This window comes from Schistosoma mansoni, chromosome W (assembly GCF_000237925.1).
Source record: "Schistosoma mansoni strain Puerto Rico chromosome W, complete genome".
Taxonomy (NCBI): Eukaryota; Metazoa; Platyhelminthes; class Trematoda; order Strigeidida; family Schistosomatidae; genus Schistosoma; species Schistosoma mansoni.
Genome location: NC_031502.1, coordinates 25872953 through 25945041, shown reverse-complemented (window position 1 = coordinate 25945041; position 72089 = coordinate 25872953). Strand labels below are relative to the sequence as shown.

The 72089-nt window shown below is 37.0% G+C and overlaps 6 protein-coding genes across 7 annotated transcripts in view; 2 read left to right on the top strand and 4 right to left on the bottom strand.

Moving 5' to 3' along the window:
• The window catches only part of Smp_165850 (long-chain-fatty-acid--CoA ligase), a gene marked incomplete at both ends in the record, with an annotated part of 47973 nt that extends 36522 nt beyond the window's left edge, over positions 1–11451 (top strand). The window contains 4 exons of the mRNA XM_018789143.1: positions 2448–2598; positions 5535–5699; positions 6774–6890; positions 10990–11451. Coding sequence (XP_018654615.1) covers positions 2448–2598; positions 5535–5699; positions 6774–6890; positions 10990–11451 — 895 coding nt within the window. The remainder of the gene's footprint in view (positions 1–2447; positions 2599–5534; positions 5700–6773; positions 6891–10989) is intronic.
• A 10136-nt stretch (positions 11452–21587) lies between these two features.
• Positions 21588–22211, bottom strand: Smp_081030 (hypothetical protein; the record flags this gene model as incomplete). Its single annotated transcript, XM_018789141.1, has 1 exon — positions 21588–22211. Exon 1 carries the CDS (start codon positions 21954–21956, stop codon positions 21588–21590), a length of 369 nt encoding a protein of 122 aa, XP_018654614.1. The 5' UTR covers positions 21957–22211.
• A 1335-nt stretch (positions 22212–23546) lies between these two features.
• Smp_165840.1 (putative translation elongation factor G) lies at positions 23547–42146 on the bottom strand (the record flags this gene model as incomplete). 2 transcript variants are annotated; one of them, XM_018789138.1, is made up of 9 exons in its annotated part: positions 23547–23964; positions 25366–25732; positions 27136–27405; positions 29332–29667; positions 30794–31171; positions 31642–31923; positions 38474–38765; positions 39244–39499; positions 41847–42146. In XM_018789138.1, the coding sequence occupies 9 exons, from the start codon at positions 42085–42087 to the stop codon at positions 23651–23653; spliced, it is 2736 nt and encodes a 911-aa protein (XP_018654612.1). In that variant the 3' UTR covers positions 23547–23650. The 2 variants fall into 2 exon arrangements, with proteins under 2 accessions (XP_018654612.1, XP_018654611.1); XM_018789139.1 differs by having other exon boundaries at positions 23547–24006; positions 41847–42087.
• On the bottom strand, positions 31482–31622 carry Smp_183760 (hypothetical protein; the record flags this gene model as incomplete). The annotated part of the gene is given in 2 exon segments (XM_018789140.1): positions 31482–31529; positions 31533–31622. Coding segments are annotated over 2 exon segments (138 nt in total).
• Positions 42147–42517: 371 nt separating the features above from the next.
• On the bottom strand, positions 42518–49452 carry Smp_165830 (putative mitochondrial ribosomal protein S7; the record flags this gene model as incomplete). The annotated part of the gene is made up of 3 exons (XM_018789137.1): positions 42518–43100; positions 48994–49116; positions 49150–49452. The coding sequence occupies 3 exons, from the start codon at positions 49450–49452 to the stop codon at positions 42879–42881; spliced, it is 648 nt and encodes a 215-aa protein (XP_018654610.1). The 3' UTR covers positions 42518–42878.
• An 8689-nt stretch (positions 49453–58141) lies between these two features.
• Smp_165820 (putative dynein heavy chain) overlaps positions 58142–72089 on the top strand; it is a gene marked incomplete at both ends in the record, with an annotated part of 95771 nt that continues 81823 nt past the window's right edge. The window contains 8 exons of the mRNA XM_018789135.1: positions 58142–58219; positions 58423–58498; positions 58533–58690; positions 62997–63212; positions 65266–65409; positions 67576–67752; positions 69181–69294; positions 70450–71004. Coding sequence (XP_018654608.1) covers positions 58142–58219; positions 58423–58498; positions 58533–58690; positions 62997–63212; positions 65266–65409; positions 67576–67752; positions 69181–69294; positions 70450–71004 — 1518 coding nt within the window. The remainder of the gene's footprint in view (positions 58220–58422; positions 58499–58532; positions 58691–62996; positions 63213–65265; positions 65410–67575; positions 67753–69180; positions 69295–70449; positions 71005–72089) is intronic.

The window sequence follows — 72089 nt, the reverse complement described above, 5'->3', positions numbered from 1 at the left end:
ATCAACTAAACCCGAAAAATAAATAGCGAGACTGAACAGTTAGCATAATTCAAGACTCAGAAATCTCTAATTCATTAGAAAATAATATTAATGTTTACAGAGAAAAATTAGTCAGAGCTGATTAAATGAAAGTAACAGATCACCAATAATCTCTTAAGTTACAAAACTTGTTCAGTTTATCTCTGAATTGTCAGTTGATATAACGTTATAAGTAGATGATATTATTTAGAGCAATATTACCTTGTATTACTTCGTGTGAACTGTATTCACTATGTGCTTTCACAGTAACTCTGTGCATTTCTGACTATATGTGGCATTACAGAATGTATGTACAAATTAAAATATAAACAGTGGTATTTTGGTCCAATGACGATGCGATTTCAGAACTTAAGATGTTTTTGGGGATCTAGTAAATCTCCATTCCATCAGTCTTTCGTGTTCTTTCTTTGGGTCGTGGTAATTGCAGTAGTTTCCGTTTCATAGCATAAACAGTAAGATTGAGCAGTTAGAATGGTTCCTGATTGTCAGGTTTGAACAGTAAGACTGAGGATCCATCCAGACATAACAGTGACGACTGCCTACATATAACAGTTAGCGATCCCGATGTAATATTGTCGACCACTCAGCTACAACATCACTCTTATTTGAAACTTTTACAAACCCAACTAGCAAAAGACAAAAAATAATATTTTTGGAACGAATATTTTCTGATAGTTTAACTATACACAAATTTCACCATTAGATTATTTTCCTTGATGAGTGATATTACCTCGTTCAGAAGTGAATGGACTACTGAGTATAATCAACACAAGATTGAAAGACCAGCATTGTACTGCTTTTTAACGCGCTTTAGGGCACTTCTGTGAGCTACTGTCGAAACCAAACCTGGGTAAAGAAAAAAAGGTTGGCCTTAAAGTTAACAACCACACCTAGCACAGTGTAAACTCCGCCACAGAACTGCTAACCAGAAAACGCCGGTCAAACTATTTTAAGAGTTGAACGGTCTTCTTATAAAAAAGTTATGATACATGATAAGAGCCCGGTATCTTTAAAAGCCACGATTCAGACGCCTCTCTTGGGATTGTTAGCAACAATTACAGGTAAGTAGAGAGTCCGCACAATATGTGAGACAAGGATGGTCATTCAAATAGCCAGAGAAATGAGAAGATACGATTTGGTTCTCCTTGGAGTAAATAAGATCTATTGGACACAAGCTAGAAAGAAAAGACGAGCTTGTATTTTGATCATGAAGAAGAAAATCCCCCACAAATGCAAGATGTTTCAGTAATGCTGTCCAAATAAGCATAAATAACACTTGTTAGATGAGATATTCATGGCCACAGGATCATCACAGAACACCTTTTCAATTCGAAATTCTGTCATAATAGAAAAGATTTCCGTTGTTTTGGGATATTCAGTTTACTTATGTTAATGATTTCACTATGAAATATACACTGCTGAGAATACGTTTATAGCTACGCTTTGAAGCTGAGAACTGTATATAAGATATGAGTACCTAGACTAAAATTAGTGCATTTTACTCATAACTTATGTTTATGTCTGAAATTGAATCCTCATCAATGTACATATTGTTGTTGTCGAAGCGAGTTCCAAATTACAATAAATTCTGGATTCCTGAGTATTTAATTTTACCACGAATAATATTTATTTGCTGGCTCTTTTTTATGTGACCTACACCTTAAGTCACTATAAAACTTTATTGTTGATCAAACTTTGCATCGTATGGAACGAGCTGTATTTTACAGAGATGTACTCCTAATGGTCGTCAAAGGCTTTTACAAGTTTCTCAAAGGGTTAAATAGCAAGATAGAATTATTGATTGAAACTGAGATTTAGATTCACAAGGTGCGTTATTTGAAGGAAACTTATGAGAATACTGGATTACTTATGTTGTTCAGTTTTAACGTCAAACTATTTATATTCCCTTTTTTTTCTCTAACCGCATCTCAACATGCTTATTCTTTCTGCTATGAATCTTGTTACCACCTATACGGAATATGTTTTGACAGTTTTATCTTGTTGTACTAATGGAGTGTGGCAACTTAAACTGATGTACACATGCACTAGGTTCTTCATTGAGTTTGATTGATATTTTTACACCCAATTTTATAGGTCTATCTCATGATTTACTTCTTTTGACATCAGTTTTTGTAGATACAGTTGACGCTGATATCTCCAGTTTAAGATGTGATTATTTAAAATTAATGGTTCCCAAGGTGATAACTTTAATTTACAAAAATAATATTACGGAACTAGATTTATTGTTTTATTCAATCTGTTAGTTAACGTTTTTGGTATGTATAATCAAAATCTCAGAAAACAAATAAATCTTCATAAAAGTATTATTAAACGGATATATTTAATTCGTAGTTTAGTAATTATTGAAACTAGTTTTATTATCATTATCGTCTTTATTATTACTTCAGAAATATATACGACAATTCAAGTATTTGGGATTTTATATTCTTCAATAAAATTAGACAAACTTTGGGTGGTCGTGTCAAAGTAATAGTTTCTGGTAGTGCACCCGTTGCAAATGAAATTTTACGTTTTACACGGGGAGTTTTTGGCTGTCCAGTGAGTAGATGTTTGTTTTGATCTGATATATATATGCAGAATGTTTTTTAACAGCTGAACATCCATGAACCTGGGGCTATTCAATAATGCTTCTTGGGATCGGCGTTGTTTTCTTATAATTCGTTCTGTGGCATTAAGTTATTCAACAGCTAGAATTAAACAGATTTATCATTCAAATAAAAAGAACAGGCAATCAAATAAAACTAATCTTCTGTGCATGCGATGTAGGTCGCTATTATATTTCAGCTCCACAAAAGTACCCCAATTTGACTGACTCAGAATGATTCTTGATAAAATTAGTTGTCATAACTGTCACTTTTATGTAAGATATATAGAAGCCACGTAAATAGTAATGTTTTCAGATAGTGTTGCTACGTATACTAACTTCAGAAAGGAATTTACACTGATGAAAACTCTAAGATAAGAAGAGTTGTGAGAGTATATAGTGAAGAGATGGATAGTGGCTAGCAGTGGAATCCAAGACTCACATTTCGCCCTATTCGCTACTCGTTAGCTCAATATACCTGGATCCTAGAGTTGATGTACACTCCAGGACTCGAACCCAGTATAGTTCGCTTCAAACGCCATTGCGTTATGAGACTAATCAATTTCAGTCCTAAACACCAATGAGAAGACTCAAACAACCAATACAAAAGTGAATTGTATACTGAAGAGTTATTGTCTGTGATAGATGTGGTGTGGGCTACTTATATCGACATAAGTAGTATATATCGTGAGTCAGGAATAGAATATCTGGCAGCAGAAGATCGAGGAGGGAAGAACAGAAACAGAAAGCCATTGGTGTGGAAATGCAGGAACAATGAAGCCTGGAACGGTTAATGAACATTTTGAAAATGAATTATTAGAGTATGGTTTTTCTATTTTATCAAGCAACTTTGTAATATTTGCTAAATAGACAATCGGTTGTCCTCATCTGTGTTCTCATTCGCTCCATTTTGTGTCGTTGCCTTCACTAAGGATGAAGATCCCATGGCCGAAGGAATTTGAAGACGGAAATTTGTTGAGCTTCCTGAAGGAGTTTGAAGCTGTAGCCGAGCTGGTGGGGGTGAAGGAGCCAAGGCGGTGGTGGTGCTGGGGACACTGCTTAGGGGCAGGGAGAAGGCTATATATGACAGCTTGGACGATGCTAGCGGTGGGACGACACGGGAGGCAGTCACAGAACGGTTGATCGTGGAGTTCGACAGCCCAGTGGATAGGGAACAAGAACTGCAGAGGTTCCAAATGGCGAAGTTGCCGATCGATGGTGGCCAACTGGTGCTGGTCGTAGAGCTTACCAGGTTGTCGCGCCGCGCGCCGCCGAATCTGAATTTGGAGTCGGAGCCACAGTTGTTTGCGTCGCAGTTTGTCGAGAGCGTGCCTGTTGCCGTTTCCCAGCAGCTAAGATCGGTGGACGCCACGCAAACTGTGTATATCAGTGAGCTTGCGAAGGTGACGCGATAGTTGATAACACGAACATTAGCTCCGGTCGCGTGCGGAAGTTAGGAGATATATAGTATTTAGAAAAAGATTTAGGAGCTGCAGCATGAGATTGCGGCATTGCGAGTGAATCGTAAAGGGAATAATAAGTGTTACGCTTGTGGCGGCATAGGACACTGGAAGATAAACTGTCCAACAAGGCGAAAACGGAGATATTTTAGATGTTATAGCTCATGTTCAGTGTACCCTAGGAATCTGGGGGTTGGCGCACTAGTAGATAGAGTGGCAGTCTACACAAAAGTGAACATAAATGAACGAGATTTATTGTGTCTGATCGACACAGGGGCAGCAGTATCGTCAATGTAAAATTACTAAATCTCTGATAACGATCATATGCTCACTAGTGACTGGCTGCATGACGTAATACCTGGAGTTCTAGTCAGGAGTCGTGACCATTGGAGCTATTCCATGTCAGGTAGAGACAGGTACCTACCTCAGTACAATGGAAGTTGGTCGCGCAATTCTGTAGATTGTTTGAGGTTAGACATTAACACCGTTGGATGCCGGCTCAGTGGTCTAACGGTTAATTGCTCTGGCGCGAGACTGGTAGGTCCTCGGTTCGAATCTGGCGAGGCGGGGGCGTGGATGCGCACTGCTGAGGAGTCCGACAATAGGACGAAACGGCCGTCCAGTGCTCTCAGGTTTTCCATGGTGGTCTAGCTTCAATTGACTCATGATCTTAACTATATAAGATAGATAGTTGTGGACATATATATATATATATATATATATATATATATATATATATATATATATATATACATAACGCTAACCAAGCCCAGATACTCTGTTGAGATGAATGTGTGCACTGAAAATGTGACAAAGTGGCGAATAAATATATATTATTCAATAATACAATGGGTAACTCCCACAGTGAATCGATACACAGTCGTAATTCATGCCTAGTATTGGGTTTAGGTACTACTATTTGGTTTATGAAAGCTAATTTTTTGAAAATAACCATTTGACTGGTCTTCCCGGTCTCCTACGTTGCCCGGAAATTCCATGTACCTATAAAAAGTGTTGTTCCGCTTGTTAAAAGGGGCATCGGCCTCGTGACTTCTGAAAAATCTCGGCTTTCATCCTGAGGCGTCATCATTCTTTCCTCAATTCCCAGGGCAGAGTTTAAATTGTTTATTCTGGTTTGCGTTTCTTAGCAAAGTTGTTTTCTAAAGAATGGGGTTTCCGACTCCACGCCCAAACCTCCTCCTTTACAGAGGTTTGGGACCGGTATTAGCCCTAGAAGAGCTACAGGCGGAGTTATTTCGATACGTCACAATGATTATATCTACAAAGTCACGGTTTATTTACGCAATAAAACATCCGAAAATGAAACATTGCATAGCTAATAGGTTTCACCTCTACTGTATACATCCTTTTTGTTTGCAACGTATTCCAATTTTTATATAATATCTTTTTTAAAATACCATTTTTATTAGGTAATAGTTGGCTATGGTTTTAGTGAATCATGTGGCGTTATTAGTCTTACACTGTTTGGCGATAAAAGCCTGGGTCATGTCGGTGCTCTTATTCCAGGAATTTCAGCCAAACTGGTAGATGTACCGTATATGGGTATCAGCGTTGAGAAAATGAAAATGGGTGAAGTAAGTATTTTTATCTATAAATTGATCGGTGGATCAGTGGGCTAAACAGAAAATTCCACTCATAATATTTTCAAAATTAGTTCATCTTCATTTGTGTAAAATATGAGAAGCGCATAAATGTATAGAATTAGGTTCCAACCGTTAAAAATCCTTCAACCTGATACTCTTCATAGGTTTACTGCAGATAAATTGCTTCGTAATTGTTAGATTATAGAATGTCTTGTTTTACAGAATGCTGTATGAACATAATATTTGATCTGAAAATAATTACCATCACAAACGGATAGCTGTTAAAAAACCGGAGAGCGTTGTACGCAGGTTTTCATTCGCTAGTGAAGTGTCTCATTAGATCTGTATCTTTCGTCATTATGTGACTAAATTAACCGTATATGTTAATCAACCCAATCTACCCAGTTGGATAAAAAAAGTGTCCGTAGAAGCTTTTCTATATCTAATGCAAATATCCAAATATTTAGGTTTAGCTTGATTCAGCAAATCATTATCCATTTACAACCATCCAAAACTATGGATGGTTTTTTTTCTTTCATTAATCATCAACCCATATGACTAATTCAGATTGATATGCGTGGAGAATGAATGGATTGAGGGATTCAGTTCGCTTGCTGGATATCAGTCTACTGTTTTACTCTATGTTTCAATCATATCTATCCTCAAGGGGTCAGTCAAGTTATAAGGTTTGAAATACATTGCACCCACTTCCATCTGAGAATCAAATTAGTATCACTAGCCCTCACACAAATAGTATGGCTCATCATCGAGTACACATACTTGTACCTAATAAACGAGTGACTAGTTTATGAATAGGTGTGCAACTGTTCTTTTGAGAAAACTAGTGGATTTTCGAATATATTGTATAAGGACGCACTTGTTGTTAGTACTCATGACATCAGCAAGGAATTTACGTTGCATCGGTTGATTGATATCACCAATATCAGTTAGTCAAAAATCGTCGCGTGCTGAAACGCTTACTTATTAAGACTAAATATTAGATGTTGGTTCATTTATAACTTCTATTACTTCTTGATTTCATTTCTTTTCCTATCAATTGCACAGGTATGTGTCAAAGGCCTAAATTGTACTCAGGGGTATTACAGTGATGAAGAAAGCACAAAACAGCTCATTGACAAAGATGGATGGTTGCATACTGGTGATATTGGCACTTGGACGAAAGTATGTTCTCTGACTAATAAGAGGATTTTCAGTCTAGTGGTTTATCCATGTACCCAAGTTAACATTTTTCAACGACCATTAGTTATCCCCAGATTGACCTTATTTTTCCAAAACAGTCAACACTTGTTATTGTCCGGGGGTAAATCAGTTCAGTTGAATAATAACAGCGTACCGATCCTTTATGTTCTTTAAATGAGCTGCAGTTCGCCACAATGTAGTCGTTGCAGTTACTATCCCCATGCATTTTATTAATCAATTAGTAGGAAGCGATACTAATCAGATACCTTAGTAAAAGGTTTTATCGGATCTCTGACCCATAATGGTTTTAATCCCGAACGCACCACATACTCCCTGACATGTTTCGTCCGTCAATATCCACGAGCAAGTAGGCTTTACTTATGACCTTTATACTGTTTGGGACGACCCGATACTGAACCATGTGGCTTGTAAGATTAGAAATTGACTTTTGGTTTCCTATAGACCGGCATCTGTTGATTATTAAACAGAAATATTGTCGTCTTCAAATTTCGCTCCCACCAGTAACATGATAATCATCAGTGGCATAAGTGTAACTTTAATTGACTATTGTTTGAATTTCTTTTCAGTTGCTTTTATTTAACTAGTCAACATAAAACCCGATTCGTTCGACCTACATATACTTAGGTTGGGTCCACCATACTCAAATATTAAACGGAACGATCAATACAGCCCTAGTTGTAACTTAAAGCTTCTTTTAATCACTGGGTTTTAATAACATACACATACCTTCACTTGGAGCATTTTAAACACATTTGATGTAAAGTGACTAACATTCTCATTATATCCAAAATCAACACTTGAACATGACTAAATAAGCGTTTTGTGCGAAACTCGTTTTGGTCTTATTTACATTTTCTTATGACTTTGAAGAAGTTCAAACAAGATTACCGGGCGAAACGTTAAAATTTCAGTGGCACAGATTCTTACAGATAAAATTTACTTAGTTGAGCCTGTTACCTCTTTATACGATAGGCTCCTAAAAATGAACCTCCAACCAGTTTTGACCTGGACTCTTTTATCCGGTTGTTACTACGTGCCATTCGTAGTCTTGATGCCTGCCTCCAATCTCCGATGCCATATATTCTTTAATGTAAATCCTTTATTGATGCCTTACAGATTCCAAGTAAGACCATGCCCTATTGTGCAATCTAAAGGTTACCGTAAAGTCTGTCCCTTACAATTCCGGCTTCTCATGTAAGACATCCATAAATCAAATAATAAAGTAGGCAGGCAATGTAAAAAGGAACGATAGTGTCGATGCGTATCGGATGTATATAAATTCGAGACTAATCAACTTGCCACCTCGGAGAGGAGCATCCTACATATAAAGTACCCGGAGATATCGCTACAGTGCTTGTCTTATTACTTTAATTAGCACTAACCAGAGGAGTTCAAGAGCTAACAAAGCAAAGAGAGTTGAAAAACTATCAAAAATAATCCGAAACATTATGGCATTGAAAATGGATATGGAAGCTCTATTTTCAACAGGTACGCTATAGTGCATTTTTAACGAGATCCTATCGCTAGCATTCTTGAATACACACTTATATGTCCCCAACTGTTTTTGATGGTCTTCTTTACTAAAACCAATGTTTTCTGTGCTCTCCCTGAGTCTTTCCTTAGACCGTTCGCTTTCTGTTCCGTTTCTAATGGTTATAGACGTTGAGTGATGTCGTTCGGAATTGATCTCAATGACATAGATGCATTAACTATTTCCCTTTTCTTAGATCTTGAGTTTTAAGGCTGTGTGATTTTTCCTATTTCTCCGACTTATTGTCTATGCCAAATTTTTGTACTCCTACTGCCATTGTTGCTACTCTTTTCCCTGATAATTTCATCCGAATATCTTCATGTAGCGTGACGAGTTCAACCAATACACATAAGCGTTAGGTTCAAAGTTGATTATGACTGGCTGACTATCTCAGATAACCGTGCTCTCTATGTGGATAATTACTATCATGCATTCGTACTGGCTCTCGTATTGCGTGAAGTTATCTGCAGGCCAAATACATATGATCCAATCAATGGAGAGTCATCTCTTAACCTTAGTGAGTTTCTTATGATTTTGACGTTGTAGGTCTGAAGACATAGCAAAGCACAATTAGTAAATACTGAAACTTTCAGCTTCAGTTTTGAAAGGACAGGAGTCTGGACAGCCTATTCTGGTTCTGGCAATAGGAGTGTCTTAGTCGATTCAACCTTCTTCTTGACCCGTTGACAGATGGGGATTCAACCACGTGTTGAGACCACGAGTTCTACTGGTTGACAGTTCTATGAGATAGTCCGTATTTAGTTGACAGGTAATTAGTTCTGGACTTGCGAACTATTTTAGAATGTCACTATGGAGTTTCTGTTCTCAAAGACAAGGAAAGTAAAGACACGCAAACCTCTCGTCACATGGGACCCTTGAGGCTCCTGAAATAAACTTATTTGCTATTCTTTAAACCTTTTAGAATAGCTCTCTGTGCGTTTAGCCAAGTCCTAATCATCTGTATTCCATACTTCTTATCAGATGTGGAAGTCTTCATAATCCAGTAGTCAACAACTAGAAGAAAAGGGGAATACGAGAGTAGGCAACCTTGTATAATACTAGTCTTCACCGGTAGTGTATCAATCAGCTACCGTCCGTGCATAAATTTCCAATTCAGTTGATCTTAGGAATTCCATAATTTAGTGATGGCCTTCTCGGGTACTCTATAGTGTCCCCGATTCCAAAAGGTTTTTCTATTCGCGTCTTTAAATGCCTTCCCATAATGAAAAATATTGATGTGTAACGATGAGTTTCATTCGATCAACTGTTCAATAATTCTTGACGATGTCGCATTTTAATCTGCATATACTACGTCCCTACGAGAGCCGACTTGGTAAACTCGAAATTGGGCTCCTAATTAGACTTTCATTCGGCTCGGGAACAACCCATTAAAAACTTTGGACGCAACTAACATCAGTGCAGTCCCGCTGTGGTTCTGTCATTTCCTAATATCACCTGTATTTGATACACGGGTCTCTCCGGTCTCATATCAATTTTTCTTCCTCCCAGATCTTTATAAAAAGAAAGTGGGACATCTTTACAGTTGCCTATGTTTCTAACTTCAGTGCTTTAGCTAGTAACTGTCTGGCGTTCTGTAGTTCTTTATTTGTCTAATGAATTTGGTTTCTTCCATTGTTGGTTGGGTTCCAGGTATTAGTTTATATGCAATTCTTCAAACCTTTTACGATAGCTCTCTGTGTGTTTAGGCAAGGGCTAGATGCTTGTATGCAGTACTTCAGTTTTTAACAAGTGAAAACTACAAAGTTAGGAATGTCTTGACATACACGTGACTGGAATCTCTACGTAACGGCTATAAGTTTTGAAGACGTTTACCATATATTGCATGGAAGTGCTCAGTAGTTTTCAAATCTCGGGTAATATTTGCCCCTGCGTCATTTGTTGTCTGAACAACGGGTAGCTCGACATTGTTCGCTGCGCATGTATTTGTACCCTGTTGACCAATATACATCACAATACATTCGGGAACTTTCAGCTGCAAGTACCGAATCCTGACCCATTCAAATAGTTTCTGTGGCTACGAACTATCCCCTCGGTGTTGTATCGCTCTCCATATCTTGATATTCTCGGTGTGTAACAAGATCGATAATAATAGAAGACTAGGAAGGTCATTTGCACATAGAAACAATAAAACTGGTCCGAAAACTACCGTGGGAGATCCCACTAGGAACTTTTTCATCCAGAAAACTTATGGTCAAGTGATACTCTTTGTTGCTTTCGGTCTTTCAGAACATATCAAATTTCTTGTGCTATTAATTTTTGGAATAATCATGTTTTCATCTAAATAATAAAACTACTGCTTGCGAACTACGTTTTTGAGGTCATTTTCCTGCCTGTAGTTTATATCAACAATTTAGCATATTCATTTCCGTATTTATCGTTGTTAATATATCTTTCGGCCATTGACTTCACATTAATCAAATGTTTTCTTGGAAAATTTCAGTTTTTCGTTTTACATTGTTATCTTTTTGTTTACTTACCTGCTTTTTTGTTGGCTTTTCCAAATTCTAGGAAGGTTCTTTAAAAATTGTCGACAGGTGTAAAAACATATTTAAACTCTCACAAGGCGAATATATTGCACCAGAAAGATTGGAAAATATCTATCAACTCAGTCCACTAGTTGAACAAATCTTTGTTGATGGCAATTCATTTTACGATTTTCCAATAGCTGTAGTTGTACCAAATATCAAAGAGTTGACTAAGCGCATACTGTCTAAGGCGAATTTCAATGACTCATTGTTATTGAACGGTAATAAAGGAGAGGCTGAGGCTTCCAAATACAAATTGAATGATTCTAATCCAATAGTCGATACTCCAACGTTATGTTCACAGCCCGCAGCACGTAAAATTGTTGTTTCAGAATTAGAAAATTTAGGAAGGAAAAGAGGACTAAAGGGATTTGAGATAGTAAGATTTTTGCAACAGTTTTTTTTAATGAGATTTTGGTCTTGTGTTTCTAAGCAGTTTCAGTAATAGTCTTATATATCTTGTCCTCGGACTACTTTTTCCATTAATCTGTGATTCTAAGATCTTTTGTTCTCAGTTCCTGAACTAAAATCAAGGCACGGATTATGGTAGCTGTTTTTTGAGGATGAGACTATTCTCGAAAAACCTTCAAATTCAAAATGTTTGGAGAAAAGATGTTAAAGTCGATATTTTATGTGGTAATCTTTCATTCAGATTCAAGTGAGCATAACGCATTCTTTTCCAACTTTTTGTTGGTTTTGAAGCTTTTATGTACGTTCTCTGTCTTCTGGAGCGTTTTTCAAAGAATTACAGAGTACATTCAGCGTCAAATTATTTCACTAGAAACAGTGCTAGCGATTGTAATCTATGTAGATGTTACAGAAGAAAGTTTTGATCGTTTAAAGATTCCCATCATATTAAAAGACTAATATTTGAACGAAGAATATTCTTTTCGATAAATTCTCTTCAGGTTCTACAATTATATATCCAAATTAATAACCCGAAAAAATGGCCAGGTTAAAGGCAAAGTACATAGTTTAATGCATGTAAATTTAGGAATGTCAAATCAAATAGAATAAAATTGTTAATGTTGATATGACTCATATAGAATGTTAACTTGAATCTGTATATATGTTAAGTGAAAATTTAAGATCTGTGATCAGAATAAATATGGGTCAGATAGGGTGAGAGAGATATGATAGTGCAATTACAAGTCGATCAAGTGGAAGACTAAATTGTGTGAAAAATTAATAAGACGTAATAAAGAGGGATCAATGCGAAGTGAATGAATCATGTTTAGGGGGGATTAATAATGATATTTAACCAATAATAATAATAATAATAATAATAATAATAATAATAATAATAAAATACAAAGATTTGTGAATAAAGATAAGAGACAATTACATTTGACTACGAAAGGTCGTAAGTACATAGTCAAATTAGGTTATACAATAGCTAAGATTATTGTTGATTAATTGGCCTAGTGGTTGGCCAAGGGAGGAGTAGGGGTTGGAGATATTTTTTCTGTACGCATAGCTCTGGTTTCTTCATTCTGATGGCTACTGCCTCCGCCGTTTGAAGGATTTTAAGCCTGACAAGCCTTGGCAAAATTTACTGACCCTATAAATAATTGAAAAAGATTGGTTTATACTGGCACTATGACCAGTTTGTACTAAATGGGCCAAAATCGAGCTGTTTACTTTCTTCATCAGACCTTTGCTTAGCCACGCTGGGAGGTGTTCACGAGCACGAAAATGTAAATTTCTAGAACTTCGACCAATATAACTTGCTCCACAGGAGCAGTCGAACTGATAAATACAAAATGAAGTGGTCATTCTAGGTACTTCATCTTTAAGCCTCGGTGTCACCATTGGACGCGTAGAAAACACCAAACGTAGTTCACCGGCGTTGAAAGATTTTTGGATAGATCTGCGTAATCTCTGAGTAAGGATTTCGCTTGCTGCATCACCCCTGAATTGTAGGCGCATGAACAATGACTTCTTCTTGACCGTTTGGATTTCGCCTATTTTCACTTTCAAGATTAGTTTTGTTTACGTTTCAGTTCGAGTAGTGCATCCAATAACTCTTTTCAAGAAAGAGAGTCAATGCATTTTATATATTATGTTACGAACTCCGTAAACATGCAATAGGTGACAGTATAATATCCATGCAGATTTCTGCGGTCTTGTGTTGAGTGATGATCACTTTGAATATGTACATTTGTACGTTTATTGCTTGATATAAAGATACTAACAGATATGAACTTATATAATCTCGTCGACTTATTCCCAGTTACTGGAATATGATCTTGATGAGGGAAGTTCTAATGTGATCTCCTCAATGTCTTTCTTACTCAAGGAATATATTAATGTATGTTAATGTATGTTATAGCCTCTGCCAGGGAAGTCCTACTCACTGCCTTCTCGTGGCGGGGGTGTTGTTTACGAAAGTGAGAGGACGAAAAGCTAATGTCCGGCGCTTTAACCGGGTTGGTGGACACGGAGGGTACACCTAGGGGAGTTGGAAAACCCTGATTCCAAACCAATGGTGCACATGGGCTCCAGTATCCTGATGGAACGAATGGCGTATGAACCTGCTGCTGGTCAACGGCTACCATGGGACTGCATCTCCTCACGATGCTCCACTGCCTTGTGGATCAGACCTTTCGTTCAAAGGCTCGGGGTGTGGCCCCCTAAGAAAACCACCTGCTTCAGTTCGGGCACCTAGGCAGTATCACAGCCCTCAAGCAAATCGGATGAGATTTGTATGGCGCATATTTATCTGGTGCTTTTTGTACCAATATTTATGTGTTTAAATAAATAATAAATAAATAATGTTAAAGAACAGTACAAAGAAAAACATTTAAACTGTACCGTACGTTAGTTTCCACAATTTTATTATTCAAATGCTAGAAAGACAGTCGAAAACAATTATTTAATCACTCGGATGTATGTTAGACGAAAAAGGCTAAAGTGAACAAAGAATATCCTGAATGATTGTTTCAAACTATAGTACTTATAGCCCTATTTTACCGGATATTTTAATTAAAGACAACAAAACGTCCAGTCTAACCCTGCCCGTGGCTCTTCAGGGGCTACTACCGGTCCCAAACCTCTGTAAAGGAGGAGGTTTGGGCGTGGAGTCGGAAACCCCATTCTTTAGAAAACAACTTTGCTAAGAAACGCAAACCAGAATAAACAATTTAAACTCTGCCCTGGGAATTGAGGAAAGAATGATGACGCCTCAGGATGAAAGCCGAGATTTTTCAGAAGTCACGAGGCCGATGCCCCTTTTAACAAGCGGAACAACACTTTTTATAGGTACATGGAATTTCCGGGCAACGTAGGAGACCAGTCAAATAGCAACGGAAATGAGGAGATACAACTTGGTAGTACTCGGAATCAGCGAAACCTATTGGACCTAAGCTGGACACCAATGGCTAGATAGGAGAGGGATGCTTGTGTACTCTGGTCACGAAGAAGAAAATGCTCCACACACTCAGAGAGTTGCTCTAATCCTGTCCAAAGAAGCACGAAATGCAATTGTAGGATGAGAATCTCACGGATCCAGGATCATCAGAGCATCATTCAAAACAAAGAAGGAGGGAATCACAATGAATATTATCCAATGTTATGCACCCACCAATGATAGCAATGACGACATTAAAGATCAGTTCTATGAGAGGCTGCAATCAATCATAGCAAAATACCCAGGAAGGAACCTGACCATCCTGATAGGAGATCTAAACGCCAGTCGGAATGGACAATACCGGATATGAAGATATCATGGGATGACATGGACTAGGAGAAAGGAACGATAATGGCAAGAGATTTGCAAACCTATGTGCATTCAACAAATTGGTTATAGGTGGCACAATATTCCAACACAGACGCACACACAAAGTTACATGGATCTCACCGGACAACACCACGGAGAACCAGATTGGTCATATTTGCATCATTAAATATATTCACAAGACGTGAGAACCAGAAGAGGAGCTGACATAGCTTCAGATCACCATCTGGTGGTTGTCAAGATGAAACTGAAGCTAAAGAAGTATTGAACAACTGAAAAACACCATTACAAAGGTTCGATGCAGTCGTCCTTCGGCATACCAACAAACGAATTCAGGATAACCCTCAACAACGAGTTCCAAGTCTTACACGATCTACTGAAAGAGCAACAAAACACTGCGGAGGGCAATTGGAAAGGGGTCAAAGAAGCGCTAATTTCAACGTTGTCAGAAAGCACTAAAGTCAGACACAGAAGTAAGTGAAAAAATGCTCCATATTCTATTCAGGAAGATTTGGGAGGAAGAACAAATGCCGACGAACTGGGGAGAAGGATACCTCATCAAGATACGAAAGCAGATCTGAGCAAATGTGAGAACTACAGAGGCATAACACTACTGTCAGTACTAGGAAAGGTTTTTAACAGAGTGTTGTTGAACCGGATAAAAAACTCAGTAGACGTCTAGCCTCGAGATAAACAAGCTGGATTCCGTAAGGATCGGTCGCACATAGACCAAATCGCAACACTATGGATCATTATTGAACAATCAATTAAATGGAACTCGTCACCACATATCAACTTCATTGACTATGAGAAAATATTTGACAGTGTGGATAGGAGAACATTATGGAAACTCGTTCGACACTATGGAGTACCTGAGAAGATCGTCAACATCGTTCGGAATTCATACGACGGACTACAGTGCAAAGTGGTGCATGGAGAACAGCTGACAGACGCATTCTATGTGAGGACCGGAGTCAGACATGGCTGCTTACTCTCCCCCTTTCTCCTGTTGGTTAGAGTTAGGAATCATTCGACCATCAAACAGCCCATGGGCAACTCCTTTACACATGGTCCCTAAGAAGGACAGCAACGATTGGCGTCCAACTGGTGACTATCGGCATTTGAATGCGAAAACCATTCCCGATTGTTACCCGTTGCCTCACATTCACGATTTGATAGCAACCTTGAAAGGTACAACTGTCTTTTCGAAAATCGACTTGATTAAAGCCTATAACCGAATCCCTATGGCTATTAAGATATTCTGAAAACCGCCATCATAACTCCCTCCGGACTCTACGAATTTTCGCAAATGCCTTTAGGCCTAAGAAATGCTGCCCAAACCTTCCAAAGGTTCATCGATGACGTTTTCGGAGGTCTCAACTTCGTACATGAGTATGTTGATGACTGCTTGATAGCAAGTCCGGACAGAGAATCCCATCTCCAGGATTTGGACATTGTGTTCGGACGACTGCAAAAGTATGGCATTACTGTGAACATTCAGAAATGTCAAATCGGAACCAACTCCTTAGATTTCCTAGGACACACTATTGATGCTCAAGGCATCCGACCTCTTAGAAGCAAAGTGGCGACCATTCTGGATTACCCAGAACCGACCACTATTGAGCGATTGCGCACATCTAACGGCCTTGTAAGTTTCTATAGACGGTTCATACCAAAATGAGAGTCGCTTATGAAACGTCTAACCGGCCAACTTCGTAAAAGTGAGAAATCCATTAATATGGATGACACCGCGCGAAAAGCACTCTCCACAATTAAGGAACTTATTGCAAAGGCAACCCTGCTGGCACATCAGGACTTTAAGCGTCCATTAGTATCGCAGTAGACACAGTGGGTTAACCAATCTTGTCAACCTACAGTTGAAGAATATCTGGAACTCAAAACAACTGTCAACCAATATTAAAGTTGGAATCTTCAATACGAACGTCAAGATAGTTCTACTCTACGGAGCTGAAACTTGGAGAACTACCACAACCATCATCAAAATATACAAGTATTTATAAACAATTGTCTACGTAAGATACTCAATGTCCGTTGACCGAATATCATCAGTAACAACCTACTATGAGAGAGAACAAATCAGGTTCCAACTGAAGAGGAAATTAGGAAATGACGTTGGTGGTGGATAAGACACACACTGAGGAAATCACCAAACTGCATGATGAAGCAAGCGCTAGCTTGGAATGCTGAAGGGAAACGGAAGAGAGGGAGATCAAAGAACACACTGAGTCGAAATTTGGAAGTAGACATAAATATAGTGAATAGTAACTTGAAACAACTGGAAAGGATCGCTCAGGACAAAGTACGATGGAGAATGCTGATAAGTGGTCTATTCCCCTCCATGAGGCGTATTTGTTGTAAATCAGTTTTGGTATAGTTTTGCGTGTTTCCAAATTGTTTGTAAAGTTTTTTACCGAACCATTTATACATTTTTATAATCGCACTTAGTATTTGATATAATTGACTTGGAGCATCTAACCTATTGGTTCTCGGCGTAGCTAGATAATTTTCTATTTAGGTTACACATAGAGTCATTCAATGTTTGACTCTACGCATTTGATTAAATGAAATCCTTTATATTCACTCTTTCAGATTAAACGTGTTTACCTTTCTTCGATTCCATTCACTGTGGAAAATGGTTTAGTCACATCCAATTTCAAACTAGCGAGAACTCGACTACGGGAAACCTTCTCAGATAGATTACGTTTGTTGTACGAAGAAGCCAGCGCATAATATCATATTACTGTTTTATTTCTATTGAAATCTGAAATACATAATGTGATGCATAGATACATAAATATCTCTTTAAAAAGTCCACATCCTTCCCACTAACATTTTATAGTTACTTCTATATAAATCATTATGAATTAACCACTTAAAGTTTTCTTACCTCTTTTATCCCTAATCCTGTAGCCAATCCAGTGAATATCATGCACTCATGGATTTTTGTTTAAATGAGATCAATGTTTTTCTGATACCAATATTTTGTGTCGAATATGTTTCAGTATGACTTATTTGTGTATTTTTATTCTTATATCAACGCTATTTGAAGTCCGATCTAATATTAATTTCTCTTAATATCACGTAGGTTATATTCATTTTAGATGTGCCTTATCATGGAAAGATAATTATTGCTTTCCGCCTTATAGAATGTTTACCAGATGTCTGGTTTCCAGTACGTTTCAAATGTATGATTAGTTTCTAAATGTCGATCGTTTCTGAACTCGACAGTTTACTGTCTTTTATTTCCGAGCTCGTTTTTATCTTCTTTTCGAACTTATTGACCAATCCGTCCTGTCATTACAGCAGGCTGACACTCGACATTCTTACCAAGTTTATTAATCGTGCCTTCACACAATTTTGAAAATCACAGATTATTGTATGCAAAGAAAAGGAATATCCTCTCTTATTCAGTCCTGATTCTCTAACCAATTTTAGATTTTATCCCTGGCATACTTTTCCAGTGATTGCTCTAAACCAATGGCATCATATATACATCGTGAATTTGGATTATATGGCTCAGAATTGATCTCAATGACATAGATGCATTAACTATTTCCCTTTTCTTAGATCTTGAGTTTTAAGGCTGTGTGATTTTTCCTATTTCTCCGACTTATTGTCTATGCCAAATTTTTGTACTCCTACTGCCATTGTTGCTACTCTTTTCCCTGATAATTTCATCCGAATATCTTCATGTAGCGTGACGAGTTCAACCAATACACATAAGCGTTAGGTTCAAAGTTGATTATGACTGGCTGACTATCTCAGATAACCGTGCTCTCTATGTGGATAATTACTATCATGCATTCGTACTGGCTCTCGTATTGCGTGAAGTTATCTGCAGGCCAAATACATATGATCCAATCAATGGAGAGTCATCTCTTAACCTTAGTGAGTTTCTTATGATTTTGACGTTGTAGGTCTGAAGACATAGCAAAGCACAATTAGTAAATACTGAAACTTTCAGCTTCAGTTTTGAAAGGACAGGAGTCTGGACAGCCTATTCTGGTTCTGGCAATAGGAGTGTCTTAGTCGATTCAACCTTCTTCTTGACCCGTTGACAGATGGGGATTCAACCACGTGTTGAGACCACGAGTTCTACTGGTTGACAGTTCTATGAGATAGTCCGTATTTAGTTGACAGGTAATTAGTTCTGGACTTGCGAACTATTTTAGAATGTCACTATGGAGTTTCTGTTCTCAAAGACAAGGAAAGTAAAGACACGCAAACCTCTCGTCACATGGGACCCTTGAGGCTCCTGAAATAAACTTATTTGCTATTCTTTAAACCTTTTAGAATAGCTCTCTGTGCGTTTAGCCAAGTCCTAATCATCTGTATTCCATACTTCTTATCAGATGTGGAAGTCTTCATAATCCAGTAGTCAACAACTAGAAGAAAAGGGGAATACGAGAGTAGGCAACCTTGTATAATACTAGTCTTCACCGGTAGTGTATCAATCAGCTACCGTCCGTGCATAAATTTCCAATTCAGTTGATCTTAGGAATTCCATAATTTAGTGATGGCCTTCTCGGGTACTCTATAGTGTCCCCGATTCCAAAAGGTTTTTCTATTCGCGTCTTTAAATGCCTTCCCATAATGAAAAATATTGATGTGTAACGATGAGTTTCATTCGATCAACTGTTCAATAATTCTTGACGATGTCGCATTTTAATCTGCATATACTACGTCCCTACGAGAGCCGACTTGGTAAACTCGAAATTGGGCTCCTAATTAGACTTTCATTCGGCTCGGGAACAACCCATTAAAAACTTTGGACGCAACTAACATCAGTGCAGTCCCGCTGTGGTTCTGTCATTTCCTAATATCACCTGTATTTGATACACGGGTCTCTCCGGTCTCATATCAATTTTTCTTCCTCCCAGATCTTTATAAAAAGAAAGTGGGACATCTTTACAGTTGCCTATGTTTCTAACTTCAGTGCTTTAGCTAGTAACTGTCTGGCGTTCTGTAGTTCTTTATTTGTCTAATGAATTTGGTTTCTTCCATTGTTGGTTGGGTTCCAGGTATTAGTTTATATGCAATTCTTCAAACCTTTTACGATAGCTCTCTGTGTGTTTAGGCAAGGGCTAGATGCTTGTATGCAGTACTTCAGTTTTTAACAAGTGAAAACTACAAAGTTAGGAATGTCTTGACATACACGTGACTGGAATCTCTACGTAACGGCTATAAGTTTTGAAGACGTTTACCATATATTGCATGGAAGTGCTCAGTAGTTTTCAAATCTCGGGTAATATTTGCCCCTGCGTCATTTGTTGTCTGAACAACGGGTAGCTCGACATTGTTCGCTGCGCATGTATTTGTACCCTGTTGACCAATATACATCACAATACATTCGGGAACTTTCAGCTGCAAGTACCGAATCCTGACCCATTCAAATAGTTTCTGTGGCTACGAACTATCCCCTCGGTGTTGTATCGCTCTCCATATCTTGATATTCTCGGTGTGTAACAAGATCGATAATAATAGAAGACTAGGAAGGTCATTTGCACATAGAAACAATAAAACTGGTCCGAAAACTACCGTGGGAGATCCCACTAGGAACTTTTTCATCCAGAAAACTTATGGTCAACTGATACTCCTGGGCTCTTCTTCACAGTTATTCTCAAGTACTATTCATTCTTTACACGTCCGTTCACTATTCGAAATGAAATGTGTTTTTTGATCTCCCTCTCTTCCGTTTCCCTTCAGCATTCCAAGCTAGCGCTTGCTTCATCATGCAGTTTGGTGATTTCCTCAGTGTGTGTCTTATCCACCACCAACGTCATTTCCTAATTTCCTCTTCAGTTGGAACCTGATTTGTTCTCTCTCATAGTAGGTTGTTACTGATGATATTCGGTCAACGGACATTGAGTATCTTACGTAGACAATTGTTTATAAATACTTGTATATTTTGATGATGGTTGTGGTAGTTCTCCAAGTTTCAGCTCCGTAGAGTAGAACTATCTTGACGTTCGTATTGAAGATTCCAACTTTAATATTGGTTGACAGTTGTTTTGAGTTCCAGATATTCTTCAACTGTAGGTTGACAAGATTGGTTAACCCACTGTGTCTACTGCGATACTAATGGACGCTTAAAGTCCTGATGTGCCAGCAGGGTTGCCTTTGCAATAAGTTCCTTAATTGTGGAGAGTGCTTTTCGCGCGGTGTCATCCATATTAATGGATTTCTCACTTTTACGAAGTTGGCCGGTTAGACGTTTCATAAGCGACTCTCATTTTGGTATGAACCGTCTATAGAAACTTACAAGGCCGTTAGATGTGCGCAATCGCTCAATAGTGGTCGGTTCTGGGTAATCCAGAATGGTCGCCACTTTGCTTCTAAGAGGTCGGATGCCTTGAGCATCAATAGTGTGTCCTAGGAAATCTAAGGAGTTGGTTCCGATTTGACATTTCTGAATGTTCACAGTAATGCCATACTTTTGCAGTCGTCCGAACACAATGTCCAAATCCTGGAGATGGGATTCTCTGTCCGGACTTGCTATCAAGCAGTCATCAACATACTCATGTACGAAGTTGAGACCTCCGAAAACGTCATCGATGAACCTTTGGAAGGTTTGGGCAGCATTTCTTAGGCCTAAAGGCATTTGCGAAAATTCGTAGAGTCCGGAGGAAGTTATCCGTTTCTTGTCTTCTAGAGACAGAGCATCTACGTGAAACGCTTCTTCGCGGGGTATGTGACGGTCTTCGGTCATTACGAATCCCAAGTTAACTTGTAAGTGTTTCACATAATTTCGTAATGTGTTTCTGGGTCGTTTGAGGTTTTTCTTTGACTGAAAAAGCTTCGACAAAGAAGATTCGGATTCTGATCTAAGATGCGGTCAGCGTATACAGGCAGCTGTTTACGCGTTTATTTGAAACGAGATCAGTACTCTGTACCTGTGAGGGATTTTGGTTAGGAAAGTGTTTGAATAGGCCACCGATGAATGTTTTTTGACTGATAACCTCTCTCATTCTTAGCAACATATCTATCAGAGAACCATGTCGCAGGTCAATATTATTAAGGAGTTGATCTAACTTCTGTCGATCGGTTAGATCACTGCGTTTCAAAATAGACCTTTTTAGAGTTTTGTAAGGTTCCGAAACATCAATTATAAACATACTAGGTGTGTCCGACCTGTTGAATTCGTGCTGTAATGCCTTTACTTCCGCGAGGAATTGTGCGCGTGGACCAGTCATGCCCTGCTCGTAGAAGTTAACTTCTGGGTGGCAGAGCCAGGCCTAGTTGTTGACTGGCCAGAAGGGCACTAGTTGAAACAAAGGTGGGGACATAAGCATCTTGGGTGTCTGTTTCGTCATGGTGAAATATCAAGTACGAGAATGAACGAGGAAAAAAGAAATCCAAAAGATTGAAAAACAATATCAGAATATATAGAAATCAAAATAGAGCAATGATTTATGAGATTCCAAAACGGAACAGACTCACACTATATGGGTTGGAGTACCAGATCACGTCGGGCTCACCACTGAGGATGCCACAGGTACTGTAGTTTGACAACACTTTACCAGCAACACCTTCTATAATTGAATCGTGCCCACCCAGTGAAATCAAAAGTCAGAAGCGAGGAGGTTGGAATATATATTTGATAGGTTATCAATATATCGTGGATCGACTGATTTAAACTGGCTAGTGATCACAGGGAAATTGAGCACGACGTTCCTACTCGTGATCTGGTGCGGATGCATGACTGAGCGCCTTCAACTAGGCGAGACCATTAAAACTAATGTGGTCAGCATCCAATGTCGAGAACTTACATAGCTATTGATTTTGGGGATTAATTTACCGCTAGAATGGTAATAAAGTAGTCAAAGCTGTTTAAAGTTCGACGTCTTTACCAGTTACAGCTTTATGACAATAGTATTCCGGACCAGTCAAATTAGAAGTCGGTAGTGAAGACGTCTGAAAACATCGATACGTGGAGAAGCATTAAATATAATCTAAGAGCTGTAAACGATGCGTAGAACGGTGTGCCCACTTGTGGACTGGTGCGGATGCATGATCGAGCAACTTCAACTGGATGTGTTTGGTAATGCTAATGAAGTCAACCTCAATGTTGAAGACTTACAGAGTAATTGATTTTGAGGAATTATTCACCACTACAACTCAAATGAATTCCTATTTTTCAGTCTTGTCATACACATCGAAATTCAGATTGCCAGTGTCTGAATACTGGGAAGTTACGCTGAATTATCTCATGGCTTTGCGCACGTTACAACTTATCCATCAATGTGATCTTGATTTTGAGCTATAACATAAAATTTTATTTTCTATATTGATTTGACTGTAGGGTTTATTTTTTCGTTGAAATGGACAGTTGTGAAGACAGAATTTGTAAGCGCAGTGTCACCTTTCCGTAAATGTGCACTAATGCCCACAGTATACAAAGAATTTACGACGTGACAGGTCTAACTAAAATCCCGTACGCAAACTTCTAGTGATTCCAGTACATTTTTCACTTGGTCCTTCCGAATACTAAGGCTGGTTGTTAGGACCGTCAGTATTAGGATGGTTGCATGTATTTCAGACTAAATAAAAGAGTGACTCGTTGATACCTCACTTTATCTCGCGAACAGATATGATTGTCAGGAAGTTAGCTTTACTATATATATTGGTCGACTTTTTCTTCAATCTGACCATAACAATACTGACTTAAACAAATTTCAAATCACTATATTTGGGTGACACTAAACACTGTAGATAATCAAAGATTATGATCTATATTGAATGATTGGCCCAATAAAATTATGAGTGGAATAAAACAAGTCGAATTAACGTTCGCGTCATATATATATATATATATATATAATTTATCATAAAAATATGCAGTACATAGTTAATTATTAAATGGCTAAAGACGTTGTGATGATATTTTTTAATGCAAGGTGCTTCCAGAACGATTCCATCTGTATTGATCTATTAGTTTTGCTTGTTGCTCTGAGCTAACAGGGTGATAGTTCGACAACCGGATACTAAATTCAGCTCGTCCTGACGACAGACGCCTGATAGTAGCTGAGTAGTCAGTTAATTCAGATAACGGTGTTATTGCACATATACGGTGATATTTTCCAACTCCTATTCTGTTATCATCCTCACAGTTCGCACTGGTTTCTGCGTTGTCCACTGATATTATTTCTGCGCGCCTATTCGTTAAGTCACACAGAAAGGTTGATAATTCTGAATCATAACCTATATTGATTCGAGAACAAAATGAGTGCGTTTATATATCACCTAAACAAGAAATTAAACAAGAATCATGAGACAGATATTTTTATGATGAGATCTATGGTGATTGAGTCATAATTAAATTTTATCTACCTGCCATCAAACTAGACTAACGATAAGGTTATCTTTTTATCTCGTCAGTGTACAGGAAAAGTGAGAGTAAGAAGAACATCTATTCATTTTGTTACTAGTAAAAATTCGAAGAAATGGTGTTTTACTGAACAATACGGTCACAAATATATTGGAAAACGCTCTTCAGTATTCACGTAAACATCGGGGAATTAGGTTGCGAACTACACCTATCACGTGGCCGTAATACCACGTACTTATCAATGTTCTTCAACATACACATCAAATTATTGAGAAGGATCATAAGTTATTGCTAAGTGTACCGAAAGCAAATGAAACAGAAATTCGATGGTACATAGACAAACTTCGTTAATTAGGATGATTACAAACTCCCAACTGTCCTGCAAAAACACATGTTTCGTATGAAACTTTTGTTGTCATTCTGAGCAACATTATTAGGTCTTGTTTAATCTAGAAGTTAGATTCCAAATTATTCCACAAGAATCACATCAGTTAGATCGGATGATTTTTCTCCAGGCTGGTTGTTTTGGTAATCTACTATCTTTATGTGTTCTTGAGTTCTCATTGATAGTTTTGTGCAGTTGACCTCTGGCCATATAAGTGACTGACCCTTTCTGCAAAAATTGACAGATTGGATTTATGTCGACGTGTGTGCTGGTTGGAGATCAGATTCACTCCCATGCTTTGAAAAATTATCTGGCATTCTTAAAACTTCCTTCACCCAATCCAGCTATCACCTTTGTATGCATCGGTGTAAACGAAAACATAAAGTGTATTTCCTTGTTAATTTTTATTCAGCAATACTCAGGTGAAGAGGGTATCTAGCCTGCCTGTGGTGCTTCCGGTAGTTGATACGATTTACTTTGCAGATAATGTTGCATTTCTTTTTCACTTTCATCCTTCAGTCTTCACAAAGTGGAATGGTGAAAGTAAATTAAATAAATTATATGGCCAGTGGTTAACCAAACGAAATTGTCAACCAGAACACGAAGACACATCAAGATGACAGAACTTGGTAAGACAACCATTCAAAAACAAGGTCATCAGATTTAATTGATAAAATGCTTATGGCACAAGTAGAAAATTGTTTTCTACATAAAGTCGGCCATGATATTATTCAAAGCGACAATGAAAGCTTCGCAATCAAACTATACAAATTACAGAGCACAAGACTGCCAAATGAACCAACTTGAACAAAAGTATCTCTTTAAAATCTTCAGATCGAAATAAAACTAAGGACATTTACAATAATTTGAAACATTTACGAGGACTTACCTTTTAGAGCAGGCAATTGAAGTTCGATTTCCATCATTGGCTCCATAACATGCCAGTTAGGTATTTTGGATACCGCATTTTTCACACTACTTATGCAACAAGTTTTCAACAAGGCTAAAAGAGATGGTGAAGAAAGTTGAGTATTGGATAATTTATCTAAGGTTAAGTCACCAAGATCATTTATACATCCCGAATCATTTGAAATATGTTCTACACGGCCGCACACTATACTATTAATGTGAATATCTACTCCAATAATAGGGGAACGAAGGATAGGTCCACTAACCTCTAGGGCAGACAAACAGGCTTCTGTGATGGCATGTCGTATACGAACGATTTTATGATCTGCAAGGCGGTCAAAAATGACCTTTAAAAATAGAAAGGAGGATGTGTTAATAAAAATGAGGAAAAACTTTAAAATTGAACAAGATTCTGTACTAATAGTAAACCAATGTATATACATATTCATATCACAGTTTAGCATAATAGATAGAGATGACAAGAGATTAAAGCGATATTAAAGTCCCTTTTACTGCACAAGCATCTAATTTGCAATGATGATATTTTAATATTCTGCCAGAAAACCTGAGATGTCGATGTTATATAAATATTGTTATGGAACTAACGATGAATCTCTATCATTCGTTAGCTGGATTTAATACAAATAATTCACTATCAACTTTGTTCTTAGTGAGAACTTTAATCAGAACACCATAAGTCAAAACAGTCGGTTGGAAAACCTTTACGATTTTGATTTATGACTGATGGGATTACTAAAATGTCTCCTAAAGGGTGCAAAGTACAAGGAATCATGGATCGCATTGAAAACACTTTTATCGTTAAACTGTTATACGGATTTACAGTTAACTAACCGATTGAAATAATACGTCCAAAAAAGTCCACATGTTACCAATACAAAACAACCACTTGATTAAAAATAAAACATGCGAGGAAATCATTTGAAAACTAGCTACCGAGATTTAAAGCAGTGGTATCCACTTTTACGAATATAAGATGTTTTATTTGTCTCAACATTTTCAGGGTAAATAGGAATCTATTGATCCCAAACATTTCCCAATCAGATAGTCCTAAGGCTTCTGTATTGATTTATTCAAATATCAGTATCAGATCGAACAAAACGTCTGCTTACGTCTGTAGGGGTAATCATGCTCTTAGTCCTAAAGTTCAAGAAGGATAAAGAGTCAACGGAGCACCATCACTAGTTTGAAAAGTTTGCTTAGGTCTATTTAATACCCAGTTGTCTATAAAGGTAGAAAATATTGAGATAGAAAGGGCTATGTACTATTCTATAACTGATACAAGAATGTATACAAACTATGTGTAGATGAAATACAGTCGGTAGAACGTATCTTCGGAACATTGCTAGTTTAAATAAAATCAGAGAGTGAGTAGTGTTGAGGTTAGATACAAAGTGCCAGATAAGAGTAAAAAGGGCTTATGTGGCTATAAACATGTATCAGATGAAGTGGCTGAGTCACAGATAGTGAGAAAGTACAAATGAAAGCAAAGTACCTTTCTGACAGCGGGTGAAACTATAAGGCCACAGTAGGTCATAAGTCATCAGATTAGGTGAATTATGGATTAAAGAACCACGCTAAAACCACCGTAGCATTGGTGTAAATCGAAAACATCTATTACTTCCATAAATTTGACCATGTAGTTTCACAGCTCTTCGCGTTGAGTAATTTATAGATCTGATGTGTTATAAATTATTAGAAAATTTAATATGATATGTGTATAAGTTTTTACCTGAGGTTTGTGAAGTGGATGCATAGTTTTAGGTTGGAGTATCACTCCTATTGCAACAGCTTTCTCACTACCATTTATATATCCAACCACACGGCTCCATCCACTTGAACTGGGAGCATCTTGTGGTGGACATTCTTTGTAAGCTATCAAAAGGGGTCCCATTCGAACATTAACTTTGTATTCACGCTTCAACCTTGAAAGTATAACATCCAAGTGTAAATCACCCATTCCGGAAATTATCCATTGTCCAGTTTCTCCATCAAACTTCACCTTTTAGAATAGTATCAGTAAAGCGAACGTTTATTGAAACAAATGCAAAACAAGACGAATTGCGAAGATACTTGAGTAAGAAATAATTGAAAACATGGACCCACTTAATGATATGAATAGAAGATACAATGTAGCTGGCTTAACAGACATTTGTACCTTTCAAATTTAAAACGCAAGCAAAACAAGTTTAAATCATTGAATGGTAAGTATCTTAAGAAATCATCTGAGATTCAAGGGCAGGTTTGTATCCTATTCCTTTTATAAGATAATCACTTAGCCTTTCCACGATAAAAACTATGCGTCATTATCACTTAAGATTGCTGAAGAAAACTTATATTTTCACATTTCAAATGGTTACTGAAACTATCAGTTGCAAAATAAATTGTCATAGCAGGTACAGTTAGATTCTGCACTGGTTTGTCTTTGAAAAGCAATCAATCCTTAGTCCAGATTAAATTCCAACCGTCCAGTTGCACTGTCTACTAGTTTAAGTTACTCAATAATATGTAGAATATATTGGAATGTTAGGCAGCTGAAAATAATTATTAAGAAGTCTAGTAGTTTTGTGATAACTGATATTTGTCAACAGGGCGACCTGTTTGAACATCTCGGCTACCTGTTCCTGCCATCTAGATATTTCAACAAGTTATCTAATTTTGTTTGTTTTAATACATCATTATGTCTATTATTCGCATAACCTATTCAGGTACGTTTCTGAAGTGTCCAAACTTTCGTTGTACAAGTTACGAAAGGCCCAATCAGAGATATCGTGGTTGTTGGGAACATACAGGGAAAACTGCCAACATCTACTTGGCGATCACTCAATATTTATCGTCAGGGTCGACCAAGAAGTAAGAAACGGAAACTTCTTAAAATACTTTGTGCTGAGAATTCTATATTGTACCAAAAATATAATATTGAATAAAGCCGTTGATAAATAAATAAATAATCCAATGTTCAAAGATTCTTGACAACTTTTTGGCAGGGTTATCAGAAAACAAGACAATCTATGTGATAATAATAATGTTATGACTTATGGCCCTGTAAAATATCCCGTGACGAAATTGTCAATCAGAACACCAACTTGTATGACCTTGTCACTGTGCTAAACGAATGATGAGTTCACCAGAACGAGCAGCCTTGAGTTAACTCTGAGTCCTTATTGGCCTTTAAAATAGTAACTTCTCGCCTATCCCAACCCCCATTGAGTCCAGAACACAAATATCGACCTCCGCTACATGAATAATATATTTTAGATAAACGTGGTTTATATACAAGCAATCCAGACTGCACCACATCATAAAATAAAAAATAATAATCATTCAGGATCAAGTCAAAAGTGGCTGTGAGTATGGGATACTGTAACTAGTAAATTGGGGATAAATTAATGATGGTGAATCGTATAACAGTAGCTAACGGGCCAAATGAAAGCTTATGATGAAAGGAATACGGATACATATATGATCTAGTTACTTAGTAATTATCCAATAAGAATACATGTAATAATAGTCTATAAATGATTCTTAGCAGTTACCATTCATTCACCATTCGTTTGGTCATAATAATAATAATAAGTGTGACTACATTACCGTGTGAATAGCAATGGAAGATGCTGCTGGCACAACAATGGAGGAGGAAATCATATTTGCCTGAGATATGGAGAGTTTACAAAGTAACTGGATTAAAAGTAACGCCGGTCAGTAGATTAATAAATGTATTTTTGGTATATCTAATTTTCTAAACAGCTATTATTCTTTATATAACAAAAGGATAGAATTACTAGATTCGCAGTAGCTTTTCCCCTTTGTTAAGTGGTACACAATATAAAAAACAGGTGAACTGAAAATGGTGAAAATGATTAGATCAGTTCATTTTATCAATACAGTAAATGTCAACAACAACAACAAAAGTAACAGCTGAACTTACATGAAAGCTCGGATCTTCACGTTGCATGCAATTGAGAGCATGTTCAAGTGCATTTATTTCGGATCGACTACCAGGTTCAACCGCGGCGTATACAACAGGTTCAGATACTTGAAATATGGAAGGTGATTCTGATCCATTGTCAAACATTTCTTCAGTATCATTTAATCCAGTACCTTTGGAATTCTCTGCTTGTCTACTTTTTGTTGAATTCAAGACAGGACCTAAAATATCGCCTGTGTATGTTGACTGAAGTCCACTTAAAGCAATAATACTACCAGGTCCAGCACTGTTAACTACTTCTAACGAATCTCCATTTAGTTGAAACACATTTAAGATCTGTAGTATAGAAAAATACATATGAACAAGTTTCATTACAAAGTAATACAATATCTGTCGATATCAATACCTAGTTAGCAGCCACGTTTTACACTTCGTACACAGATGAGTTCTGAACCATAAAGCTGGAAACTGTTGATTCCAGTTTAACCATAATTCACTTACGGTTTATGATCTCATAATACGGTATCCCAGGTCTCCTGAAACCACGCACTAAACTACATATTGAAAGCTTTTAATGTTCGAAACTTTTGTCAAATAGGATAACAAACTTCTTTAGCTAGGACCATAGAATCTCGCGCCATAGATGTATGCGGCATCTGCGAAACGCGCATACAGGACCCAAGTATGGTCGTTCATCTAACCCCACCTTATCAATATGAAAAAACTGGCACGATTCACTCTTCGAAAATCCAGAGACCCCACTGCTACTGCCTGTGAGCTTGCTAGTGTAAGTATAGCATTAAGTTTTAAAACAGTACAGGCTCTATTAGACTGGATTCCAATAAACAATCACTTGTGAGCTTTCCGACTAAACGGGACAGTAAGAACTCGGAAAGATATGAACACACGCCATTGACTTTTTGTTGTCTGTACCTACACTCCCACTGATTGGGACTCCGATAAAGTAAAATATGAGTTTTATAGCCAACTTTCCAAACTCCTTCGTACAGCTAAACGCTAAAGTAGGTAAACTAAACCAAACCGAAAGCCACTTAAGTGGATCTTACAATGTTGAGGCTCAGAGAACAGATAATGGCGACCGTTTGTTGCAACTAGGCTCAGATAACCGTTTATTTCGAGCAAGCACTGGGAAAAAAACATTATCTTACATGGCGATTCCCACAATCGACTCAACGATGGATTCAAATAGGCTACACTAACATCAGCCATCGTTGGAGAGGCTCTATAGAAGACTGCCGCTCATTCTGAAGTACATTTTTAGACTTAGATCATAATTGTTAATGGGATAAACTGATAGTTGTTTGTTTGGAATAAATTGAAGTATTACCATAGAATGATTTTCAATTATGATATTTACAACTAGACTGGCAAATTACAGATATAGAACCAGGTAAATTGAACTTGCATTCGTTTCGATAGTTTATTCATGACGTTGACTTACTTTTTCTGGTAAATTTATATCTTTATATCGGGACCAATTAGCAATTTGAGAACCAGGTGTGATTAAACCGGAATATAAGCGTACTAAGGTAAGTGGGCCACGATGTGGATCAAAACATATCCTGAATACAAGCATGAGTGGAAAATTCGACGATAGAATATTGCGATGATTATCTAAGTCTCCTGAGGCTTTTAATAAATCACTTGGATTCGGTAATGTAGATTTTAACGATTTATAAACCTTTAAAATAGAGATTGGAATATTGGAATGACTAGGATCTGGTAGGTAATCAACAATAAAATCCAATAAAGGCTGAATCCCGATGTTTTTTCGACTACTACCAACTAACACTGGTATGACCTGAGAGGAAAGAATTGCCTAAAATAAAAGCAAATAATAGTGCTAAACAATAAAAAGGATACAGCGTTAAGATTAGAATTGTTTGATTTAGTGGATATTACTGTTAAGAAATAAGAATAGCAAGTATACACATACTATGATAATGGTTGGGAAATCATTAAATGTTCATATCTGTGTCAGCAAATGTCCAGGTGTTAAAAAATTGTATTACTTTGAGAATGTATATGTGTCAATCCTCATACGCGACATTACATTTAGTTACGTGAGTAAAGACAATAAGAGTGCGATATATTAGCCAACAAGTTAAATTATTTTACCGTAAGATCGGTCATATTTTATTTGACAAAGTGACTGCAGTTGTGACTAATGTAGATGATTAGTTGACAGAAATCCTAGTGGAACTATATAATACTATTTTACTCTGATACATACAAATCATAAAATATCTCCGAAAAATACTAAACGCCATTCTGTACAATAAAACCAACCTTTTTTAAACTTTTATGAACAATATCTGAAGGAACCAATAAATCCGGACGATCGAGTTGCAAGAATTCATCTGCAAATTCGTCATCGATCTCGGCCAATGTACTTAGTAACTGCATTCGAGCACTTAGTGCCTCTTGAATTCCACTTGGGTTTAGAGTGTTCTCAATAGAAGATTTCGATTTCGGTGGCTGAGAGCAATTTGATACAGTAGTTGTATTGATACCTTCGAATAAATCAGATGATGTATAAACATCATCAGGACCGTTACATGAAATCCAATTCTAACAAAGAAATAGATAACTAGCAAAGTATAGATAATAAATTACGAGAATGGTAAATATAAATGTAACTTTTCGGAAGATTAATATAATAATAGCAGTGTACCTATCGTTATAAAAGGTTCATATAAATAATTATTCCTTTAGTTGTTAATCATCCGAAAGGCAGGCAATAGGTTAATGATTTCAAAACAAACAAACTGATAATCTTGGTCAATCAATTTCCAGTTAACACCTAACATTTTTACTAGTGTTATAGATATCTAATTTTTAGGCAAGAATATGTCATCAAACAAATAATTGTAATCTCTTTTTATATAACTATGTGTTTGATTAACTCCACCTGTAGCTCTTCTAGAGTTACCTCCGGTCCCAAGCCCAGGTAAAGGAGGAGGGTTGTGTGTGGGGTCGGTAACCTCATCCCATAGAAAACAATCTTGCTAAACAAAGCTTAACCAGATTAAACAAATTACTTGGAGAACTATCACAACCATTATCAAAATATACAAGTATTTATAAACAATTGTCTACGTAAGATACTCAATGTCCGTTGACCGAATATCATCAGTAACAACCTACTATGAGAGAGAACAAATCAGGTTCCAACTGAAGAGGAAATTAGGAAATGACGTTGGTGGTGGATAAGACACACACTGAGGAAATCACCAAACTGCATGATGAAGCAAGCGCTAGCTTGGAATGCTGAAGGGAAACGGAAGAGGGGAAGGCCAAAGAACACACTGCGTCGAGAAATGGAACCAGACATGAATAGCATGAATAGTGACTTGAAACAACTGGAAAGGATTGCCCAGGACAGAATTGGATGGAGATTCTGACTTTGATATTGGTTGACAGTCGTTTAGAGTTCTATATGTTTCTCAACTGTAGGAATACGGCCCTTGTTTCGCCGATCCTTACCTTTACATATGCATCAGATCCTCCACGTTCATCGATGATGCTGCCCATGTACGTAGAACTTCGCCTGTACCTCTCCTAGAGTCACTGCCGGTCCACAGCTCAGGTAAAGAAGGAGGGTTGGGCATAAGGCCAGCAATCCTATCGCGTAGAAAGCAACTCTGCTAAGAAGAACGCTAACCAGAATAAACAAACCATGAAAGGAATCTCTCCTTATTATTCCATGTTTATTGTCCCTGGTTTAGATAAATTTATTAACGAGAAAAATTTTTATGAAATTAATCCCATTCTCTAATATCCGTATCAATTTAACTGAAAAATAAGCGTTTCTACTCGATTTGATTGGTGAATTTTATGAATGGTTTTACACAATAATTTTATTGAGAAAAAAATACATGAATTTGTGAAACGCCTCCAAGCTTTGTTACTCATATTTAAATAACACATAAAGCAATCAATAAAAATGTTAGTAAAAAGCAACTAGGAAACATTTGATAGGCTGCTGTGTACAGTGCAAACGGATAGCATACATAGTGTTGTTGACAGCAATTCTTACAATTAAAGCAATAAATGAAAGCATGTTGCTAATAACTTGTCGATTTTATGTGTAATAATTATTTAAACTCGAAAGATCAAATACAATAATATTCTGAGTATAGTTCAGGCCCATAAAAACAGTAAAAATTTTGTAGTTTAGGTCACGGTTAGTAATGTATAAAGAAAGCGAACTTTACATAGAAATTTCTTACCACTATATAAAATCTAACGTGCATTTTAGCATCGTACTACGACATTCAGATTTTCTGGTGACAGGTATTTTAGTTAATTGCAAACAGAAATTCATTCTCTTGATTAGAATGCTGACTAGAAGTGGGCTGGTTAATTTGTGATTGTGAGACATATAAAGTTACACTTCGAACAACCGAGTGTATTCGATGTTAACAAGGAAATCCACATATGTCTTGGAAAATATGTTTAACGTTTAATCACGATAATAACGAAGATGTAATTAGTAAATAATTGCACTTTCACACAAACGTACAGGAAATTCAGTCAGTCAGCTACAACGTAGGATCACGCACACATACGCATCGGTCCAAGTTGCCATACCTCATTAGTACAACAAGATGAACACCAAATTCATAGTAGTTAATTTAGTGGTGGTAATATATAAAAGATGGGTTGTATATAAGGATATAGTACAGGAAGACAGTTATGAAGCAATTTTAATCTCAAGGTTTAAAGGAAGATAAAGAGTGTATACACCGACGGCTCTGTGATCGATTCTGAGTCATGTCACCTAGAGTCTCCAATCATTGGTTACGATAGTCACGTGGACCCCAACCAAGTAGTCTGCATCTACCAACATGGCTTAGACTAGAAGTTAGTGACTTCAAGCTCTGATGCCACATTTTGGTTCGACCGCCCCTAACTTTCTTCCAACCATTGCCAATACTAGTCAGCATAGCGCGAGGTAGTAATCGGTGTCCAGCCATACGCAACAAGTGGCCCACCCATCTTAGTCGATAAAGATTCATGACCTCATCAACTGACTTACCGTCATTCCCTTATACTCTGCGTCTAACCTCACTATTACTTACCCGGTGATCCCAGAAGATGCGAACAATATTTCTAAGGCATCTGTGATCAAATACTAGTAGCTTGCGAGTATCTTCTACTCTTAACGGTCACGTTTCGCAGCCGTAAAGTAGAACAGAGCGAACTACTGTGCAGTATACTCATCCCTTAATTGATAGACGGATATCTCACCTTCGCCATAGGTGACGTAAGTTGGCGAAAGCCGAACGAGCTTTCTGAATCCGTGCAGAGATTTCACCAAACACCAACCCATTAGGGCTGATCAGACTCCTAAGATAAGTGAAGTTGTTGACGCGTTCGACTACTTCACTCCCTATCCTTAGTTCGGGTGTTGACACAAGCCAGTCCTGGGGTAACAATTTACACTTAGAGGGGAAGAAACGCATCCCGAACATCCTTGCATTGTTACTCAGTGCTACCAAAAGGCTTTGTATTTTATCAGCGTCTTCACCAAACAGGACTATGTCATTTGTGTATTCTAAGTCGATAAGTAGACCTCCTGGTAAGAGATCAATTCCTGAAAATTCAGTCGACTAGAGTGTTATTTTCAGCAGTAGGTCTATGATGAAGTTAAACAAAAATGGAGATCGTGGACAGCCTTGTCGGACACCACTTGAGGTTGTAAAATCAGATGGCAGTTCACCATAAGCTCTGACTCGACTGTTAGTGTTCGTGTAAAGAGCCTTCATAAGGTTTATGTAATTCTGAGGTACGTCTTTCAATGACAGACACTGCCACAGAACCTCTTGGTCTACAGAGTCAAATGCTGTTTTTAAGTCAAGAAAAACTATCATTGTTTGACGCCGATAAGCATGTCTGTGTTCTAAAACCTGACGAATAGTGAATATGTGGTCGATACAGCCGCAACCAGGTCTGAAGCTAGCCTGATTTTCTCGTGTTTGTAGTTCACGAGTCTTAGTTAGGCGCCCGATAATTATTGAGGCAAATATTTTAGATGCTATGTTAGACTAATCCCTCTATGGTTATCGCAGGATGATTTGGACCCCTTTTTATATATTGGGACAATCAGTGATTGTGACCAGTCAGATGAGATTACGTCCAACTCCCAGATTTTGGTTAAAATATTAGTCAACCTAGTCGCTAAAATTGGACCACCATATTTAAAGACCTCTGAAGCCAATCCATCTGGACCAGCTGCTCTTCCTCGTTTCAGACTAGCCATAGCCTTTTAAACTTCAACTACACTCGTTAAACCTACTTCAATGTTCCATTCAGGCTGTTTGGGAATGGTGAATAGTTGTAGAGTAGTTGAAGGCCAGATGAACTGCTCCTTAAAGTGTTCCACCCATCGTTGTCTAGTGTTATCTACACCCACTGCCTTTTTCGTCCCTTTTGCTTTCATTGCTCACCATCATCATTCCTTATACTTTTGGTTAACCTAGATCTGATTTGTTTTCGCTCTTCATCGTGTTCAGAGCCTGATGGGATGCTTTTACGAGAGTCTATCAGTGCAATAGATGTTGCAGAAACCCAGTGGGTTTTCGTAACCCTTTGGTTCAAATCACTAATGGATGTCGTTGCTGTTTCGACAGCTGTTTGTAAATCTTTCCGAGCAACATCTGGGTCAGCCTCGTTTATAGAACTGCCTAGATGTGAACTCAGTTGTTCCTGGAACTTACCTTTGGCTTTCTCGTCCTCCAGTTTAATCCTAATGGGTCTTCTTAGTGTAGTTTTTCTGCGTCCAGTGAGGCGCAAACAAATGTGTGCTCGTATTAAAGCATGATCAGATTCCAAACAGGTATTCCAGTACGAGCGACAATCTTCTATCGAGCCTCTCCAACGATGACTGTTGGCAATATGGTCTATTTGAGTACATCGTTGGTTTGGTGCAGGTGGTCGCCATGTTAGAAGATGTCTCTCCTTATGCTTAAAATTAGTGCTTGCTAAAAATAAACGATTGTCTGAGCATAGTTGCAACAGACGATCACCATTATCGGTTCGTTGAACCGGAATACTAAAATACCCACCTAAATGTCTTTCTGTTTGGTTTAAGCTGCCTACCTGGGCATTAAAGTCACCCGCTACGACTACTATGTCTGAACGCTTAGCTTTCTGAAGAGGCTCAGAGTTCTGTGAAAGTCATCTTTCACTTCATCATAGCTGCAGCCAGTCGGAGCGTAGCTAGAAACAATGAAAAGGCAACGACGTGTGTCCCTGTCCTTCCGAGTTCTTACAGAGCTATTCAGCCGGACAGCACACAGGCGACTGTTAACGGGGATCCATTCTAGTAGTGCTTGTTCTGCCTTCGTACTAAGTGCTATGCCTACACCTGCAAGTCCACGAGAACTAGTCATGGGGTCTCCAGATACACGGAGGGTGTATTTCGTTGGTTGTCCATTTTGGCGAGGTGAGGTCAAGTGAATGACCACACTAGGACCCTGTATGTGTGTTTCGGAGACACAGCATACATCGATGGTACGAGATTCTAGGATTTCAACCATGGAGACCTGCTGGCCGATTCGACATAGGGTACGTACTTTGAAGGCTCCAATGTGTAGTTTGGAGCGAGGTCTTAGTAGACCTGGGAGTGTTTCGCGCACTAGAATCGTTGGCCGTGGTGACACTTGAGGAGGAAGCCGAAAGAGGAAGTTTAGTGTTGAAAGTCGAGGTGGAAGGAGTAATAGGGATTGAAGAAGGAGATTGATTATGAATACAGTGATCTTGAGTGCTGTTAGAGGTATGAGGGCAGTTATCACTTCCCGGCTACCCACACCGTGGAAGGGTTCTTCTAGAGGTACCTGAAAAGGAAATTGGATTAGAAGTGGTCTTAATGATCTGAGAGCGTGACCTCAGTACCCAAGGGACAACTGCTTGAGGTCGGTCACACACGACCTTTTTGTGGGTAATTTTTGTGTTAGCTCCGTACTTGTTGGGACCGGATATCCGTGGCATAAGGCGAGGTGTGCATTTTTAGGGTCGACCTTTTCTAACCCCGTCCCTCCTCGTGGGAAAGCAGCGTCGCTGTTATGCTGGTTGACTGAAGGAAACACCTTACTGCCGTCACACTTTTGTACAGTCAGCAGTACAACTTCGCCTTCAGACCTTGGGTTTTCTGCTTTTAGTGTTACCGCTCTTCAATCGACCTGCCTGGCATGATAGGACCTTGAGGAACGATTGTTCCATCCAATAGAGCTCGATTGGTTCATCACGATAGGCAATCCCGACCACCACGTCAAGGTAGCAGCAACGGTCGGGATACAGGAAACTGACAGTGTAGTTTAAAGAAATAAGAATTTGAGTCACACAGCTACTCTTTGCTGTTGCAGAAAAAAGTGAAGCGATAAGGTTCATAACAAAACAAGAACAAACTTAACGAGTAACATATTATATTGCTCTTCAGACCGCTCATCCATAGCATGTGACTTTTTAACTAGGCTACGTTTCAGTCATTTTTCATAAATCCTAACCACTTCTAATAAATGTACACCCAAATGAGTTGGACCAGATTGCCGAGCTGAGATCTTTAGAAATATAATTTCTTTCTTAATATCTTACATTAACTTGGTCCTTAACTATTGTGAAACTATTCGTTCAAATTCAGACGAAAGTTCTTATAAATGGGTTGATTTTTTCCTTTTTTAAGTTTGAGGACTTGCATTTCTCTGTTTGTAATATTCAAGACTACATCTGACCAGTTTTTGTTAACATAAGGAGCTGCTTAAGAGGATGCTTCGATACTGAGTACAGCAAGACTATATTTTGAATAGCGATTAGCAATATAATCAACAGTGAGGTGGAGATCCCCTCACTTGATAGGTCCCAATTTAAATGTGTCTTGAATTCGACTGCTAGCCACTAACCAAATTAATAATCAACATGCTTATATTCTGTTTTTAACTCAAACATAGATAGGACTATATAGGAAATCTCATCATAAAAAAGTGCGATTAGAATTATACAGATTTTCGTTTCACATACAGGATAATCAAAATATATCTATTCATAATACTTGGATACAAGGTAAACATTTATCAATTTTAAATACAAAAATTTACGTACACCCATGATCATTATTTACCTTTAATTGCATCGTAGTCAAATCTACAAGTCCAACAAATTGACTGGTACCATTGTTTTTAACATGATATTTATTAGAAAGCGAAGTAGACGTATTCGAAGCATTAACTAATGATGATGTGTTATCTGTATTAAGACTATGAGAAAATACTGGCCAGTGAATAGGTATATAATGTGCTTTTGTAGGCAACTGATTAGATAAACTGTGTAAGCATAGATCGACATTAGCCATTGGACGGTCCATTTTATTGATATAAATTACACATGGAAGACAGTAACGATGAGCCTGGCGGCTTGAAAGAAAAGGATACAAAAAAAGGAGGATAACAGGAACAAATGTAATGCTATAGACTGTATCAGAACATTGTATTTGCAACCCCATAAACCCCTTAAGATCAGGCTCAAACTAAAATATCAACTTGTAATAGTATACACAGTTACGAGTAATGCAGGTCTGTTATTACAGTCTCGACTGGTTCTTTGTGAAATTTAGTGATCTATGACTTTTAGATTAACTAATTCCAGGATAATCACTAATTATCTTCCACAGATAATTCTATCGGATGTGAAAGCATTACTAATCTTAACGTTTGGTAGTTATGTTTCACAGTAACAAAAGGGTATACTATGTAAAATTTCTCGTGAAAAAACTTTTAAACAGTAACTCGTAAAGGATGAGTTAAAGGAAAATAAATAAATTTACTTATACAACTATCAATTACTAGAAGATAAGCAATTAGCGCCAACTTGCAAAATGAAATTAGTACTCACCACACAGTATGTGTCTGAGGTTGAACACCTTTGACCGCATCCAATATAACAACAACACTATCTAAAACAGTTAGACTTCGTTCAACTTCAAATGTGAAATCTACATGTCCTGGAGTATCCAATAAGTGAATTATATGATTTCGCCAAGACAGAGAAGCTGATGCAGTAACAATGCTTATACCACGTTCACGTTCTTCCGGTAAGTAATCAGTCACAGTATCTCCATTATCTACTTCACCGAGATAGTGTATACGTCCTAAATTGTTAAAAGCACATAATTAATTTTTAGAATCAATGGTAAAAGATCGGAAGAGCTACAGCGAATAGGCTAGAAACAAATACAAAGTGAATGTAGGTTAAATAATGAATAGTAATCTTCAAGTATTTTGGCTGTCGAGAAATCAAAATTAGATATTACATAGATGTAAACTAAACAATCAAACAATTTAAGCAATCACTTTAATCCACATAAAGGGACGAATAAATTGTGCACCATATGAACATTTCTACATTAGGTTAAAATTTGTATTATCATAAGACGGGATTAGCTTTATCGAAAAGATGTGATTCAATAGTTCGGGCAATAAACTTCCAGCCATTTGATGAATGATTCGAACGTTGGTCTACTTGTTACAATATCGACAAGTGGACGGTACATTATAATTCATTTTACAGATTCATGTACTTGACTTCAAGCCACACTTTAGGTATGACGGCTAATGATACTATCTGGTTGCGTAAACCGTAGAAGGTGAAACGAGATTTGAACCTCAAACACAACGGCTGAAAGTCGAACACCATAATCACAGAGTCGCACCTCCAAAATCTATTGATGAGACAATAAAGGGGAGGAGTGCATATATATAACGTAAGACTCTGAACAACAGTGACTGCAAACACCACCCCATAACCTTTGGTATATCAGGAAACTTGACAATCACAATAACAGTATTAGATCATACGACAGATCAGGTATTTATTGTTAGTAGCCAGTACATGATCTATATAGCTTGAAAACTGGGAGTGATTCTAAAGCTCTAATTAGTAAAGATGCTATTGCAATTTACTCACTTTATTTTGGAGGTATACGTAACTACAGAAGTGATAATAATGTTTCTTCAGCTAGTGTTGAATTGTGATACAAAATATCATCCTCAGCGAATCACTCAACACAATATAAGTGAATAAAAACGAACTATTTATATGACACACGCTTATTAATTTTTACTAACAAACGAATAAGTATTTTACTCACACTCCTATTTATAAACTCTGAGATAAGCCATGTCTTTGACAATTATAGAAGAGAGAATACATGAAAAAACATACTACTTGATAATTTACCAAATACTTTGAGTTAAAATAAAGAGTAATTTCAGTATGTTTAACATAAAAAAGCTTGGTAGAATGGAGTTTTACGGAATGTACCACGATAACAGTTATGAATTCGTGTAACGATAGCAATTACGCTCATCGATGAAGTTTAAATACGAATACAAGTAAGATAAAATCCATTATCTCAAACTACATGTTGGTGCTTAGGAAGAGCAAGAAAGCAAAACAACGCAGTGACCACTAATTTTAATTTCAGTCCATGTCTGATTAGATTTCAAGTAACTGAGTTGCATACACCTTATGGATGGAGTGATAAAACAATATATAAAACCGATAGAAGTATCTTTAATTCCACAGCTTTGCTATAAAATAACCGCCTCTACACTTTACCCAGACGGTCGCAAACAGTCTTTAACAAGGAATTTGCAAAAATACAGTGGAAAAAGCATGATGAGGAAGTGAATCTTCACGACTAGTAAGCTAAAGCATATGAATCATGAAATTAGTTGGCCGGTTATATAAACTTCATGCATGAGTCAATGGTCATATATATATATATATATATAATTTTTTAAATCTATTTATAAATACACATAGATGTACACAGGTTACAAAACTCAGTTATTATGTGAAGGTTAGCTGTACAGAAGTAGATCAACGGAGATTGTACATATAGCCACATCTTTGAAAGTCAACTTACTAGTTTATAAAATAACATAGAGTCCATTCTATTGAAAGACACAAGGTCATTAATCGCATATGTCGTATCTGCATCCAAACACGTTTTAATTCAAAAAGTTTCTCACAATAAACATTTTTGGCATAATGCAACTCAATGAACTATTTACACTGAAACGACTCCGGTGATCAGCAGTTGATAAACATTCGACCGAGTTAACATACCACCTTATATTATGCGATTGACAGTTACAAAAACATATTTAGTAACATGTAAGACAACTGTTTTCACGATGTGGAGTAATCACGAATGTTTTTGCGGAACTGTTTCATGTGAGAACACCTTTATCATGGAAAAAAACAGTTGCACTCAGTTACCGACTAACAGGCATGGAAACAGATTACACACATAGGTAAACGAAACATGATTACGCACCATTTACTATTAATTTATGAAGAACCTAGTAACCGCTAGAAGCTTTCAATACTTTATTTGTGACTAATCTAATAGAAGTATCACAATTTTACAAACATAACTCAATGAAATACAAAATAAAGAGATAACAAGATATATCAAACTAAACGCTTACGAGCATAATAAAGCATACGTTCTGTAGTAGTTGTTTTACCAGCGTCGATATGAGCAATTAGACCAACATTTCGTATTGTTGCGATAGGTGGATCATTGACTGAAATTTTCGCTTTAAGATTACTATCTATGTGTTGTGCATGAGTATGAGCATAGCGATAGCGCTTATAGTCACATTTAAGATTCAACAAATCGAACCATTTAAATGAGCGTAAAACGCGCAGATTCCTGTGAATGAGCATTTTTCAGTATTTTTATGCTGCAAAAATAATGCTCGACATTTATTACATCTAACAACAAAAAAATAATATATTGGCATAATAGTTGAACATTAGAACCAAATATTAAAATTCAAGCTTTAAATAAATTGAAATTTCAAAACTTTGTACACTATGGCATTTTGTGAAACCTAGTTTCAAATAATTCATGATTATTATTTTGAATAGAAATTTCTTAAAACACTAGAGAAATATATCACTGAGTCTCATGTAAATGTCTTCCGTTTAGTATGGGTTTGATTTCGAATGACACGATTCTACACTATAACACTAAACACATTTTTCAAAGGCAGATTATTAAGGAAAACCGTTATATAACTATATATATATAATATTGAAATAATTAGTGGATAAACTACATAGCTTTTCGTCAAAAAGATTAAGCGGACAAGCTCATAAGAAAGCCATAAGCTATAGGTTTATAGGAAACCCAAAATAGAAACAGGATTCTAACATTAGCAAGAATGTTTTTCCATACTAAAGCGATTTAGTTGTTCAGATGTTCAATAATTCCAATGAACTAGAGCAATGTAGCCCACCAGTTCAACAGAAGACAGTGATAATTTTATTTGAGAAAACTAAATATTCATCAGATAGGCTTTCTAATGCAAACACTGAGGCAAACATTCTTGGAAGTAAATTTAAAGGACAAGATACACACGAAAAGATATGTTTATAAAAAAAATATCTATTATAACAAATGGATATTTACAAGCGTGCGATTTCTATAGAAAAACAATTTGTAAGGAAATTAGCTAATGTGACCTAAAATTAGCATATGCACGATTCTCTTCACATTGTTTATGTAATTCAACCTTGTATTTGACAGCTTTCCCTTGGTTTTGTGAAGCTGTCATAAATTCGTTTGCCAGAGATATCCATATGCGTTGATCACGTGGCTTTCCTCTAGCTGCGTCCAAAATAAATTTCACTGCAGTATGCGTGGCAACTGAAGAAGATACTGGAGGGGCAGGAACCTGTACAGACAAAACATTACAGATGAATCTGCAACACATACATACATTATAGTAACTAGGTTCATACAACTATGAAATAAAATGGTCACGCCAACTAAATGATAATTTTTGATGGCCATCTGACAACAAGTAAGAAGTTTTCAAAGAGAGCACGCATGGTACTGAAGATATAGCTAAGTAATAAATAAATTTCAGTCGATATAAATGTTCAGCCTAGTAATCTTGGGATAAAATAATATTGAAAACGAGAATTTCTGAATTCCTGGTGTAATTATGGGGTTCAGTGGGTCAAATCAAATGTGATTGTGAAATATCTCATTTGAGGGACCTTTGATTCTAAATTTTTATGTTTGAACAGAGTTGGCTGTTAGAACTGAGGCATTTTTGTTTTCTGTTTATAAGATTATTTACCCTCTAGGTTTCAATGTGGTTTAGAATAAATGTTACGGTAATACATTTTCCAAGCTGATATCTATAAAAATCAGATTATTCAGATGATGATATTGATTATTCTTAATAAGCAACATCACTCTATGTAATATTACCCCTCAAAATATCTTAACATTTAAAAAAAAAGTCAGAAAATACATTCATCCACATTATGAATTCCATTTTTAGCTAAACTTATGTTGAGTGAAGACAACAATGTTAAAATCCTGATTAGTGTCAGTTGATCACTAGTGGACTTGACCAGGCAATCAAGAACACCCAGAATCAAAATAAAAACTGAGATAACAGATTGTGCAATTTATCGTAGCCATTTTATATACTTTATATACATTCAGACCAAATATTCCTTTATTTAAGGCTACCAAGATGATAAATAAGTGATAAAATATCACTTTACTAGACGCTGGAAAACAGTTCGGCTTAAACTACACAGAATACGTCTAGACTTTTAAAAAGTCAGATGACGAAACTCATATGTAATGTAGTGGAGATGTATTGAATCGTTTTCTCATTGTAACCATACCCGAAAATTAATGAGATAGAAATCTCTTTTCCTTTTAGGTTATACTTTGTAACTTTAATTGAATGCTTCTGGGTTGTCGTTCAAAACTCACGAGTGCCCTCATGAACCAGTTCAGGTCTAGGTACTTAAATAGTAATGTTGCTTATTGTGTCGATGAATTATAGGTTAAGACGTAAATGAAGAATTAGTTCATAAAAGACGCTGGATTGAAAAAGATAAAAAGAGCTAGTATGTGTGAAATCTAGTGATGTGGTTCATTTGACGACGATTATATCGTAATTGTATTGTAAGTATGAGATTAGTGTTATAATCACCGTAAACCCAGTATGCTCTTAAACAAATACAAAAATAAAATAATCAACGAGATTTTACGATTAAAAATGAACTGTCACCTAAGTCTTACAAGTATATCTTAATACCCAGTAAAGAGAGAATGTATGATCTAAATATCTACTTTGCTTGTTATTTTACAGGAGAAATACAATAAGGATATCATTCAGTGTCCCCGAATGCTCTGGTACGGCCGACAGTGGGGAAGGGCCCGTCCTGTCTCTCGAAATGCTCTCACACGCCCATGCGTATACAGCCTCTGCCAGAGAAGTCCTACTCGCTGCCTTCTCGTGGCAGGGGTGGACACGGCGAGTCCATCTAGGGGAGTTGGAAAGCCCTGATTCCAAACCAGTGTTGCACATAGGATCCAATATCCTGATGGAACGAATGGCGTATGAACCTATTGTTGGTCATCGGGTACCATGGGACTGTATCTCCTTACGATGCTCCACTGCCTTGTGGGTTAGACCTTTAGGTCTACGGTTCAGGGTGTGACCCCCTAGGAAAACCAACCGCTTCGGTCTGGGAACCCGGGAAGTATCACAGCCCTCACACAAGTCTAATGAGATGACAAATACTTCACATAATACTATGCTCGCTTAACTTAGAATTCAGACAATTCATATTCACTTGATAACACTCATTTTCATTATTATAACTATTATTATCATCAGTTTTTTTATATACTACGTCACTTTTCTTCCTCTATTCCAACTTCATGTACTCCCACTTTTCAACTTATTCAGCAGGTCGCCCATGGTGGAAACTCTGTTCTATCTAAAAGATCTCCAGTCACTGTCTGGTCGAAAGTGATTGCTTCTACCGAATACGTATACTGAATCAGTCTTTCTTAAACCACGTACACCATTCAAACTGGCCTCCTTCAACGTTCGCACACTAATGCAGATCGAACAACAGATAAGGTTGGCTATGTCTTTAGAAGGTCTTAATATCGATGTTTGTTGTCTATCCGAGACCCATATTCAAGACTCTGGTGAAATACCACAAATTCGCTCTCCGTCTGTCGCTTCGAAAAGCTCTTTTCACGTGCGTTTATCCGGGGACTCTGTGGCATCTTCGTCTGGTCTTGCTGGCGTTAGTGTCGCACTAAGCGCTAGAGCTGAGGCAGCACTAATCGATTGGATCCCCATTAACAGTCGGTTATGTGCTGTTAGATTAGAAAGTTCCATCAACATGAGAAGAAATCGGCGTTAGAAACAATGCCTTTTCGTCATCTACGCCCATACCCCGACATATTGCAGCCCGGATGCAATCAAGGATGAGTTCTACCACCAGTTAACTGTTCTTCTCCAGAAAGTGCGTTCGACAGATATTGTAGTACTAGCAGGAGACTTGAATGCACAGGTCGGGCGTCTAGGCACAGAAGAGGTTCGTTTAGGTGGCCGATGGGGACTTGTTGGTCACAGGACAGATAATGGGGACCGTCTACTGCAACTGTGTACAGACCACAACCTGTTTCTTTATTTTATTTATTTATTTAAACACATAAATATTGGTACAAAAAGCACCAGATAAATATGCGCCTCACAAATCTCATTTGATTTGTGTGAGGGCTGTGATACTGCCCAGGTGCCCAGATTGAAGCAGGTGGTTTTTTTAGGGGACCACACCCCGAGCCTTTGACCTAAAGGTCTGATCCACAAGGCAGTGGAGCATCGTGAGGAGATGCAGTCCCATGGTAGCCGGTGACCAACAATAGGTTCGTACGCCATTCGTTCCATCAGGATACTGGAGCCCATGTGCACCATTGGTTTGGAATCAGGGTTTTCCAACTCCCCTAGGTGGACCCTCCGTGTCCACCAACCCGGTTAAAGCGCCGGACATTCGCTCTTCGTCCTCTCACTTTCGTAAACAACACCGGTGCCACGAGAAGGCAGTGAGTAGGTCTTCCCTGGCAGAGGCTATATATTCGCGTGGCCGTGTGAGAGCATTTCGAGAAGAGAGGACTCTCCCCACTCTCGGCCGTACCAGGGCATTTGGGGGCAACCTGTTTCTGGCTAGCACTAACTTCCGGCACAGTCATCACCGATGTGCCACCTGGCGTCCTCCCTCTGTATCTCAAACCTGGACTCAGGTTGATCACACCACGATCAGCTATCGCTGGCGTGGTTGTGTACAAGACTGCCGCTCCTTTTGGAGTACCTATCTGGAGTCTGATCATGCCCTGGTCTGCGCCAATCCTACCTTACTTTTCAGTAGCCAACGAATTGATAGTTATCAACGGACTGATGTCAATAAATTGGTTGCAACTTCTGTTGCAGGTAAGTAACGAATCGAGCCAACTTCTAAGCTTACTACCACCCCACCGAAAAGTATAGATGAGCATTGGTTGCAACTGCATGACGCCATGAAAATGGCGATTAAAGTCGCTTGCGACTTCACCAAACGTCCCGCTTATAAGCACTGGGTTTATTTAGGCTCCTTACAACTGATCGAAGCCCGTCAGTCTACTCCGGGTGACCGTGAGTTTGACCACAAACGAAGGCTGTTACGCAACGAAATTGGGCAAAGCTTGCGTAAGGACCGAGAAGCCTGGTGGTCGGAGCGTGCTAATGAGTTGGAAGCAGCAGCTGCATCTGGTAACTGCCGGAAGCTCTTCCAACTCATCCGAGCCACTGGCAGCAAGAAGTCTGGTGTGAGTTAAACGATCTGTGAGGATGACGGGATGACAATAACTAACATCCATCGATGTCTTGGACGATGGGCAGAATTCTTTGAAGGGCAGTTCAACTGGCCTGCTGCTCCGGCAACATCCATCAGATTGTTCTGTCCTCTATGGTCGGTGATGAGTGCTCCACCAAATGAGGCAGAAGTCCGCAAGGAACTCCAACTCTTGAAACGCTACGAATCACCAGGCCCATATGACTTACCTCCAGCTCTTTTTAAAGATGGTGGTGACTTTCTGGCTAAGTAATTGACTGAGTTGTTTAAAAAGGTCTGGGTACTAAAGAGTGTTCCAACGTCATGGGATGAGTTAATAGTTGTCCCTAACTTTGAAAAGGGCTCACATCGTCGCTGTAACAACTATCGGGGGATAAGTCTACTTCCGATTGCATCCAAACTATTGGCTTCTGTCATTCTTCGTAGGTTGTTCAAAACCCGAGAAAGATTGACTCGCGAGGAACAGGCTTGTTTTCGTTTTGGTTGAGGATGTATTGATCAGATCTCCACCCTCCGCCAGATGTTAGAACACCGTCATACTTATCGCAGGCCAACAATCGTAGTGTTTCTTGATATCAGGGCTGCCTTCGATTTGTTGGACAGGACTGTTCTCTGGGATTGTCTATTGAAGAAGGGTGTGCTTGAGAAGTTTATTAACATCTTAAAGGCCCTGTACACGAACACCTCAGGCAGAGTGAGGGTATACAACCACCTCTAATCATTGTTCCATTCAAGCAGTGGGGTTAGACAGGGTTGCCCGATCTCACCATTCCTCGTCAACTTTGCCATCGATGACACTCTGGAAACAGCTCTGATGGATGTAAGTAATGGCGGTGTGGATCTGTTGCCTGGAGAAGGACGTCCCGACCTTGAGTATGCAGATGATATTGTCTTACTGTGCGATAATGCCCAAGAAATGCAATCCGTACTTAATCAGCTGGCAATCAGTGTCCACAGGTACGGAATGTGATTTGTGATGTTAATCTGGCTGTAAAAGGTCGGATCTACGACGCGTCGGTGAGACCAGTTTTGCTCTATGATTGTGAAACCTGGCTTTTCCGAGTTAAGGATGTTAGACGACCCTCTGTGTTTGATCATCGTTGTCTCCGAAGGATTGCTGACATCCCAGTTAGTAATGCAGAGGTTCGGCATCGTGTGTTCTGGCACAGAGACGATAATCCAATTAGTGTCACCATCTTGAATCATCGACTTCGGTGGCTTGGACATGCTCTACGAATGTCGTCTCAGAGAATCCTCGTCATGCATTACTCGCCGACGCTGGGACTGGTTGTGACAAGTGGAGGTGGTCAGTGTATGACATGCTGTCGTAGTATGAAAGAAAGCTGCAAAGGGCTGGCTTCTGTTGGTCATTCCCGACTCCCTGGTTAGGGTTCGAGAGATGGCGCAACACAGTGGCTAGAGACGTTATCAGATATGGCTCAGAATAGAAGCCAGTGGCGATCTTGCTCTTACCTTCTTTTACTTTTTTCATAAGGAGTGGTTATAATTTCCTTCACTGAAAGAGTTCTTCTGGTTGTATATTTCTGTTTCCCCCACTATTATTCTTATTATTACACTAACATACGATAATCTGTTGTTGTTATTGTTTTTTTCTTTTTACTTATATGCACCTTACCCTCTTTTTTCTCTTCCCACTCTGATTGTTTTGTGTGGCGCATATAAATCTGGTGCCCCCCTGTACTAATGTTTATGTGTTAAACTAAATAAATATCAAACAAGTATATATATAACCATAGGAAAACCAAATCAAACACAAAATTAGTAGCTTCCCACTACGCAGGCCATTGAACTAATTTAAACGAGTAATGTGACGTCAATGAGTAATTTACAAAACGCAGCATAAAACACATGACTATGAAATCTAAATATCTTCTTTTAAATGATTACCTTGTATAAAATACCACCACGTGGTACTGATTGTAGCAGTAGTAAAGGTGTACAGTTCTTTACTGCTTCATGAATCACAGTAATGGGATTAATAACAGTAGCATTACTTTTGTTTTTTCGCATCTATGGGAAATGGATAAAGTGATAAATATGTACCTGTATTAGTTTTATTTCTCTAAACGTCATGCGCATTACATTTCTAGCCACCTCTCTTTCGCCTCTAATAGTCATCATCCCCACAATTCTTGAGACAAGTTCATCATAATTAGAACCCGTATGTTCCCATTTTTGTGCTGGAGCAACGGCTTTTACAAGACGAGGATCTTCTGGGTCTATTGACTCATTATATTTAACCATCTTGGGTTGGAGAGCGTAATGGTAGATACGTGTTCTGAATGGTTGTTTGAATTTTATTACTTGAGCTAATTTTGTCGGAAGTGAGACATGAAAATTCCACATAGTGGTCCCAGAAGTGAAAATTTTTGAAAACTTCTAGATGAGATTGGTCTAGAAAAAAAGTGGGAAACACCTTGATAACCAATGTATACCACGAAAATACAAAGTAAGTGATAAATACACAAGTTAGTCGAGAAGCCTTAGAGGAAGTCTATGACTTTAAAAAAAGTATGGAATTGATCATACCCTATCTGAAGTTACAGAGTTGAGTGATGCCTTATGGAAAATTGATATTCGTGATGATCATAAGATATTATATTCAAAAAATACTATATCTAGGCTATTTACATTTTAAACAACACTCTTACATGCAGTATTACCTACCCTAATTTGGGTAGCTTGGAAATGAAATTATCTCTAATATGCAAGGTCACAGCTCGAATAACTTAGTATTAACAACCCTGATCGTAGTACTGATTAGTGTGAGTTCCAATCCTAAGGAATTACTCCATTTATTCTTGAAAAGATGCCTTACAAGTACAAACCAGAATGAAACCTAGGGTTTCATATTGATTGCTCCAACCACCTAACACAAACACAATCAACCTCCAAATAAACAAACCTGTCATCGATTAATTTACATTTCAATTAAACAAATTTACGTCGAAGCATGATGTCCACCGAACTATCAGGAAAACCGTTAACTTTATAGTTTCTTTACATATCGCGATCCACGCAAGGTATTAATGATTTTACATCGCCATGACTTGTTACAAAAGATTAAAGGTGTTCCGTAAGTATATCCCGAAATGTCTTACTGCTCCTGCAACAGACAGCATCGTGGTGGATTTTTGTAGCAACTTTTATCAAAGAATACTGATTTTGCAGTGCTTAACTGCCTTCAGATAATTGAATTGCTAGTATTTCAAAAAATATGTTCTGTTAAGTAAGTCTTTTTCATACTTATGTTACCTCTATTAATATTGCCCATAAAATTTATACCACTAGATAAAAAACTTAGACCTAATATGCTATATATGAATAGGACATTTTTTGGTGAATAAAGAAACCTAAGTGTAGCTTCATAATCTGCTGGTAAATAACGTTTCTATACTACACCTTGCCCGTAAAAACCACTGGTCTCAAAGTTATGTAACGACAGTGTCAAATACACAATTTGAATTACTTGATTGCTTAATTTAGGTATATGACGAGTATCTGGTTGGGAAAAAGGAACTCAGATCAAGTGGCAAGAATTAAATGGTGGATATTTATCGGCGTTGAAAGGTATCAAAGATCAAAGTTCGTAAAAATTAAAGCTTAAGTGGAATACCGTGGTAGACGATACTATTTATGACGATCATAGGTTATTTAAATAACTATCCCTATATGAGTACAGTACATAGTTCTTTTGTTATTATCTTCAGTCGACAACAAGACCCAAGGAATACTTCTAGACTTACAACTTCAGGGTTTTGTTTAAATAAAGACAAGCGTACAAACAATTAACTACAACAACCAACCAATAAACCTAGTAGCAGAAGAGACGACCTGATATAACAGCGAAGAGTAGGATTTCTTAATTGAAATTGAAAAGCCCAAGGCTGATCATGGTTATATGTTAGTTATTTTTCACAAAGTCGAGATCAGAAAATCTGAACCCAGAACTCGTTTACAATGTAATGTTGGTTAGTTTAAAGGTCTACTCAATTAACTAAACCCCAAGGATATTACAGGCTTCACCCTCGGAAAGCTTATTAATTATCCAGGCTACAGACCTTAAGGAGTTACATTCGGTTACTTAACTTAGTACTTAAATCTACAATTGAAAATGATTTGATATTACCAAATGTATATAAATTGAGATAATCTAGAGATGGCTTCCCCAAAGACAACTCTCTGACTATATTAAACGGCAGAAAGCAAGAAAAGAATTAAAATTAAGGTTGAAACTGGGAGAAAAAGATAGGAAACCTGTAGACTTTCATGTGATAAGGCTTTAGAGAGGAACGACGTTGAATCTGCTGATACAGCATACAGCTATTTGAATGGTCTTTTGAACCGTCACACAAATCCTCGAACCTTGCTTAACAATCTGTTAGAACTAAATGCACAGACAGACTACAGTGAAGTGGAACTTATTACTGCAACAGAAACCGGTCGGGCCTACAACGTAGTAGACTAATTAAACGTAAAAAAATTTGGAGATCACGGAACACGAAATCGAAAAGCGCAAACGAGGAGTGATATTATTTGTTAAAAACAGTATCTCCTTTACGGTTACCATCACAATAGTTTATGAGAGCAGAATGAATGAAATGATAAACAACACGTGAAGACCTACGAAGGCCACTGCCGCTTCCACGATCGGACAAAATAGAAAAAATACGTTATGCACATAGGTCATTGAGACCATCAAACATATAAAAACATTGGAAACCGTCTTTCAAAGGGTTAAGAAGAAGGTTGAATCGACTAAGACACTCCTATTGCCAGAACCAGAATAGGCTGTCCAGACTCCTGTCCTTTCAAAACTGAAGCTGAAAGTTTCGGTACTCATTAATTGTGCTTTGCTATGTCTTCAGACCTACAACGTCAAAATCATAAGAAACTTACTAAGGTTAAGAGATGACTCTCCATTGATTGGATCATATGTATTTGGCCTGCAGATAACTTCACGCAATACGAGAGCCAGTACGAATGCATGATAGTAATTATCCACATAGAGAGCACGGTTATCTGAGATAGTCAGCCAGTCATAATCAACTTTGAACCTAACGCTTATGTGTATTGGTTGAACTCGTCACGCTACATGAAGATATTCGGATGAAATTATCAGGGAAAAGAGTAGCAACAATGGCAGTAGGAGTACAAAAATTTGGCATAGACAATAAGTCGGAGAAATAGGAAAAATCACACAGCCTTAAAACTCAAGATCTAAGAAAAGGGAAATAGTTAATGCATCTATGTCATTGAGATCAATTCCGAACGACATCACTCAACGTCTATAACCATTAGAAACGGAACAGAAAGCGAACGGTCTAAGGAAAGACTCAGGGAGAGCACAGAAAACATTGGTTTTAGTAAAGAAGACCGTCAAAAACAGTTGGGGACATATAAGTGTGTATTCAAGAATGCTAGCGATAGGATCTCGTTAAAAATGCGCTATAGCGTACCTGTTGAAAATAGAGCTTCCATATCCATTTTCAATGCCATAATGTTTCGGATTATTTTTGATAGTTTTTCAACTCTCTTTGCTTTGTTAGCTCTTGAACTCCTCTGGTTAGTGCTAATTAAAGTAATAAGACAAGCACTGTAGCGATATCTCCGGGTACTTTATATGTAGGATGCTCCTCTCCGAGGTGGCAAGTTGATTAGTCTCAAATTTATATACATCTGATAAGCATCGACACTATTGTTCCTCTTTACATAGCCTCCCTATTTACATCTATGCTTTTTTCATGTTTTACATGAACATTTCTGGTGAAAATTTTCTGTAGTTTTTTATTATGTACGTTATCTTCATGACTTTCGAAATTCAAGTAGTTCAAATGCAATATTTCTTCCAAGGAATTCGCGCTTCATAGCACCATAATGTTGGATTGAGATCTTTTTAGTTTTTATTTTTATTGGTGAAATGGCTGAAATGTTTCAGAATTCTTGAATGATTTCATTTTAACGTAGACACTAAGCCCCCGATATTAGATGCTGACCGACCGTATCCTAGGAATCACGAAATCTTCCAATGTTGAGGTTTTTCAGTCAAAGAAAAGCCTCAAACGACCCAGAAAGACATTACGAAATTATATCAAGCACTTACAAGTTAACTTGGGACTCGTAATCACCGAAGACCGTCACATACCCCGCGAAGAAGCACTTCAAGTAGGTGATCTGTCTCTAGAAGAAAAGAGTGGATAACCTTGACTGGTGCTGGTATCACAACCAGTATGGAAAGTCTTCCAGAAATTGCAGAAAACGCTGCAATTATCCGAGCTCAAAATTGACCGACACGGATACAATTCTGAAAAATTCACGGCCGGCACGCATAAATGGAAACCGTAGCCGGCGAACATAACCGTCTGTTATACGTCACAGATATGGTGACGAGAATTCGCTAACGGAAGCACTAATTCATCCGTTTGTGGAACTTCTTTTTCCATTTACAGATTATCTCCAGTCACAATTAGGCACAAAATAGACCCATTCTATCAACCATTACTCGGTAAGTATATATACCAACAGCAACCGATATTGCCGTGTGTAACCACCAATATTACAAATCACATCACGACTACAGGACCACCTGTATTCTTCAAAGCACTCCGACTGGTTCCCGAAAATCTGAGGTTGGCCAGAAAAGAAATGGACCACATGATAGAGTTAGGAATCATTCGACCATCAAACAGCCCATGGGCAACTCCTTTACACATGGTCCCTAAGAAGGACAGCAACGATTGGCGTCCAACTGGTGACTATCGGCATTTGAATGCGAAAACCATTCCCGATTGTTACCCGTTGCCTCACATTCACGATTTGATAGCAACCTTGAAAGGTACAACTGTCTTTTCGAAAATCGACTTGATTAAAGCCTATAACCGAATCCCTATGGCTACTAAAGATATTCTGAAAACCGCCATCATAACTCCCTCCGGACTCTACGAATTTTCGCAAATGCCTTTAGGCCTAAGAAATGCTGCCCAAACCTTCCAAAGGTTCATCGATGACGTTTTCGGAGGTCTCAACTTCGTACATGAGTATGTTGATGACTGCTTGATAGCAAGTCCGGACAGAGAATCCCATCTCCAGGATTTGGACATTGTGTTCGGACGACTGCAAAAGTATGGCATTACTGTGAACATTCAGAAATGTCAAATCGGAACCAACTCCTTAGATTTCCTAGGACACACTATTGATGCTCAAGGCATCCGACCTCTTAGAAGCAAAGTGGCGACCATTCTGGATTACCCAGAACCGACCACTATTGAGCGATTGCGCACATCTAACGGCCTTGTAAGTTTCTATAGACGGTTCATACCAAAATGAGAGTCGCTTATGAAACGTCTAACCGGCCAACTTCGTAAAAGTGAGAAATCCATTAATATGGATGACACCGCGCGAAAGGCACTCTCCACAATTAAGGAACTTATTGCAAAGGCAACCCTGCTGGCACATCAGGACTTTAAGCGTCCATTAGTATCGCAGTAGACACATCGGACTCACCAATCGGAGGAGTCTTACAACAACTCTTGACAACCTTTAGGATTTTTCTCGAGACGGTTGCTAGAAACTGAATCGAGGTACAACACCTTCAGTAGGAAACTCCTAGCTATGTATTGTGCGTTACGATATTTTCAACACTCCATCGAAAAGATCTAAACGCCAGTCGGAATAGACAATACCGGATATGAAGATATCATGGGATGACATGGACTAGGAGAAAGGAACGATAATGGCAAGAGATTTGCAAACCTATGTGCATTCAACAAATTGGTTATAGGTGGCACAATATTCCAACACAGACGCACACACAAAGTTACATGGATCTCACCGGACAACACCACGGAGAACCAGATTGGTCATATTTGCATCATTAAATATATTCACAAGACGTGAGAACCAGAAGAGGAGCTGACATAGCTTCAGATCACCATCTGGTGGTTGTCAAGATGAAACTGAAGCCAAAGAAGTATTGAACAACTGAAAAACACCATTACAAAGGTTCGATGCAGTCGTCCTTCGGCATACCAACAAACGAATTCAGGATAACCCTCAACAACAAGTTAGTACAGCAGTAAGCACATCCGACTCACCGATCTGAGGAGTCTAACAACAATGGGTTAACAACTCTTGGCAACCTTTAGGATTTTTCTCGAGACGGTTGCTAGACACTGAATCGAGGTACAGCACTTTCGGTAGGAAACTCCTAGCTATGTATTGCGCTGTACGGCATTTCCAAAATTCAATCGAAGGAAGAGAATTCACTATTTTTACTGATCATAAACCTCTCACCTTCTCTTAAAGCTCATTCTCAGACAAGTACTCACCCCGAGAGTCTCGACAACTGAACTACATTTCACAGTTTACTTCAGATACACAACACATTTCTGAAGCAAACGGTGTGGTCGCAGACGCCTTGTCTCGATTAAGTTCCTTGAACAATTTCCATGGAATCGACCTTCTGAAACTCGCTCAGCTTCAAAAAGAAAACACTGATCTTCAGCACGATTTATCCTCAACAACCCTCAAACTGCGCATCAAACAGATGGGAACAGGTAGGGAAACCTTACTATGTGACACATCTACAGGTAGGGATCGCCCAATAGTACCAAAACATTATCGACGCAACGTCTTCAATACATTGTACAAACTTTCTCATCCAGGTGTTCGTGCGACCATCTAGCTTATAGCAGAGCAGTTTTGCTAGCCTGGTATGAATAAAGACGTGAGAGATTGGGCACGCTCCTGTGTAAGCTGCCAGAAATCTAGGGTGATTAGACACAACAAATTTTACTTAGCCTCGTTCAAAACTCCTAATGCTCGGTTCGACCATGTTCATCTGGATTTGGTAGGACCCATTCTAGATTCAAATGGATACTCTTATCTTTTAACCTGCGTAGACCGTTTCACTCGATGGTCAGAGGCAGTACCTAATAAGGACATTACTGCTGGAACAGTGGCCCGCGCCTTCGTCGAACGATGGATAGCAAATCTGGCTGCTCTTCAACCATCACGACAGACCGCGGACGCCAGTTCGAATCTGAACGTTTCCGTTGTCTGACCTCACTATTAGGAATCACGCGTTTCCGAACGGCCGCCTACCACCTACAAGCAAACGGGTTGGTAGAAAGTCTTCATGGACAACTGAAAGCTTCACTATCAGCTACAAACGTTCCACAGTGGACAGATGCTCTTCCACTCGTCTTACTAAGCATTCGCAATGCAGTGAAAGCTGATACTGGGTTCACTGCAGCTCAACCCGTTTATGGAACGACAATCCGACTTCCAGGAGAATTCGTGGATCCCTCGTCTTCTTCAATGAACATGGATCTAAACTCCTACGCGAGCAGGCTTACAAAGCCAATGCGTTCAGTTGGACCTGTTTCCACTCGACTTCAATCATCTGATGCTTTCGTTTAACCTGCCCTACCATATAGTATACACGTCTTTGTACGTCATGACTCACTTCGACGATCTCTTGAAACAGCATCAATATCGATAGAATCGAAGCTGAGTATTTAGGAGGAATTCCTATCCACGTCAACTTTTTTTCGGTACAATTGAACGACACGACTCCTATACTCATAATACCTCATCCGACTGCCAACACCCACGTTGATACTTCTGCAGCATCTGAAAATGTACTTAAAACAACGCGTTCTAGGAGAGTAAGATTTCCAGAGCTTTTAAACGATTATTGCACGTAAGATATTAGCTAACACTTTGTTTTATGTTTATTTGCCCTTGTACTACATTTAATAAAAATAAATTTAATATGCTTAAATATTTATTCCAAAAGAAATTTGATTTCTTTCTCAAAAAACACGAAATTCTCTAAAAGTAGCTTTTTGACATGCATTTACATTTTCTCTTTTCTTTTTCTGAACGAATGGAAAGGAAGTTTAAAAGAACGACGAAGTTTACGAGGATCCGAGATTGCGATTGTACCTTGTTTCCTTATTACTATGTTGTATTTCACGGTCCCCTGTAGTAAGGGGAGGCGACCAGACGCTGCTAAACATAGCAAGGTATCAGAAGAGTGTTTACCAACGACAAACTCGTTGGGTTTATATTTCTGTCAGGCCAAGTCTTAAGGTCATCACCACCCATCTAGGGAGTGAAGTGATCTGTGGCGGTAAATAAATCTCCAAAATCAATAGCTATGTAAGTTCTCGACATTGGATGCTGACCACATTAGTTTTAATGGTCTCGCCTAGTTGAAGGCGCTCGGTCATGCATTTGCACCAGATCACGAGTAGGAATATCGTGCTCAACTTCTCCTGTGATCACTAGCCAGTTTAAATCAGTCGATCCACGATATATTGATAACCTATCAAATATATATTCCAACCTTCTCGCTTCTGACTTTTGATTTCACTGGGTGGGCACGATTCAATTATAGAAGGTGTTGCTGGTAAAGTGTTGTCAAACTACAGTACCTGGGGCATCCTCACCATGTTGCCCCTAGATGCCTCATTGTTCGCTCCTCTGCCTCCACTGATTTGTGTGCATGAACGTGTCTCTGTTTCGTCAGTTAACTAGCAATTCTTAAGTTGCTTAGCTTATGAGAAACCTTAAAAGGGTGAAATTATAATATACACTAACGCATATAATATTTACCCGTGACTGAAATTCCTATCACTGTCAATTATGGTTGATAATCCAAATAAAATTTTTGATGCAAATAAGAGACTTGTTAAGTATGATAGTGTCCACAAAAGTATCTATAGAGACGGTATTGGATCAGGAAAGCACAGAAATATTTACTTTTCTAACATATTCAATGCCACACAATATTGAGAATATGTAGTACTTCAAGTAGTTACTTAACTAAACACTGTTCTTTATGTTACAATTTTAATGACATTTCAAGTCACCCGAATCCTGTTTTTCATATCTAATAAAGTATGGGTTTTCAGACTTTTGATATTGGTGTGGTTTGTTTTTATGATCCAAAAATTCGATTGAATTGGAAACGAAAACGTTTATAAATTTAAATTTACAAAATAGTGCCAGTTATATTATTCTAATTCATATGTTATCTGAAAGTTGTGGATATAAAGAGATCCGAGTGAATGCATCCAATGTTAGTGATTTTGTGCAAGATAAACCCGTAAGCTTATGTTTGTCATGTATATACATGATATGTTAAGGAAATAAAATGTTTGGATCGTGAACTCAGAAAATCTTTAGTCGACAGCAGATTCTACTTCATCTTCGAAAAAATTTCTCTACACTTTAAAATTGATAAAAGCTATGTTTTGGAATGTATTTTAGATGGTGAACAAGTAAATTCATTGATGTTCTTACAATTAGGTGTATTTAATAAAATCTTTCTTCGATCCCGAAGGTATGAAAGCTTTGTTTATTGGTCTTAAGTCTGAAAAATCAGGTAGCTTGCGCTCAATAAGTTTTATCATCTTTAGATGTTAATGAAAGGATTGGTGTTTTCTCACGTTCACTGGTCCCAGCTAGACCGCGTGTTGTTGTATCTACAGTGGCTGATGCATATAAACTCGGTTCGTGTGCTGTCTTTACAAAAGTCAATGCAGAACTTCGAATAACAGCTGAGAACATTTCAAAAGTACTGTTTGCTAATAATTTTGTTTATTTTCGAGAGTGGCATTCGGTTTTTTTTCATTTAACAAGTTACTTTGTAAAATATTTTACGGAACCGATTTTACAAGGGTTTGTAAACCATGCTTTTAGACTTTTAAAGAGACTTCGACATATTTAGGCAGAAGAAATAGTAAAAAATTCAAGCCTATTAACCATGGTTATTTCATGAAGATCGCTTAAATTCTCTTCATGATTGTTATGTCCTTTCACTTTTCTCTATTCCTGATAGTCTAAAGTGAGTCCTTTTATTTCAAGAAAAGCAAAGACTTTACTTCAGTTTCTCTTTGTTTTTGACTATATTTGGGCATCTTTAGGGGTTTGTAACATTCTTCTCCCAAGTTTACCTCATTTTCCTTCAGCATGGTTCCTGTTTAGGTTTACGTGCATGAGGAAAGCTTATACATTAATAATCCTTGACGCCCTTGATAAACAGATAAATATTTCTGACTATCAAACGTCAAAGAATATCGTTCTATTTGTAACACATGGTCATGCTAGTCATCTGTCTGTATGCGATTACTTGAGTGTAACAGAAGAAAAGGCAAAAGGGTAGAAGATTTATTGTCAATTGATATTTTATTTCAGACTTTGAAACTAAGGTGCATCACCATATGTGTATAGTAAATGACGGCTTTGTTAATAATAATATCAGTGGTTAACCAAGTTACGAGTTGAATCCCACTACGAAATATTCAGTCAAGATTATTTTGGAAAATTACTTTTTGTTATTGTTTAAACATTTACTTTCTTAGTCTGTCTCTTACAACTTATTACTGCTCATCTTTGGAGAGAGACGTAATCGATTCATTATTGAGAAGACGGTAACTTCATTGTTCAGTTATCCGCTTTACTAGGTGCATATGTTCTGTGGATATTACCATATCTTTCTCGTTTAATACTGACCGAGTCTGTGAGTACGGCGTGGTTTTACTCATAAAAAAGGTGACGATCATCAATAAAATCTGTTAACTTCGATCGAGTTGAAAGCGTAAAGAATTATACTTTAACATATTTCCGTTGCGCTTTCATAGAAATATATCTACTTGAGATATTAAAACACGAGAAAGATCTTTCAAGGGCATGGACAGTTATAAGAAGCGAATCAACTTAGATTTTAAGCTAAATAGCACAAAATGTAAAATCTAAACCTCCCAAAGTATTAGTGACCAGTAGATGATAAATAAGGATTTGTTGTAGGATTTAGTTGACCACAAACATTTACAAATTTTAGTTAAATCGAGTAAGGGTTTTGTACGAAACGAAAGGGAATAAACGTTTTACGATCTAAATTAAATTTCTGAACGTATTCAATAAACGCTATGAACGGCAATTTGAGCTCTGATAGCTTAATTCAGCTTTTAAATCTGTCTCATTTCCTGATATTCTAGGATTCTTAAATCGTCGAATCACCCAAACTAAGTAGTACTTCCCCACACACTGGAAAGTAATGAACATTTTATTTGGGCTTTCTAATCGATCTCAGTCGAAACTATATTAATCTTTGCAAATTTAAAATTGTTTTTGGATATTTAATCAGTGGCTAAATAAAATCCCTACTAGAAATGTTTTAAAGACATAAAAAAAGGCTGTCTTTCAAATGTATCGTCATTTTGATCTGTTCAATATTCACTAATCCATCTATTGCGATAAGGTGTGACTAACGTGTTAGAGTGGTCTGAAACTACAGTGAAATTACTTTTATGATGCAAAACTGTCACAACAATGTCGGAGGCTTGTTGGAATAGTAAAAACGTTTTGCTCATTTGTTACACATTTATAATGCATAATATATGCTTGTCTTAAGAAACAGTAAGAGGATTGGTGGATTTTAGTATCTGTAACGTAATTATTTTGAGCTAGAACTAAGACTTCTGCCAAAACTCGGGGGATATTCTTTTGTAAAGTATGTAAAGTATTCGAATGAAGGAACCGCGCCCTGCTTTGTAATAAGGCAGAAAATTTTAAAATTTGTTGAGGTTACAGACAATAGTTATCTGGATCAAAAATCAGTGGCCATTGTGGGAGAGACTACAAAAAAAGCGTTTTGGGTTCAAAGGTTTGAAAACAGACCGTGAGTTACTTGAGGGTTTAAGACAAAAAGTCTGTTTTATCAAACAACTTCACATTTCTTGATATTTCTCAGGTTGAGTTTCTGTACAATTTAAAATCTGTGAGTATTTTTATGAAAATCTACTTTGCTGGATTTGGTTTTGGTACATTTAGTCGAACATTTCTGATAGTTAGGTGAAAACTGCTTTAGGCAACTAAGTTAGTTGCATTTCAGTTTTTATTCACTGTTCACTTGATATCTTTCCCACTTAACCCTTATTTTACTTTAACTCAGATATCATCTGTCATTGATCTGAGGAGAAATCTTGGACATATATATTGTCTGATATACCTACACACAGTAAAAAATAATCTTTGAAAAAATCAGAAGTGGTAATCAACGTTTATTGTCCGAATTCTTGTTATCTCTTTCATTGTTTGGATATTCGAATGTTTTTTATCTGGTGATGAGATGTATGGAATTTGAATTTAAACGAGTTTGCGACATTCCTGAATGCCCTAAGATTTCGTTATTGGCACAGCTTTGGAAAATACATTTATGACAGCTCAAACATGGATATCAGATATGACTTTAGCTACACATTGTATTCACTTTCTAACTGCAACCAGCATTTTCGTTGCAGTGATATAAATATGATGCTATCAGGTAATAATAATCCAGGTGTTAGTGAGACTATCACCGGAAAAGATAAGATTACAATTTGCTCACTGGACAGAAATTTGGAACGATGGGTGGGATACTTCAAAGAACAGTTTAACTTTTCTCCAGCTACCCTGGTATCTCCCGCAATGTGAGATTAAAGTTAGCGCCTCTCATCCTCAGCCAAGGTGGAATGACTTTAACTTGTCTGAAGCAAAGTAGAGCAGCGGAACATACTGGTATCACAATTTTAGCAGTAAGCTTGACAGTCTTGGAGCTGGATACTACCCATTTTACTAGCCTTGATAGCTGATTGTTTCAATGTGTGATAACCAAAGTGACATTGAGTTATGTAGTGTCCAAAATATTGTCCTCAATAATCCTCCAAGGCTGATCTGGGGTCTGTGGACTGCAAACTTGGTGAAATCTCGCTCATTTCAGGCCTGGATGTGGATATATTGACTGCAGATTCACCCTTCGTTAAGTCTTAGAGCACAGACTTACCTACTGATGCACGATCATAGTTGTATTTCTCGACTTTTACTCCATGGGTCGAAAGTTTTGTGATACTGTTTGTGATTAAAAGGCATACTAAGAGAGTACATAGATCATGTGAAGGCTACTTACTTAAGCACCATCATTTGATTCAAACATTTCAGGGTTACAGAGTAAACAACGCTGAAGTTATACAATTTCACTAAGCAAAGATAATAAGTTAATTCAAGAGATTCTGAATCTTCATCGATTAAACTGGCTTTTACATGTGCTACTTGTACTCGAAAACCTACTTACTGACGCATTGTTAGTTTAAATAAGTTGGAAAAAAGCTATAAGCTGTCAGAATAAGACTTATCATCATTTCATTCAGTGACCAACTGTTTGAATGAGCCATGTGGCTAGGTGCAGATTACCTATTTTGAGTCCTCACAATTATCGTAAGTAATAATTGTAGACAATGGATTGCAATGGGGCAGATAAATTCACTTTTTGTCTCCCCTTAGATACTTAATTCTAGGATTCTTCTATATCTTTTCTTCACCGGGTCCATTATTTTTCGAATTACACTCTTTCCTTTACGTTAATACTACGGTAACTCATTGTTAATTTTGGTGATTTCATCTTGCTGTCCTGATCAGGTATGAGAACCTGGACCGAAGAACTTATGTTCCAGGATGTAAATTGTATATGTTTGACCGATTGAGGGAAATTCTTAAATTAATTTCTACTCATGACTTTATAATAAACAATATACATGAATTCATGTTGAACCAGAAAGGAACTAAAGGAGCTGAAACATATTAAGTGGATTCGAAATCGTTGTTAAATAGAGATTTTATAACTGGCGGTTTTCTCATTTTATTTGAATATTTATTTTTTATCACTGCCCTTTGAGATACATTTGGTTATAATTAAATACTGCTGAATTTTATCGTTACTCGAACTTCATATTAGGCAAATATGCCATTTAAAGGGTAATTACGTATTTGCTGTCTAAAGTTCTTATATATACGACTCTTTACTTCTCCCTACTATAAACCATTCATTGTCATTGTTTTTTTAGGAAGTGAATTTTCTGACAACAGACTTAGCCAAGGACTTTTTGAATGCGTTTGGAAACCTACTCGATTCCTTGATGTTACCACAGCTTCAAGCAATTCCAAACAAAGTCTTCGTGGAGAAGACAGTTCCAATAGACGTACAAAAGTTGGATTTAGTTGAATATACCAAAAAATTTGTGAAAATTCTCAAGGAAACATCGGAATTCCTGGAAAACAGAGTAATTTTTATACATTATTTATTTTAAACCAGTTACCTGATTCACCTAGGCAATCTCTGAGTTATAACCAAATCCGAGTAATCATCTGATCATCTAAAATTGGTCAATGAATTTTAAGCAGTTATATCTGTACTTCGTCTTAAGTTTTTATTTGAAAATTCTACTACAATAAAGTGCATCGCTATCAAATTTAACTAATTTCATAATAGTCTGTATGACATAAGTGTTCACATAAAGTGAGGAATAGAACCTGGAAAAGGCTTTAATAGGCGAGAAACTGTGCACCAAACTAATTCCTCAGGTTTAAAACAGTTTAAGAAAGTTCACATTTTTCTATTTTATTCTTTTATGAGTAAATCATATTTTAAATAGTACAATAATACTGAAGTCAAAAATCAGTTAACACAATTGAAGGTGAATAATTTTTTATTAAATTCCAAATACTCGAAGGCAGTGAACTGGAGATCTTCAACTTGGACTTAGGGCCTTTCAGTATGCAGACAAGGCATATCTTTGGTAATCAACTTAAGCGATAAAAAATGTTTCGTGAAAAACCCAGTTTAATTATTTGTAACTCATCACGTTGACGAGACGTTTTTCGGTTGTGTTAAGAAAGTCGATTTTAAATTTTATATGCATACATATTTTTCTTGTATCTTATCTATTTATTTCACATTGATATTTAGAAAAATGTAACAGTTCTAATGCATTTCATTTAGCTTATTGGGAAAGTAGCAAGTTTCCAATTCAGGATATAGTTCACATCCAATGTAGTGTAATTTAAATCCAGTCTGGTCAGAATATCCATTTCAAATAAAACTCTTCATCAAACTAAGAGATAGTTACACTAAGTAGTTGGAAAAACATTCAGGATCATTTGTAAAAAGTTGATATGAATTATATAACTTGCTTAAATAATGATCACTCGAGTTGAGTTTCACGTTTATTATCTTTTGTATAAATGGATATGAAAAACAAGAAACAGAACTTTAACTTTATCGGCATCCAGCGTCTTTTTGGCATCAAACATGTGAACATTCTGATTTAAGTTCGTTCCCTAGGCTAGGCTTACTATGACAGATATTGTACAATCTGTCGTTATTAAAATCAGATCTAAATAACAGTGTAGTGGTTCCATTATTTCTCAGTATCTGATAATCTTTGGCTTGGTAATAAAGAAGTACGACTGTGATGAACGTAAAGCTGACTTACACTGGATGTATGTTATGACTCTTAAATCTAAAACAGTTAAAAGCTAGTAAAAATTTACTGGTTGAAATTGAGTGCTCTTAAGTGGGCAGTTTAATCGTGAAGTCTTCACTGTTTTTCTAAGCAAAATCAGTACAAAATTCTAGATGAAAGAGAGCTATGAGGATTTCTGTTCAAGTGAATAACAACTTGTTTTGTAGATGTTGAGTTTTTGTACACATATTTCCCTTTATTATAGAGTTATTAACTCTATTGAAATCTTCGCCACATCATGATACATATATCCATCTTTAATCACCCTCGTAGGTATAAGTATGTCAATATTGATTCTATTTCAATATGTTTATTGATCACTAACTGACCTGAGTACTATTCATGGGATAACGTAAATATGTCTGAGCGTACTGTAAATAAGTGATTCACTGTCTTATAAAGTCAGTTTTAAAAATATGAAATACATTCACTTAGTATTGTTTGTTTGAATCTTCCCATCGATGTGTTAGGAAATACATTGTTATTATGCTTATCAAAGTATTATTGTTCATTAACAACAAACTTAAAACATCCAAGTAATGGAAATTTAGAATTTACTTACGTCTAATTTAATGGTTTTTGAATTTAAATGATGTCAGAGTTTACCTTCATGAACTTGACACTATTCACTTTGCGAACAAAACTCTTGATCTTTCGCCTGATGTTGATGTATGTACGTTTATAATTGGTGGAATAAAAAACTAAGTAATCATTTATTTCAATTTTTTTTACAACAGTTAACTATTTTCCACATTGTCCAAAAATTACCGTGGACAGTTTTCTTTGTTTTTCCTTTTTTTTTCAACCCTAGTTTCACTTTAGATCTTTTCAAAACAAATTAATCGAAAAAATCCAGTCGACACTCGATACTAAAAGAATATCATCTGTAGTCAATCCTGACATGGTAAAGGAATTAGAAATCTATGCTGAGTCTTGGATTAATCAACTAGAGCAAGTGTGTAACGGATATATTTTTTCTAATTTTTAGTGGAATATCTTGGATAACGTTCAAGTTTTGGTTGGCTTGAAGATGGAATCACACACAGAGCAGATGGTGTTGAAAAGTTATTTATTCCTTATTTTGAGCTCCAAACTGTTGATGAAACCATTGACTCTTAGGTAGCATGCAGTAGTTTGTGTGATGGAAAATTTTCTAAAGGAATTCTAGGCTTTGAACTCAATCTAAGAGCTGGATTGAGGGTGTATAACAAAAGAAGCCGCTTAGTCGTAAAAATGGCTTGTATTTACAGTTAACTTTAAGTGATTATGACCATTAAAATATCGTTCTATTATTTTCAACCCTCAAGTTGTTTGATTTGTTAACTATGGTTGATAAAAAGTCGTCTGTAAATGATATTAAACACAAAAGCAACATTATTTTTTAAGCATAGATAACGTTAATTTAATCAAAAAATTATCATGAGAAGGAGGTTTATGGAGATTTTTAGTAATTTTATAGTTGATTCATGAGTCATTTGAAGCTAGACACCCATGGAAAACCCGGAAGCACTGTATGGCCGTTTTGTCTTGATGTGGGACTACTCAACGGTGCGCATCCACGACCCCGCCCTGAGGGATTCGAACTCAGGACCTATCGGTCGCTTGCGCGAACGCATAACGTCTAGACCACTGAACCAGCATCCAATGGAGGATGCGCACTGCTTAGGAGTCCCACACTAGGGACAAAACGGTCATCCAGTGCTTCCGGATTTTCCATGGTGGTCTAGCTCCAATTGACTTATGAATTCAATCATGAATTTACAGAAATTATCATTGGTTTGTTATACTTCCCAAGAATCTATCCGTATGAAAAACTTAACCGTGATGATGTATAAATTGCAAAGTAATATCATTGATTTCAATATAATTTGCACTGAAAGAATTCACTGTTGATTGTCTTTGGAGAGTACACTGAAAAAGAGAGCAAAGACGTTCGATTATAAATTCATGAAAAGCCATTCATACAAATATATAATAAATAAATTGATAGGAATCTGCTAGGAACCCTGGCTTCAGTTTATCAACAACTCAAAAAATCTGCGAACGAATCAATAAGAGACGTAATTTTGTTCTAAGCAGATGTATATAGATAGTTTTGATGTTAACTGGTTGGTACGTTTTGTGCAGAATTAGTCTAGAAACTAATATTTAACTACTAGTTTGGTCAAGATATCTCTCTAGACCTAGTTCATAGCTTCAAAATAAGATCTGTTAATCTCAGGTTAGAGATTAACAGATGTATATTATCAACCTTAATGTTGAAAGCCATTGTTAATACAGAATATTGTTTATTTTGTGTAGTACAATATCTTTGCCGATTACATAAATACCAGTAACAAGAGTTGATATCCAGCTATGAAAGACAGCCCACAGTGAAATGATCTATATTCGAAAAATATCCTATGACATTAATGACTTATCTTCTCCCTACTCTAATCAGTTTCGCATGTAAGAAAAGTTATTCCTAATTACTTTTGATTAAATATCCACAAACTTTCTAATTAAACAGAGGCTTTAATTATATTCATTTTCGGGAATTGTCAAAAATGCCTAATTTATTCAACATAATATAACTAGTAGAGAATAATTATGGAGACTGTAGAGCTTTCACAGTTTAAAGCACTAACTGATCTTCGCTAGACCACCACTGAAAACATATTCCTAGTATGGGACTCCTCAGCAGTACGCATCAAAGGCCATGCACGCGGAAATCCAACGCCTAACTTATAGACCACTGAGCCTGGATCCGACAGCGTTGATATCTAGCTTTAACCTATTGAACATCGTGAATTGATTGTCAACATGCTATTTCAACAAATTTTGTAGATATATCCTATTAAAAAAACGGACGATAATTTGTACTTTACTTTTGATAACAGAGCTCTTTCGACTTGCAACTTAGATTTGCCGATTTATTTAAACAATTCGACGGAGATAAATATAAAATGAATGTAATTCGCCTATTATTCAAGTCGGGGTTACACTTCTAGTAGATCATCTGCCTGTCCGTTCGTCTGTTCTCAATGGGAACAGTAACAACATATCACCCAAATATTTTGTCATCATGTTTACGAAATGTATATTTATGTAATATTCTCACTCATTTTATTATCCACATAAGGTAATGGTTATTGCTGATCAAATCAGAAAAGAATCTGATAACACCGGCCCCCGGATAGAGTTAGAATATTGGCGAAGACAAATGATCACATTCAATGCAATCTTCGAAGAAATGAATAAGCATAACTGCAAGATTGTATTTGGTATACTTTCAACCTTCAATTGTTCATTAGTCAAAGTTAGATACTACAAAATTTTTGACTTTGTAAATTTTCCAATTTCTAACAAACAAAGCAAAAGATTATCAGTTAGCTTCCGTAATTTCTGCTGATTAAGTACTTTTCATGATTGTTCCCAAAAGGTTTTTCTGTGAAACTGTTTTAGTTTTGAGTGTATTCTGTTTTTCAGAACGATAAATTTATTCAAACAGTTCGAGTTCAATTAGATTTACCTTATCTCAACAAAGTTTGAGCGTTTAATCTAATTCACCACTTTACAGCTTTTGTTGGTGTATAAAGTGTTGAAATTTCTCTAAGCATTCCATTACATCCTAGTAACATGTCATTTAGGCACTGAAATTTAATAAAGGCAAATTTCAAATATTGTCTACGATTAGGAAAGAACTAATCACATGGTTTACTAATCAGTTTCAGAACCATTGCATCACCTGGATAATTATTGCTTAAAAAGAAATAATTAGACTTCATTCAGATCTAGTAATCATAAGCTGAATAAATAACAAAAATAAAGTCTAGCATAAATGAATGCTTTTCTATGATGTAGTATGTTGCTATTGTTGCGATTTTCAGCTACAACTCACTGTAGGAATTAAATCGACTCTTTTTTTCGTAGATTTACTATGCATTTACACTGAATCGGTTCTGATACTAATTTTTTTGTTTAAGACTAATTCTTTACTTGGTTTTGCTGTTTGAATTCAAATGATCCCCCCATTGAAAAGGACCAGGTTCGTTTGTACAGATAAGTCAAGATCGGTAGCTTTAATGAATCTAATCTTTCGTTAAATGTAAACTATTAACTTTATGAGATTGATGAAACGTTGTATATCAGGAGAGCGATGGCATATAAAATTTTATGAACAACTGGAAATAACTTAGTGCATTTCATATCAGCGCCTTTACGAACACCATGAGAATAAAACCTCTGGAAAATCCGCACTACATAAATTCTGAACTACTATTAGGTAAAAATTTGTATTACATATCGATGTCTTGTATTAAAAGTATAGACAGTTTGATTCCCAAAATTTTGTTATCCAACAAGTGTCTTCAGATTGAACATCTTAAGATTTTTTTCTAACAGTATAATAACCACGCAGGATAATTTCAACGGGATGAATCGGTAGATAATTTCATGTTCACCTTTCATCTCACTTCATGAAGACACATTTGCACTCATCAACATGACCTATAAATATTATTTTCCTTCAAGTTTGTAATATCCAATAACTTCATTTCAGAAACAACATATGCACTACGTACAACTTCCGTATTTCTATTCAGTGATTGTTCGAAAGACGGTTTCACTAAATTGTATAAGGTTGACTATCATCAAAATATTACTCATTGTTTACTTTCTCCCGATTAAAACCATATTTATTTGGTTACTGATATTTAATTGAAAATTCTATTAATGTATTTTTCAGAGATGGCTTAAACTAGAATCTAAAGTAATGGATTATACAAATGAAGCTAAAAATAATCTAAAATTTTTAAGTACCCTGGAAGAATATTGTGAACCATTGTACAGATGTGATCCAGTAAGCTCTTGTTTCAAATAATAACAGTATTGATATTTTGTTCATAGTTAAACAAATATGTACATATAATCAATCACAAAATGATAATAACCGTACATGATTATGATATAAACTGTAGGTTAATGATTCAATAAATTTTTGTTTAAAGTTGATATCAAACTAGTCAGTAATGAAACGTTACAGCTATTTACCTCATTAAGATTAAAAGCAATTCGTCCCTTTGATAAACTTCGATAGTGTAATAAGAAGACGAAGATTATCAGGACTACGTGATATATTAGCGCGATGCATTTCGAACAATGTGATCACAGATATACTTGTTAAGAATATATATATATATATATAAAACTAAAAGGTCTTTAAGATTTGACATTTTATTGACTAACCTCCAAGTTTATCTCACTTATATCTTTATAATGATTTCGAATATGTATTCATGATCTGAAAGTCTCCTACCACCGCAAATATCTATTGGTAACATATATTTTGTTTGGTCAAAATCACTGTTCAGCATAATGTTCTTTGATGCTTTTGTGAATTCATGTCATGAATTTGTGTCTTTTTTCCAAGAATATACATATTTTACTCTCTTGAAAAGAAATTAATTGATTTTAAAAATTGTATTTGAATATAAATCGACACTGAATGAAGAAATGGCTGTAGCAAAATGAAAATTACTTTGATATGTCTCAAAACATCCATTTTTACCGAACCAGTCTGAAGTAGCATTTCTAATGCATTAAAAAATTACAGTAGATTGTACAGTAAGATATAGGATCTTGGTATGAAAAATAAAATAATTGTAATAATTCATTTCGAAAAGAAACCTTTAAATTCTGAAACTAGTGAGAAAATATTACTATTAATATAAAAATCTAACGGTCATTACTATTAATCTCCTATCAGTTGATATGGATGAGGAGTTACTTTGACGTTTATGGAACCTCTTTATTGATGTTAGCTCTATATAACATCTCTTTGTAAGTTAATTAAATCGGAGATGATAGATCATATGAAGGTGAATTGGAACTGCTATTTCGCTGGTATCATCAGTGTCAAACTCTTTGTAGATGATGACTGACTGGTGACACTAAGTCTTAATTTTAAAGCGAACAAATAAAGCAAAAATACCTGGTTGATTAATTTTTGTTGTAGGTCGGAATGTTGGACAGTATACCAAAACTTGTGACAATGATTCGTCTAGTTTATGAGATATCCACATTTTATAATACACAAGAAAAAATCACTTCACTATTTGTCAAGGTCACTAATCAAATGATCTTTGCATGTAAAGCATATATTACTAATAATTATCAAAGTACAATATGGACAGAAAAAACAGAGATTCTTTTGAAAAAGATTATAGATTGCTGCAATTTACATCAAGTTTATAAGAATTCATTTCAACGAATCAAAACAGAATTAGCTGCTAAACCGAATTCAAAACAATTTGATTTATCTGAAATACATATATTCGGTAAATATGATTTATTCTGCCAAAGATTGGGTGAAATTAATGACATATTCCACATGATCTCATCTCATTCTTGTTTGCTAGTGTCAAAAATTGAGAATTTAGATCCACTGATTGAGCAGTACAATTTCGCTGTAAATAAACTGCGAAATAATGAACTGGACTTTTTGGATCAACGAAAAACCGAAGTCGATGACTGTATCATGGAGTTTAAAAAAAGAATGAATGATATACGCGTTAGTTTACGAAATAATTTTTATCTGTATTTTAAAATTTACCAGCATATATATATATATATATATATATATATATATATATATATATAGTCTCCATGTCTCCCTATCGAACTAAGTGGAAAAAGAAGATACCAACAAAGATATAGAGTAAATCAATACTAAGTGGGGAAGGTATAAAGAGAACGAAACGAAACTAACTTGGTTATTTTCGGTAGTTAGCCAGATACGAACTGTCCTGTAGGGCTTGAGAAACAAGCCGACTAAACGTGTGGTGCCGAATCTCACATAGCTAACTTACTTTTCTTACTTCGATAAGTGGTTTGTTTCCAGTATTTATATGGTTATATCCAATCAGGGTGCGTTCAGCTTGGCTCACTGGTAACGTTGTTGATTGCTGAATTGTATGTGGTAAAATTTCTTAGGAGGTATCAGTTTCTTTACAGTACTAGATCCACTTTTTTGATTACTATCAATGAATACGAAATCCATGATCCATCAATCGGCCAAATGCTCACCAATAAAGTAGAATTTATCATGAATAAGACCAAATAGAACTAGTAAACTTCACTGAGGCAGGAAATACAGTGGGTCAACAATCCAAGGGAGAATGTAATTAAATAATTTAAAGCAAGTTCGCAGTACAAGTGTTTCGTTCAAAATCATTTGAAATCTTTTTGAAGCACATCAACCAGCATTATTTTATGCTGTTTAAGGGACAATATCTCTTTGATGATTAAAATCTTCATTCCTGTACAACTGTCTTGTTTGATCATTTCTATGTAAGTTAATCGATTTTGTTTTTGGTATATATCAAAAGTAAACGCTACACAATATGGACAATGAGGTGCTTTGCATAGAACAATACAACGAAATTTTAGATATATGGAAGACAAGGTGATAGAGGATGGTGAAAGTGTTCTGAATGAGAAATGGGATCAAATTAAATACAAGCACCAAGATTTCATTGGTTTACTTTCTGATATCTGAAATATGGACATTAATTTTACGAAGGTTATCATCTTGCTATACTCGAGTCAATGGTTCTCCGAAAAGACCGTTTATTAGTAACTCAACTTTAAATTTTT